Genomic DNA, 72,089 nt, shown 5'->3' on the forward strand with positions numbered 1-72,089 from the left:
CACAAAACCAAATCATAATCCATAAGCACATATTACTTAAATCCAAAACACATATTACTTATGTACACAAAACATATATACTTACATTAAAAATGGCAGCTGCTTCTTTAAAAGTTATATTTTTTGAACTTATCCACCTACTTAAACGAGGGAGCATGTTCTTCTCTTTCATCAGAGAGAATTTACGAGGCGCACTCCATAGCTTAAATATTCAAACTTATAAAGTATTCAATTCAATTCAATCTAGTTTAAATCTAACATCAAGTAAATCAAATAAATATATGAAACATACCTGAAAAGCTTGTGCTATTCCAACTAGTTGATATGGAAGGCCTTCTTCTCGTACTTTCCCTTATGGAGCTCCTCAAATTTCTCTTTCCTAGATGGAGCAGATACGACCCATGCCATAGTCTTATACGTCTCATGCCAAGCATACACACCCTATGGAAACGAACATTTTGGGAAAATCAGTGAGGTTGATGTTATTGTAATCAACCTTGTGAGCTAGATCGGTGGTGAATATGAGCCTATGTATAATGTACAACATAGCCATGAAGATCGCATCATCATTTTCTACCTTATCCCAATTTCTGGCTTCGAAGGTCTCATATATTTGTTTGTGAGTTAATCTTGGGCTACCTTCGAAGTACAAATTCCTCAATCTGTTTGTCTTTGTGTAACGACTCATTCGCTTCAAAATTGGTGCCGAATCACCAAATCTGAACCCGATGATGAGTCTGAATTCACGATCACCCAATTTCAATTCAATCCCATTGACGTAGAACCACATCTCTCTATGTTTTGGATTTTCATATTTAATCTCTCTCTCAAGAACCCCGTGGCATAAAGGAATGGACAACATACACATATCCATGTCCAACACAAATGCCCAAAGCATGTTTTCTTCAACAATTCCAAATGCACTGTTGATAATCTTTCCTTCACTTTCTTCATCACCTCAGCATCAGCCCTCGCTGTGATTGATGCTTTTGTATTCAAGCTATATGTGTACTTGAAAGTGATGTCTTTGGTATTATTCTGACTTGATGTCCTCTTCTTCCTCTTCTTGGAATCAGCCTTAGAATGATCAATCTTCAATAAAAAGTAGTTCGAATTAGTCAATTATTGAATAAAATACTACTTCACAGCTCACATGTTTACTTTGTAGATTCTCCTAACCCCAAAGCAAATCTAGTGTATTTGGCTTCGCAGATTCATAAACTGCGAAGGCAGAAGCGAATCTGCGAACTCGCAAATTACTTGTAGCTTCGCAGTTTTTAGAATCTGTGAAACAAAATACTACTTCACAAATATGATTTTGATTCGCAGTTTGCGAAATTTGCGAAGCAAAATCATATCTGCGAAGTAGTTTCCTTTGCAAAATGAAGTCCTCACAACCATTTTGAACTATTTCTAAGTTTCATTTCACAAAACGTAGCTATAAACTAACGGAAAAACACATGAAAAGTTTGAACCCTAAACCAAAATCGTAGAAACAGAAAAAACAATAAGAGAGAACCCTAAAACCAAGTGGAAATCGCATAAACAAAGTAGATACATATCTTCTTGCCGCTTTTTGCCATTGAAATCGATTTGAAACACTTGGAAGAAGAAATGCAGAGATTCAATAGTGCTAGAAGTTCGCAGAGATTGAAAATGAAAGTCACTTCAAGTTCGTATGTTAAGGATGAAGAAGAAAGAAAAATTTGGCTAATTTGTATATATATATATATGAAAGGTATTATAGGTAATTCATAATGAATCAGTCTAGATATGTAATGTGGTTTCAAATGGATCTTAATATGTAAATAGGCTTCCAATTTGGTCCAATTTTGTAATTTTTCCGAATAACAATGATATTTTCTGAGGGCGAGTCTTGGCGCAACGGTAAACGTTGTTGTCGTGTGACCAAGAGGTCACGGATTCGAGTCTTAGGAGCGGCAAATAAATTGGCAGGGGAAGGCTTGCCCCCAGTACACCCTTGTGGTGGGACCCTTCCCCGGACCCTCGCTCAGCGGGACGCGTAGTGCGACCGGACCGCCCTTTAACAATGATATTTTCTGTATCACTTAATAGCTGATGTTTAATATATTTTAATCATTAATTATAAAATTATATGTATAATTAAATCTCAATGATGAATTGCTATACTCGTTTATTTATTTGTCAAGAAAAAAAGAAAGAATAATCTATATATACAGACTAGTAATTAATAAAATAATTAGGAAGATAAAGTTGGAAGATCTTCTTCTATCAACCTCTCTATAAACAACTATTGGGGTTTACAATACCGATTGTATTTCCAAGCACATTAGAACAAATTGATCGGGCAACCTCATGCGAATATGTCAAATTCACATTATGCAATCTTATTCCTCTGCAGGGATTATTAGAGCTGCAATCGAATTTTACAGCAACTTCAGTAGCTGATGTTCCTTGTATTTCTTCATACACCACATCACTAATTTTTACCCCTGAATGCTCAGTTGGACAGTTCAAATTGTGAGGACAATAATGTTGGTCGATGATAATAGGATTTTGGACATTTTGCATAGTAGCTCCTATGAACCGAACTCTTTGAACAAAACCATTGCTAGGTCTAGCCCATGACTTGATTCTAAATCCATTTGTTGTTCCTGTGAATATTGTTCTCCTAACTGTCACGTTTTGAACTCCTTCCTCTTCTGTGTCCTTTGCCAGACTTCCTATGCTGCAGATTATTTAATTTACACGGTAAGAAAACAGAATTACCTAATATATGTAAAAAGAATGAATGAGATCCACTTGGAGGATTCTCTGTCCACATTTGGACATGTGTACTGTGACACTGTTTAATAATAAAAATAGTGGAGACTCTCCATGTTACATATGACAAAATATACAGAGAATGTTCTTCATTTGACATGGAGAACCGGATGATTTTAATAGAGCATGTGACATACCTAATGCCATGTCCAGGGCCGCATTTGACACCTTCAATCCACAAGTTTTTAGTGCCAGGGCCAATGGAAATGCAGTCATCTCCAGTTTTGATAGAAGAGTTGAAAATAGCAACATTGCTTGAAAGCTGGACGTGAATGCCATCAGTATTAGGGCTGTTTCCATCAGCTACAACTTTGACATTCTCAACATATACATCTTTGCAGCCATTGAATACAATGTGGAACATTTGGCTGTTTAATGACAATAACCCTTTGATCTTTATGTTGTTCGAATTTGTAAAGCTCAAACTCTGCAATTCACAGATATTGAATCAGTTATCTAAGTTGAAAATGTAAAAATTTTGTAGAAAAATGAGAAGTTATTACTCACCGTAGCTCCAGAAGGGCAGTTGGGGGCTTGGGATAATTTGCAAGCCCACAAGGAAGAACCTTTGGCATCCAAAGAGCCACCAAGAATAGAAACACCACTGACCCCTTCAAAGCTAACCCAATTGCTATAATTACCAAGAACTCTATAATCTCCAGAACCCAAAAGTGTTCCATCAATCCGGATGGTAATAGATGGGGCTTTGCAAGGACCTTTGAAGATCATTGGACCAACCAAGTACCTACCTCTAGGCACATACATCATTGTGGAATCTGTCGAACCACAGGCTGCACCCCATGCTTCAACGAAGGCCCTGCTCGAATCACTCGCCCCATTCGGTCTTGCTCCGTATTTCAGTACATTGTAATTTGTAGTGCCATATGATGAGCTCACTAGTAATCCGAAGAAAATCATGACCGTGATTATCCTAATTGCCATATTACTTGAATTTGATTATGTAGAAGTAAGAAGAAGTGTATATTTTATGTTTCTGTATGGGAATTTGGAGGAGATTTAAAGGGTATTTATAGGTTTGATTAATTAGAGATGAAGAGGAATAGTGTAGGAGCTAAGAAACATGATTCAGAAATGGAAAAGTGAATGAAACCTGCAGTATGTATTGCTTCATTTCTAATTGACAAAGTAGACCAATGTAGAGAAGTCAATATTGAATTTCTTGAAGCTATTTGGGCTTAAGCCACCATCTATTGATATCTTAGGATTCAATTAATTTTAGTTATTATCATTATCCGAATTTTAAATCCAGGTTTATTACAAATGTATATGCAGTCACGATTACTCAACATAAGTTATTTAGCTTCGATATGAACCAATGCATGTATGTACATATCGTATGTTTTTTTCTTTGTATACTGTGCTTCTCTTCAAGAAACTATTGGTGTATGTATGCATAATTCTTACTTTATACGTTTTACTCAGTAAGTAATTATATTTTGTAAACTAAACTAGGATATGTATCTCATTATCTGGATTTGAATTAATATATAGGTATTGTTGTTTATGATTTCATTTTCACCGTTGATCCGATCAACTAACATTCATAAATATGACATCTTTTGTTGGAGGTCTGGCTCAAGTGATAGATCCCTGGAGTAAATTTCGATGTCAAAGTTAGTCTTTTTAAGAGGCTATGCTTTTGTGGATGAGAGAGAAAGCAAGTTAACCATTTTTATTGGTGGAGGGATTTGGAAGTATTATTCTTGTCGAGAATAAAATGAAATATTCCGTAAAAATAAAGATGAGCAAAATAATAAATAAAAATGACACCGATAATTTAACGTGGTTCACCTTTAATTTTTGGGCTACGTCCACGGCTAACTTCGAGAGTAAATTCTTACACTATAAAATAGTAGACGTATAAAGAGGGCATTCTCTAGACAATTTTCTAGAGTTACAATAATATGAACTAAAATAAAATAGTAGCAATCAGTTATTTCCTAGAAATACCAAAAGTAATTATCTTACTATTTTATCACTCCTCAAATAATTGGACCACCCTCATCAAAACTTAAATCACTCAAAAATTATCCGCAAGTACAAGTTTTATATTTTCCTTACTCTCAGTTATGCATCTCCGCCTTGGCTTTTATATGTTAAGGAGGGAACATTACTAGCAATAATATTGTTAGCAATGTTTTTTTTCTAGTTGATCATCGAATTCGGGGGTCCAAATTAGACCATTGATTCGGTGGTCCAACTTTAACATTAGTATATTAATTTATTTATTTTAAACATAATATTTACAAGGGTGCTGTTAAACATAGCCTCAATCCCCCACCTCTAGCCCCGTGAAAGGACGAAAATACTTTTAGAGCTTTTGGGGTGGGAAATAGAGGCTTTTTTTCTCTCCCGGTACGCAGACGTGAGGTAATTACGCCTCACCTTGTGGTGAGACGTGTGTATATCATGCCTCACCACATGGTGAGGCGTGATAGCCTCACGCTTCATCTTGTGGTGGTGAGGCGTGATTACCTCACGCCCGCGTGGTTGGGAGGGGGAAAACGTTTTACGGATTATATGTAACCCCCGTCCCGGGTCACATTGAAAACACACAGGAAACCAATCAATTGTCATAATTAAGCATAAACACAAACATAAATACATAAAGGCTCCTCATTTATTTTCGTCTATCAAAATCTCATAACCGAAGGCTAAATAACCAATAAAATATTTTAATCTGTCAATAATATTCACTTAAATTTAAGCAATTAATCAAATCCAATAATATAATAAATTACAATGAATGTGTATGAAATTGCTAATGGGGATGAGACGCTTGTGCTGACCAGCCTGAATGTAGGATAAACGTGAAAATCTAGCAAACAGGAGAAACTTTGAACCTAGCCTGAAAATTTCAACGTGGCAATGGGTGAGCTGCCTACTCAATAAACATAATTACCTATATTTATATACATAAATATATATATATACATATATGTACAATTAATTTCATGTATCTTGCATTTAATTAATCAAACAATTAAACAATCAATCCATCAAGAATAAAATATAAATATATCATCTCGTATATGACTCAATTTACTTCAAACAACAAAATTATAATTTATTATCTTTATTTTTAAGGGCCCAACTAGACCTAAGTGAAATATACTCAATGGTCTCATGGTTAACAATATTCCAACGTACGTATACGCTATCGCCTCTAGTTTCGGGATAGATACCATTGTCATAATGATTTCTTTTTCCTTTTTTTTTAATAATACGGTACTGCTATCGCCCCCAGTTTCAGGACACAGTACAAACTCAATTAGAGTAAAATAACACCCTACCCAGGTGCATGTGATCACATTATCATCAAACCTCCAGACCATTGAATATACTCACTCAAGCTAGTTATTTATGTTTTGTTCTAACTCAAACATAATCCAATACAATTTCATACTTGATAATTCATGATCTTTTGAACTCATATGGCATTTCCATTCTATCATGGTATAATTTCACAGCTAATACCTCAATAGGTAAATATATGAACAACATAATTTCAGGAAAAACAAAGCCTTATATCAATAAATTCAATCATACAGAGAACATTTGAATCCAAATCTTAAATCACCATATATATAAATCAAGTATCAATTAAATGATAACCAAATACTCAACATTCATTCAAGATACAGTTAATTATTCTATGACAAATATAAATAGACACTCACATAAATATATAAATATAAATATATATATATATATATATATATATATAAAAATATAATCAATTAAGTTTACCTCTCGTCCCAAAACGCTAATTAATTTGTTCGGGTTCTAACTGACCCATTACTGGCTCCCCGGAGTTTCGTCGGAGCGCGGTGGTCGACCGCCGGAAGTTCACCGGAGATGTCGGAATCGCGAACCGAGACTATCATGAGATAGCCAACGATCAAGGTAGTCCAAAAGTACACCCTTTCACAACTAAAATCGGCAAAAGATCGAGATCTAATACTTTTTCGATGAAAATACCCGCTCTGATCATCATACTTTTGTTTAGAAAAATATCAATATTGGTCTTGAAATGTTCCTCGTGAAACAAGGAATTTAATGGTATAATTTTCGTTCTAAAAAGTGATCAAAATAAGGAGTTATGAACGAAATTAGATTTAAAAGGAAAAAGAAGAAAAGCTGCGCTGTGCATACTGCGATGAAAGTTTTTGGTTTTCCTAAACCTCCTAGCTGTAGACCCGTGCAATGCACGGATTTTATTTTTGAAAAAATAAATTCTAAAATAAATTATGTTATCTATTAAAATTATTCATGTATAAATTTTTTAAATTTATTTATTTAAACAATAATTTAAAATTATTTGTACACTAAATAAAAGTAATTCAATAAATTGTATTTTAAGAATCAGCCTGTATTATTAAATACTTCTTTAAACACTACATTTTGGGTACAATTAGATGTATTATCTTCCTCGTCACAAATAAGAATTTTCAATCCTTTTTTTTGTTGTGACTCTTGAAACCGCAACATACATTTGACCATGGCTAAAAACAGGACGTGGAAGATATAATCCAACATGTGTAAATGATTGGCCTTGACTTTTATTGATAGTCATAGCAAAGCAAACAACTAAGGGATATTGTCTTCGTTGAAATCGAAATGGCAATCTGATGTCTGATGGAGTCAAAGTAAGCCGAGGTATGAAAACCTTCTGTCCAATGTTACAACCTGTAATTTTCGATGCTTCAATCACATGTTTTCCCAATTTTGTTACCACCAATCAGGTACCATTACATAGCCCAAGAGTCTGATCAATATTACGAAGTAGCATAACAGGTATTCCAATCTTTAATGTCAACTTGTGATTCGGGAATCCTGAAGAATTAATAGTATTTAAAAATTCAGGAGTATACACATCTTCATGACTATTTGAATGACTTTCAACTTTGCAGATAGAATCTGAACTCAATAACATATTTCTTCTCCTGGCCATCCAGACAACATATACTCATTCACCTTGTTAACAATATCCAATATAGGTGCAAGAATTGCACGTTCTTGTAAGTATATTGGATCTTGAATGTTTTCAATGATACTTGGATATGTACTTTTGACAATGGCTCTAATAGGATCATCAACATCTTTGATGAGTAATTCTTCGGGTATATCGAATGTAGCTTCTCCGTCATTTTCCCCACCAATTGTTCCATCACCAATGCTTAAGATCCATTCAGAAAAAGATCTTAATTCTTCCGTATCAGTATTTGAATCTCGACTTTGAAGCCTCGTGTTCTCGGTTAACTGAAGTACTTTACAGTATCTCCACAAGTAAGATGAATTTATTGTAGATGATACTATGTTCTGTCTGCTAGCTTTTGGAATAACAGGCAATATTTGTCTGAAATCTCCACCCAAAACAACAACCTTTCCACCAAAAGGCAAAGCCATGCTATTACTATTTTGGAAGCGCATGATATCATGTAAAGTCCTATCAAATGCTTCAAAACAATGTTTGTGAACCATAGGAGCCTCATCCCATATAATAAGTTGTGCTTTAATAAGTAGTTCAGCTAATGGGCTTCCTTGTTTGATGTTGCAAGTAGAATCTTCAGTGATTAGTATGGGTATACCAAATCGAGAATGTGCAGTTCGACCACCACGCATAAGGAGAGACGCAATTCCACTTGATGCTACTGTTAGGACAATATCACCTTTAGCTCTAAGGAAAGATGACAAAGTCCTCCATATGAATGTCTTCCCAGTTCCTCCAAATCCATAAACAAAAAAGAATCCACCATTTTTCGATCCAATTTCCTTGATAATTGTTTCGAACACCATTTTTTGATCACTATTTAAAGACAACATAAGATGATCACTTTCTTCTTCCAAAAACTCTCTATCATAACCAAGTTCATCTTGAATGAGACTATTTCTTCCTTCCTCAATTAGGCATGCATCTGGGAATGGTAATGAAGGGCAATCTCTTAAGCTTTTCCCATTTCTATTCAGATTTTTCTCTATCTCAGAAAGTGTGAAGTTTTTTAACTCCTCATCATCCATTTGCAAATCTAGAAAACAAAACATGATACAGAAAATAAAAGTGTTATTTATTGGATCATAGTTTTCATTTCTATTATCATATGTTTGATTCATTTTGATTTTCTAAATAAACAATACAATGTTGATATCAATCCTACTATGTTTTTATGTGGAATTTTTGAATTTAAATATAACTAAAGATAAATTAAAGCAATGCATTATAAATGTATTACCTTGGTTATTAAGGAGCCTTCGTTGGCGATATAGGATGTCATCGGAAAGTAAATGCCATGTTTGATTCCAAACTGATTCCGGACTTGTAATGCAATTTGAGAACAATAGAGAATTAAACAATAAACGAAGAAAATGGCATGTTCCCCAGAAGGATGCTTCTTGAATTGCATACACGTACTCTTTGTCATCATCCAGTAAACCCAATGCAAAGCAAGCCTCTTTGAAAGTAGGGTATAAGATATTATTCACAGTTCTTATGTCATCATATTTGGTTGAGCCTTTCACAATATTCAACAATATTCTGAGATAATACAACTCACCTGCTCCTGGATGAACGTAAAATATTCTTCCAACACTTAGCCCACGCTTTCTAGGACACCATTTCTTGATCTTCTTTTTTATACTAGATGTAGGGTCAATTACTTCCACTTCTTTCCACACAAACTTATTTGGAAACTCAACATAAGTTAACTCTCGCGCTTCTGTATATTCTTCATTTGCTCTCATCCATTGCAAAAACATGGTTCCAGCGTCATTACCTCTTCTAACAACATCCTCAATTGGCTCATCGTCATTAAACACAATACTTTATTCATTTGGAAGATGGAAACTGAGTCTTTCAACAGCCGGTTCACGGTAGTTAATGTGAAATGCAAATATTCTCCATGCTGCCTCATAAGGAGAAATGTATCTACAATCATAATACATTTTAACTTCATCCTCGATGCCATCACGAGCATTTCCCTTTTGTTGGTAAAAGGCAGTAGTTATTCGATCATTCCCCTTGTTTATGTACTTGAACAAATATTTGATTGCTCTATGTTGATTGCACCATTCCACATTAATATGCGCATCATATTTCAATAATAACTACTGATTGTATGGCACAACATATCTATTGTCGAGAAGAATTTTGTTTTTCAATATTGTTCTTCCATTATCTCTTCTCATGTACAACGGATATCCATTTTCATCAACATTTGTCTCCTTATTAAATTTCTTTGGAAAGCGCTTGGAACATTTTCCATCTTTCATGCATGGTGATTTGTTATTTGAAACACCACAAGGGCCATGTAGCATGAACTTTTTAACCAACTCATGTAACTGAGGATTCTCACCCGGTTCTGGAATTTCTGCTGAAATGATCTTGTCAATATCTTTTCCCGATGGATGCTTATCTTCTGGATGCAAGAACAACAACATATGTGCATGTGGAAGGCCACGCTTTTGGAATTCAATTGTATACATAACTGGAAATTTTTGTTGAAACACCTTTCCACAAGATTTTGATTTGACAAAATCATCCATGATTAAGAGGCAATTAAATTTAAATGCTTTGATTTAATTGTACTAATGTGTTTGTTCAATATTGAGTGCAAAAATATATATAAAGTTAAACAGGACAAAAGTCAGCATAAGCCAAGCTGAGTTGAATGGAACTCAACATGAAAGAATAGAAGCTGAGTGGAGTAAAACTTAGCACCAGAAGCTTCCTTCAAAGTTGCCAGAATGAAGCTGACTAAATTAGAAGACTCCTTCAGAATTATACAAACAGAATGGAGCTGACTAAGAAGGAACTCAGCATGAAAGTTGAACATTCGAAGAGAACGAATAAAGCTGAGTGACAGTCAGGACAGCATGGAGGATCCGTTTACTAAAAGACAAAGTCTGCCAATCTTCTGCACCAATAATTGAAGTCTCGAAAATACAAAGAAGACTAATTCCAAGAAACATGGGTCAATGGATTATTGGTAAAAGACAACTGGCACAAAAAGACAAGTCTGATGCAAGAAGACAAAACCTGACGCCTGAAGAAAACAGAAAAATGGAATGGCGGAACAGACTGAAGCTGACCAGAAGCTGTCTGCTAAAAGAGCCGTTTTGGACTTAACGGCTAAATCATCTCAAATGATCCAATCTTTAGAAATTCATCTATAAAAGGACAATGATAGTTCTTGGATCATTTGCCGTAGTATCAAAAGAAAATTACAAGAGAGAAAATCTTGAAAGCACTCAAATACAAAAAGATCTTACACCAACTTTTCTATTCTCTGTGTAAATGCTAGATTGATTGTTTTGTAATCATCTAAAGTGTTCCTTACTTGAAAAAGAACAAGTGTGTAATCAATAGGAATATTGAGAGTGTTGAGCTGAGTACTTGGTTATAAGTATTCAGTGGTAGAAAAATCTAAGTGCTGGGTTGTAGTACTTAGTAGGAGCTGAGTAGACGAATAGAGGACGTACTCTTGCATACTCACTGCCTTGTAAAGGGGTTGTGCTCTACATTGAAAGATCACAGTATTGGATTGAAAATCCCAGGAGGAACTGGGGACTGGACGTAGGCAGAGAGGCTGAACCAGGATAAGTCGTGCTGAGTAACTTCTAAACTCTTTCTCTCAATATATATATATGTGCATGTGTTGCTTGTTATATTTACTCACCTTATAAAATTGTTAAAACTGAAACTGAGTAAATCTGAGTGCTGAGTTGGAAGCTGACCTTTCAAGTGTCAATTCCCAACTCTCAAGGCAAGCCGTCTTAGTCAGCATAGAACTAAAACTGTCTGACTAATCAATCGGCCGTGCTGACCAACACGCTGAGTTATCAAACTCTTAAAATAACATTAAGTCATCATAATTAAAAGCGAAAAAAGTTACATTAGTTCCTAACCCCCCCTTGGAACTAATCACTAGGGACCAACAAGTGGTATCAGAGCCAAAGCTCACTACTCAAAGATCTAACAATCTTGAGCTGATCCCTAAAAATGGGTGAGAATAGCACTCATTTCCTTCCAGGAAACCAAACAACACAGATACTCCCTGAGGGATTATCAATCACTAGACCTCCCCTATTCTTTGGGTCAAATTATACATTCTAGAAGAATAGGATGAAGAACTTTATACAAGCCACAAACATGAGTGCATGGCTTGCAATTGTTCAAGGTCCACATGTGCCATACAAAACTGTTAACAATGAGAAAATTGTTAAAAGTGAAGCTGAGTGGACAGAGGATGACCTCAGAAAATTACAAAATAATGCTTCGGCTATCAATATGCTTCACTGTGCGCTAGATGCTGCAGAATACAATAAAATTTCAGGTTGTGAGTCAGCACAGGAGATCTGGAAAAAGCTGGAAGTGACTTATGAAGGCACCAGCAAGGTCTAGGAATCCAAAGTGAACCAACACATGCGGTTGTATGAGTTGTTCGAGATGACTGACAATGAGGACATCTCAGCAATGAATGCCAGGTTCACCAATATAATAAATGAGCTTAAAAGACTCGGTAAGAATTTCACTGAAGAAGAACAAGTGAAGAAGATCTTACGAAGTCTTCCCAAAAGCTGGCAAGCTAAGAAGACAGCTGTAGAGGAAGCTCAGGACCTGACCACATACAAATATGATGAGCTGATCGGTTCCTTGCTGACCCATGAAATTTCCATGAAAAACTTTGAAGCTAAAGAAAAATCTGAGGACAAGAAACAGAAATCACTAGTGATGAAAGCTGACTCCACAGAAGCTGAGTCAACTGATGATGAGGAAATGGCCATGTTCACTAGAAAAATGAAAAATCTGTTCAGAAGAAATGAAAGAAATAGTAAGCAGCCATACAAGAGAGGAGACAGATATAAAGCTGAGTCCAGTGACACCAGATACAAAAAGGACAGCTCCAAGCCTGTCACATGTTATGAGTGCCATCAAACTGGGCACATTAAGTCAAGCTGTCCTAATCTGAAGAAAGATAAGAATGGAAGCAAAAAGGCAATGGTGGCCATGTGGAGTGACAGTGATGAGTCGACATCATCTGAAGCTAAGCAAAATGAAACAGCCAACATATGTTTCATGGCAGATGATGGAGCTGACCAATGTCAATCTGAGCAAGCTGACCTCTCTGGAGATTCTGAGCATGAGGAAAACAACAATGAGGTAACATGCTTACTTTTGCTTAGAAACGAAATGGTAAATGCCCTGAGTGACTTATATACACTAACTAAGAAGTGTAACAAAAAAATTAAGGCACTCAGCAGGCGCTGCGACGAGATTGAGGAGGTCAAACTGAGTGACCTCCGATATCTCCTCCAGGACAACTCAGATTTACATACCAATATGCAAATCTTACATAAGTTTGTCACAGAGGTTCAAACTGAGTCAAAGAAACTTAGAAAGGATGTCACAACCTTGCAGAGTCAAGTGAAAGGCTCAAGTAGAAATAAACCCCATGCTGAGTACTCAGGTACTGGTCAGCATAAACAGTTTACTCAATGTAGCTGTTGTGGGAAGAAAGGACACACAAAAGCTGTGTGTTGGCATAACAAATAGACTGTCCAATGTGACTTCTGTGGTAAGAAAGGTCATACTACCAAGATATGCTGGCATGCTCAGCACAACAATGCTGACCACACTCAACATCACCCTCAAAGGGTAACTCAGTGTGGCTTTTGTAGTAAAAGTGGCCATACTACAAAAGTATGTCGTCACAAGTTAAAATATGATTTTGCACCTGTTTACACTAACAAGAAAGGACCCAAAAAGAATTGGGTACCTAAAAACGAATAGTTTAAAATGCAGGTCAGCTTGACATGCATGGAGAAATCAAAACTTTGGTATATAGACAGCGCATGCTCAAGACACATGACAGGTGATGAAACTCAGTTCATCACACTAGAGCTTAAATGAGGAGGTAGTGTAAGCTTTGGAGACAACAAGAAGGGCAAGATAGTTGGCTCAGGAACTATCGGAGGTAACCCTAAAATTGAGTCAGTCTCCTTAGTTAAAGGTCTCAAATATAATCTTCTAAGCGTAGCTCAGCTTTGCAAGAGTGGAAGGAAGGTTATATTTGATGATACTAAGTGTCAAATACTCGAGGGAAAAACAAATGATTTGATTTTAATAGCCCCTCATGTAGAAAATGTTTACATGTTGAGTTTGGAAAAACAATTTTCAAAAAGTATATGCTTGGTGTCAAAAGAGGACAACTCCTGGCTATGGCATAGGAGACTTGGGCATGTCAGCATGGACCTCCTTGCCAAACTAGCTAGAAAGCAATTAGTTGAGGGATTACCCAAATTAAAGTACGAAAAAGATCAACTTTGTAATGCTTGTCAGCAAGGTAAACAAACCAAAAAGGCTTTTCATAGCAAAAAGGTTGTCTCAACCAAAAGACCATTGGAATTACTACATTTGGATCTTTTCGGACCTATCCAGCCACTCGACATGGGAGGTAAGAAATTTTCCTTAGTTATTGTGGATGATTTCTCTAGGTACACTTGGGTCATCTTGCTGAGTAGCAAAGATGAAACATTTGAGATGTTTACCACATTAGTCAAAAAGCTTGAAAATGACAAAGACCTAAGAGTAGCTCACATTAGAAGTGATAATGGTGGAGAATTCAAAAACCAATTGTTTGATGAATTCTGTGAAACTAATGGTATTGACCACAATTTCTCTGCCCCTAGAACTCCTCAACATAATGGAGTTGTTGAAAGGAAGAATAGGACAATAGTAGAAATTGCTAGGACAATGCTGAGTGAAAATAGGCTTCCAAAATATTTTTGGGGAGAAGCTGTCAATACAGCATGTTACATATTGAATAGTGTTGGTCCCTGATAATTAGTTCCAAAGGGGGGGGGGGGGTAGGAACTAATATAACTTTTTCTCGTTTTAACTGAGCTGACCAGAAGTTATATTGGGAGTTTATTAACTCTGATTTTGGTCAGCTTGGCGAGATATGTTTGAAGACAGCTTTAGTCAGATGTTGACTAAAGTTGTTTTCTTGTGAGTTAGGAATTGACACTCTTGAAGGTCAGCTTCTAACTCAGCACCACTTATTTACTCAAGGTCAGCTTAGGCAATTTATATGCTGAGTAAATTTAGCAAACAACACATACAATATAAGAGAGAGTTCAGAGATTACTCAGTATCACTTATTTACTCAATGTCAGCTTAGGCAATTTATATGCAGAGTAAATTTAGCAAACAACACATACAATATAAGAGAGAGTTCAGAGATTACTCAGTATCACTTATCCTGGTTCGGCCTCTCTGCCTACGTCCAGTCCCCAGAGTCCTCCAGGTTTTTTTGAATCTAATACTGAGCTCTTTAATGGTAGAGCACAAACCAATTACAAGGCAGTTGAATATGCAAGAGTACCTTCCTCTATTCTTCTACTCAACTCCTACTAAGTGCTACAACCCAGCACCTAGATTTCTCTACTACTGAAATGCTTACAACCAAGCACTCAGCTTTACTCTCTCAATATTTCTATTGATCACAGACTTGTTCCTTTTTGAACTAAAGAACACTTTAGATGATTACAACTCAATCTAGCATTTACACATAGAATAGAAAAGTGAGTGTAAGATTCTTTTTGTTCTTGAGTGAGATTTTCTCTCTTGTATTTTTCTTTTGATGCTTCGGTACATATTTTGGTTCTTCGATTGTCTTTTTATAGATGAGAACCTGTGGACTTGATTGTTTAAAATGTCTTGACCGTTGCAACCAAAACGGCTCTTTTGGGGAACATTTTCTAGGAAGCTTCAGACTGTACGCTATTCCCTGCTTCTGTTTTTCTTCAGGCGTCAGGTTGTCTTCTAGTGTCTGTTTTGTTTGTTTGTGCCAGTTGTCTGTTTCCAATAATCCAATGTCCCATGACTCTCGGAATCAGTCTTCTTAGGTGTCTTCGAGGTTCCAATTATTGGTGCAGGAGATTGGCAGTCTTTGTCTTTTAGCAAAACGGATCCTTCATGCTGTCCTGACGAATACTCAGCTTCGTTTATTCATGGTTCATGCTGAGTTCCTTTAAGGTCAGCTCCGTTTTGTTTCTGAACTTTAACTCCACTCAGCTTCTATTCTTTCATGCTGAGTTCTTTTCTACTCAGCTTTGTTTGTGCTGACTTTTGTCCTGTCTTTTACTTTATATATTTTTGCACTCAAGATTTAACAAACATATTAGTACAATCAAATCAATGCATCTAAATTTAATTGCCTCTTAATCATGGATGATTTTGTCAAATCAAAATCTTGTGGAAAGGTGTTTCAACAAACTCCCCCATTTTGATGTTGGCAAAATACATTATTACGGAACTCAGTTTTAAGTTACCCCATGATTGAAATTTTTTGACGTGACTCCCCCGTAAGGGTTGCATTTATTTTGTCTTAATTTTATTCTAAGCATTTTAGATTTGTTGCTTTTGATTATACTGGCTTAATTGTGGAGAGATGTTGTCTCTTAGTTTAGTTTTAGTGTCTTTTTGAGTTGTTTATTCAAACTTGATTAGTCAGATATAGGAAGAGAAAAGAAACTGATATTGGATTTAACTAACAGTCAGCAACACACAACAAAACAATATTGGACAATAAAACATTTTATCCTAAGCATTGGATAACACAAATAAAAACAGATAACAGGATATGGTTTGATATGGTGCCAAATTTCTAGACACAAACTGGCTAGATTCACTTCTTCTTTCTTTGAGATGAGGGGTCAACATGAGCAATGCCTTTTCCTTTGCTCCCAGAGGCAGACACAGTTCCTAAAGGCTGAGGCTGAGTTCCTCTGTTACTTGTCTCCCCCGTTTTGCCATCATCAGGTTGATAAAGAAAGGTCTTATTCCTGGCGGCAGAGGAGAGATAGTTAGAATAGCACTGAAGCCTTTTTGTGCTTTCCCCCAAACTGTCAATGACAGGAACGCTATCGTCCTGGACGTGCCGGGGGACTCGAATGGAGCTGCTTATCATGCTAAGAAGACATTCATGGGCTTTGCTGAGGCAGGCAATGGAGCTGGTGACCTGACCATAAGATTGATGAAATAGTTTCAAGAGAGCAGAGTCATAGAACATTCGTTGTGCATTGTTGATCCTCATGGCTTTCATGATAGCTTGCGAGAAGCTCATTAGCTCTGTGTTGGATACTGGATCAACGTCCATCTGGGCTCGATCAATGTTCAAAAGTCTCACTACCTCACTCAGTTGATCAATCGTACATTGAGAGGAAGAGGATACAAGGTCACGGGTACTTGTCAGCTCTGCTTGAATCTTAGTAAAACATTGTTGGAGCTCGGTGGTGGTGACAGATTCTGTATTGCTTGGTGGATTGGATTTAGTTAGCTCAGCATATAGCTTGGTGAAGCAATCTTGCAACTCAGCAGATGTTGCAGACTCAGTGTGAACAGTTGCTCTGGAGGGGGTCAGTTCCGCTGCTAGCTTAACAAAATAGTTTTGAAGCTCAGAGGAAGTGACGTACCCTGGATTGACTTCAAATAGTTGTTGAATTTTTCCTTCAAGAGAGTTCAGATGAGTGGCCATGGTAAGCACTAATTCAGTTAGTTTGGCCATTTGCTCTTGGTTTGGTTGCTGAGTTTGTACTGCAGTAATGATACTAACCAAATCTTTCAGGCTACGGAGTTCTTGTAGAAGTTGAGTGATACTGGTTAGGTGAGAGGGCTCTTGAGTGGACTGGCAACCTTCAGCTTGAGTAGAATGAAAGTCTTGAAGTAGAGACTGAGCTGAAGCAATGACCCGACGGCCAGACTCAGTTGCATTCAAGTATGCAAACTTGGCAGTATTGGACTCAGAGGCTGGTGCAGGATTCTTCGATAGTGGAGGTGTTGGTTCCTTGCCAGACTGAGTACCTGGACTTTGATGAAGTTGTTGAGCTGAGTTATCAACATTTTGTGATGGAGGTGGAGTTGAGGTATGAGTTGGCTCAATTGGTGCAGCTTGACTTGGATTTGTAGGGTTCTTGGCATGTTCCTCATGTTGAGTAACAGAGGCTTGCTTTTTCGCTAGGTCTTCTAGTGGAGATTCAGTTGCATTTGAGAAATACTTGAACTGAATTGTAGATAAGTCAGTTTCTGGCTCGTCAAGGGGAAATTCGTCTGAGAGATCAAGGTGCTTTTGCGCTTTCTTCTTTAATCTTCGCCGGGTCTCAGTTTTTGGCGGAGAATGGTCAATTTGAAAACCTTCACTTGACTCAGCAGCCACAGTTCCTTCCCCTACAGGTTGCTCAATATTACCTTCTTCCCTTGTTTGCTCAGCATCATCACGAGGGCATGCTTCCTCCTCAGTATTACCTTTTTGTTGCTCAATGTGTTCCACATCTTCTTTTTCGTGGTCAATCTCATGACCTTCAGTTTGAGGAGAGGTTAGTGGTACGGCTTCCACTATCTTCAAAGAGTGACCTCTTTTCTTTTTCTTTAACGGGGTCTCAGGAGTTTGTTTGTTTTCATCCTCAGGAACTTTTGGCCTCTTTCTTTTCCCAACGTGCTCATCAACCTTGTCAGTTTGGGCTTTCTGTCTTGATGAAAGCCTTATTTTCTTTGGAACAGAATGGATATCTTTGGAGCTAACTTCTGCAGCCTTCCTCTTCTTCCCTTTTTCAGGCTGAACTGTCTTAGGTGACTCAGTATGAGCCTCAACTTCTTGTGCAGGCTCAGCTTCAGGTTCCATTTCTGCTTGCTCTTCTTCCTCATTCTCCTCGGCATCTCTAGTTCCTTCATACCCCTTCAAGGGTTGATTATACAATAGTCCATCTAGTAGGACTGCTGTGATTTCACTTCCCAATGAACTTGTCTCGTCCACTGTCTCTATTTGCTTGTCTTGTATGATTTTCGTGATAAGTGAACCCAAACGTAGTTTCCTACCGCTTCGTTGAAGGGCTCCAACTAGAAACACAGGGAGATTGAATGGAGTTGAAGTCAACATGTGCCATATAAAGCACTGTTCGAAGTTAGATGCGGAGGAGGCCGAGCTGAGTTTGGGAAAGATAAAGTTAGTCAGCATGAAATGGACTATCTTTTGATCCTTACCCATACAAGTACTGGGTATTTCCCCTTTATGATCTTTGGGTTTACAGAACCCCTTTAACTTCTCAGACGTGGCTTTAGGTATCTTCTCCTTTGTTGTTCGAAATTGGATTCCTTCGTTCGGTATCTCTAACAGTGTGGCTAGATAGGCAGGGGTAATAACAATTTTATGTCCTTTCACAGTGGTCTCCAAGTAATCTGAGTCGTCTGCATCAACACATAAATTTGAGTAAAACTCTCGAACTAACCTTGGGTAGGATGTTCCTGGAAAGGAAAAGAGACCTGTCCAGTTGTTTTTCGCAATCCATTCACAGAATGGTGTTTCAGTCGACACAAAGCTCGGAGAGAACCACCGGCATTTCAACACTTCCAGGTTGTTAACCTTAGAGTGTACCTTGATCATTATCCTTTCCTTTTCCATTGAAGGACCAACGTGGTCAGTGGATGTGTTTTGCGCTTCTGGGGTTTTCTTTTTGCTGGGAGACATTTTTGACGATTTTGAGATTTTTGGAAAGGAAGAAGTTCGAGTTTTAGGGATTGCAAGAATGAGGAAGGACGAGTGGGGGTTCGATTATTTTATATAAATCAATGAGGATCCTAAATCATTACCTTGCCGTTTTTCTCCTAGGGTCGTTCAATCGTCAGATACTCTGCTAATTATGACATCTTCGGCGCATGAGTTTTTGCCATTAATATGCGTCTTCCCAATGTGTCAGAATTTACACGTGTAGTTTCACTTTAAATGGGTTATTGCTGAAATTCGAAGCGTCAACAATATTGAGTGCCTATCATTTGTTAAGACAATTTTTCTATCTGTTATTAACTCAGTATAGGTTACGTACTCAGCGTGTGTTTTACTCAGCGTGAGGTGATTTGTTTATCTACTCAGCATGGGATGTTTACTTAACTTTTATGCCTTACTCAGTATCGTTGCTTACTATGTGTACGCAGGGTGGCAATTTCAACCTAAGCTTAGTAGGGAATAAATATTTCACTCAACATGGCATTCGTACAATCATTCAAAGTTCCACTCATAATTATTCAATGCAAAATTTGGTTAGAGTGGATTTGACATACCAATTGCTTCCCTTAGTGTGTTGAATTGCTCTCGTGCCAAGGGTTTTGTGAAGATATCTGCAAGCTGATCGTTTGTTGGCACGTAGGTCAGCTTGATCTCATCTTTTAATACGTGATCTCTGATGAAGTGATGCCTTATGCTAACATGCTTCATCCTGCTGTGTTGAACTGGATTTTTAGATAGATCAATGGCACTTTTGTTGTCGCATTTGATCTCTATTGTTTTTGTTTTGACTCCGTAATCCTCAAGCTGTTGTTTTATCCATAGGACTTGTGCAACACAGCTTCCTGCAGCCACGTACTCAGCTTCAGTTGTAGACAGAGCTACGGATGATTGCTTCTTGCTAAACCAAGATACTAGACAACTTCCAAGGAAGTGACATCCCCCTGAAGTACTTTTTCGTTCTAGCTTATCTCGTCTGTAGTCAGCATCAGTATATCCAATGAGTGTGAAGTCATTTGAGGTTGGATACCATAGACCTGCATCAACTGAGCTTTGCAAGTATTTAAAAATTCTTTTTACAGCGGTTAGATGAGATTCTCTGGGGTCAGGTTGATATCTAGCACAATAGCATACTGAGTATTGAATATCTGGTCTACTAGCAGTGAGATAGAGTAATGAACCTATCATACCTCGATAGAGTTTACTATCAACTGACTTACTCTTTTCATCCTTGCATAGGACAGTATCAGTACCCATGGGGGTTGATATTGGTTTGCATTCTTCCATGCTGAACTTCTTTAACATTTCCTTGGTGTACTTAGACTGACTTATAAATATGCCATTCTTACCTTGCTTGATTTGGAGTCCAAGGAAGAAGTTGAGTTCGCCCATCATAGACATTTCGAACTCAGTTTGCATCTATTGACTAAATTCTTTGCACAAAGATTCGTCAGTAGCACCAAAGATTATATCATCAACATATATCTGTGCAAGTAGGGTATGTTTACCCTTTTTCTTAATGAACAAGGTTGTGTCAGCTTTTCCCCTGACATAGTTCCTGGTCAGTAGGAAGTTGGTCAACCTCTCATACCAAGCTCTTGGAGCTTGCTTTAGGCCGTACAGAGCCTTTTTGAGTTTATAAACGTGATTTGGAAATTTTGAATCTTCAAATCCAGGAGGTTGATTAACATATACCTCTTCGTTTATAAAGCCATTAAGAAATGCACTTTTTACATCCATTTGATATAACTTAAAATTCATGTAACTGGCATAGGCACACAATATACGTATAGCTTCTAATCTAGCAACCGGAGCAAATGTTTCTCCATAGTCTATACCCTCTTGCTGACTATAGCCTTGAGCTACAAGTCGGGCTTTGTTTCTAATCACATTCCCATGTTCATCTAGCTTATTTCTAAAGACCCACTTAGTTCCTATGGGCTTTTGATTCCTAGGTTTAGGTACTAGATCCCATACCTCATTTCTGGTGAATTGATCAAGCTCTTCTTGCATGGCATTGATCCAATACTCATCTTGCTCAGCATCAGCAAAATTCTTTGGCTCATGTATTGATACGAATGCAACATTGCTGAGGTATTTTCTAAGTTGATCCCTGGTCATCAGTTTGTTGTTAGCGGCATCAAGAATGGCTTGTTCTATATGGCCTCTTGGGATCTTTATTTCCTTTGGCAGTGCTGAGTCGTTTGGAAGAGGTGTTTCTACAATCTCTACAGGAATAGATTGGTCAGCAAATGATATTTCAATTTCTTGCTTACCTTGAGTCAGTTCCTGTAAGTTAGGCATTGTGGCTTATGGTTGATCAGTAGAAGCTGAGCCTGGTTCTTCTTCTTCAGGCTGAGCTGACTTACCTGTAGGGTCAGTTTCATCGAACTCAACATGTACAGACTCTTCTACAACTTGAGTTCTTTTATTAAATACTCTATATGCTTTACTGTTTGTTGAGTACCCTAAAAAGATCGCCTCATCAGCTTTAGCATCAAATTTAGCAAGGTTGTCTTTTGTATTGAGTAAAAACACTTACAACCAAAGGCACGAAAGTATCCAATGTTGGGCTTTCGACCTTTCCAAAGTTCATATGGGGTTTTCTTAAGTATAGGTCTGACTAGAGCCTTATTCAGTATATAACATGCTGTGTGAACAGCTTCACCCCAGAAGTACTTTGGAAGCCTATTTTCACTCAGCATTGTCCTAGCTATTTCAACAATGGTTCTATTTTTCCTTTCAACAACCCCATTTTGTTGAGGTGTTCTTGGAGCAGATAAGTTGTGGTCAATACCACAGGTTTCACAAAATTCATCAAACTGTTGATTTTTGAATTCTCCACCATTGTCGCTTCTAATGTGAGCTACTTTTAGGTCTTTGTCATTTTCAAGCTTTCTGATCAATGTGGTGAACATCTCAAGGGTTTCATCCTTGCTACTAAGCAAGATGATCCAAGTATACCGAGAGAAATCATCTATAATAACCAAAGAAAATTTCTTACCTCCCAAGCTGAGTGGCTGGATAGGTCCAAAAAGATCTAAGTGTAGTAATTCCAATGGCCTTTTGGTTGAGACGATATTTTTACTATGAAATGACTTTTTAGTTTGTTTTCCTTGCTGACAGGCTTTACATAGCTGATCTTTTTCAAACTTTAATTTGGGTAATCCCTCAACTAATTGCTTTCTAGCTAATTTGGCAAGAAGATCCATGCTGACATGCCCAAGTCTTCTATGCCATAGCCAGGAGTTGTCCTCTTTAGACACTAAGCATATATTTTTAGAGAACTGTTTTTCCAGATTCAACATATATACATTTTCTACACGAGGGGTAGTTAAAATCAATTCATTTGTATTTCCCTCGAGTATTTGACACTTAGTATCATCAAATACAACCCTTCTGCCGCTTTTGCAAAGCTGAGCTACACTCAATAGGTTGTATTTTAGACCTTTAACTAAGGAGACATGCTCAATGGTTGGGTTACCTCCGATAGTGCCTGAGCCGACTATCTTACCCTTCTTGTTGTCTCCAAATCTTACACTTCCACCTCGTTTAAGCTCTAGTGTGATGAACTGAGTTTCATCACCTGTCATATGCCTTGAGCATGCGCTGTCTATATACCATAGTTTTGACTTCTCCACGCATGTCAAGCTGACCTGCAGTTCAAACTATTCATTTTTAGGTACCCAATTTCTTTTGGGTCCTTTCTTGTTAGTGTAGACAGGTGCAAAATCATGTTTCAATTTATGACGGCATACTTTTATGGTGTGGCCTGGTTTACCACAGAAGTATAGTCAGCATTATTGTGTTGGGCATGCCAACATATTTTTGTGGTATGCCCTTTTCTTCCGCAGAAGTCACATTGGACAGTCCGCTTGTTATGCCAACACACATCCTTTGTGTGTCCCCGTTTTCCACAACAATCACATTGTGTGATTTGCATATGCTGACTATTATTTGCGTACTCAGCATGGGCTTTATTTCTGTTTAAGCCCGTCCCTTGACTTTGTACTTGTGTGATATCCTTCCTAAGTCTCTTTGACTCAGATTGGACCTCCGTGACAAACTTATGTAAGATTTGCATGTTGGTATGCAAGTCAGAGTTGTCCTGGAGAAGATATCGGAGATCACTTAGCTTGACCTCTTCAATCTCATCACAACGCCTGCTGAGTGCCTTAATCCTTTTGTTACACTTCTTAGTTAGTGTATATAAGTCACTCAGGGCATTCACCATTTTATTTCTAAGCAAAAGTAAAGATGTTACCTCATTGTTGTGATTCTCTTGGTCAGTTTCATCAGAAAGATCAGCATGCTCAGACTGGGATTGGTCAGCTCCATCATCTGCCATAAAACATATGTTGGCTGTTTCATTTTGCTCAGCTTCAGATGATATTGACTCATCACTGTCACCCCATGTGGCTACCATAGCCTTTTTGCTTCCCTTCTTCTCTTTCTTGAGATTAGGACAGCTTGACTTGATGTGCCCGGTTTGATGACACTCAAAACATGTGACAGATTTCGAGCTGTCCTTCTTGTACTTGTCACTCGACTCAGCTTTGTACTTATCATTTCTTCTAAATGATCTTTTGCCATTTCTATCATTTCTTCTGAACAGCTTTTTCATCTTTCTGGTGAACATGGCCAATTCCTCATCATCGGTTGACTCAGCTTCAGTTGAGTCTGCTTTCATGACAAGGGATTTTTGTTTCTTATCCTCTGATTTTTCTTTTTCTTTGGCTTCGAAGTTTTTCATAGAGATTTCATGGGTCAGCAATGATCCTATCAACTCATCATATTTGTAGGTAGTCAAGTCTTGAGCTTCCTCTACGGCTGTTTTCTTTGCTTGCCAGCTCTTGGGCAGACTTCTCAGAATCTTCTTCACTTGCTCTTCTTCAGTGAAGTTCTTTCCAAGCCTTTTTAGCTCATTTATAATGTTTGTGAACCTTGCATTCATTTCTGAGATGTCTTCATTTTCCTTCATCTTAAACAACTCGTAGAGTCTCATATGTTGATTGACTTTAGACTCCTTAACTTTGCTTGTGCCTTCATAGGTTACTTCAAGCTTCTTCCAAATCTCCTGTGCTGACTCACAACCTGAAATCTTATTGTATTCTGCAGCATCTAATGCACAGTGAAGCATATTTATAGCCGAAGCATTATTTTATAGTTTTCTAAGGTCATCCTCTGTCCACTCAGCCTCACTCTTAACAATTTTCTCATTGTTAATAGTTTTGTATGGCACATGTGGACCTTGAACAATTGCAAGCCATGCACTCATGTTTGTGGCTTGAATAAAGTTCTTCATCCTATTCTTCCAGAATGTATAATTTGATCCAAAGAATAGGGGTGGTCTAGTGATTGATAATCCCTCAGGGAGTATCTGTGTTGTTTGGTTTCCAGGAAGGAAACGAGTGCTATTCTCACCCATTTTTAGGGATCAGCTCAAGATTGTTAAATCTCAGAGTAGTGAGCTTTTATGCTCTGATACCACTTGTTGGTCCCTGATAATTAGTTCCAAGGGGGGGGGGGGGGTAATAACTAATATAACTTTTTCTCGTTTTAACTGAGCTGACCAGAAGTTATATTGGGAGTTTATTAACTCTGATTTTGGTCAGCTTGGTGAGATATGTTTGAAGACAGCTGTAGTCAGATGTTGACTAAAGTTGTTTTCTTGTGAGTTAAGAATTGACACTCTTGACGGTCAGCTTCTAACTCAGCACCACTTATTTACTCAAGGTCAGCTTAGGCAATTTATATGCTGAGTAAATTTAGCAAACAACACATACAATATAAGAGAGAGTTCAGAGATTACTCAGTATCACTTATTTACTCAAGGTCAGCTTAGGCAATTTATATGCAGAGTAAATTTAGCAAACAACACATACAATATAAGAGAGAGTTCAGAGATTACTCAGTATCACTTATCCTGGTTCGGCCTCTCTGCCTACGTCTAGTCCCCAGAGTCCTCCGGGTTTTTTTGAATCCAATACTGAGCTCTTTAATGGTAGAGCACAAACCAATTACAAGGCAGTTGAATATGCAAGAGTAACTTCCTCTATTCTTCTACTCAACTCCTACTAAGTGCTACAACCCAACACCTAGATTTCTCTACTACTGAAATGCTTACAACCAAGCACTCAGCTTTACTCTCTCAATATTTCTATTGATCACAGACTTGTTCCTTTTTGAATCTAAAGCACACTTTAGATGATTACAACTCAATCTAGCATTTACACATAGAATAGAAAAGTGAGTGTAAGATTCTTTTTGTTCTTGAGTGAGATTTTCTCTCTTGTATTTTTCTTTTGATGCTTCGGTACATATTTTGGTTCTTCGATTGTCTTTTTATAGACGAGAACCTGTGGACTTGATTGTTTAAAATGTCTTGACCGTTGCAACCAAAACGGCTCTTTTGGGGAACATTTTCTGGGAAGCTTCAGACTGTACGCCATTCCCTGCTTCTGTTTTTCTTCAGGCGTCAGGTTGTCTTCTAGTGTCTGTTTTGTTTGTTTGTGCCAGTTGTCTGTTTCCAATAATCCAATGTCCCATGACTCTCGGAATCAGTCTTCTTAGGTGTCTTCGAGGTTCCAATTATTGGTGCAGGAGATTGGCAGTCTTTGTCTTTTAGTAAAACGGATCCTTCGTGCTGTCCTGACGAATACTCAGCTTCGTTTATTCATGGTTCATGCTGAGTTCCTTTAAGGTCAGCTCCGTTTTGTTTCTGAACTTTAACTCCACTCAGCTTCTATTCTGTCATGCTGAATTCTTTTCTACTCAGCTTTGTTTGTGCTGACTTTTGTCCTGTCTTTTACTTTATATATTTTTGCACTCAAGATTTAACAAACATATTAGTACAATCAAATCAAGGCATCTAAATTTAATTGCCTCTTAATCATGGATGATTTTGTCAAATCAAAATCTTGTGGAAAGGTGTTTCAACAAATAGGGCCTTGGTAAGACCTATATTAAAGAAAACTCCTTATGAACTTTGGAAAGGACGAAAGCCCAATATTGGATACTTTCGTGCCTTTGGGTGTAAATGCTTTATACTCAACACTAAGGATAATTTGGCAAAGTTTGATGCCAAAGCTGACGAAGCAATCTTTTTAGGGTACTCAACAAACAGCAAAGCATATAGAATTTATAATAAAAGAACCCAAGTTGTAGAAGAGTCAGTCCATGTAGATTTCGATGAAACTAACCCTGCAGGTAAGACAACTCAACCCATGGAGGACGAGTTGAACTCAGCTTCTGCTGACCAGAATGGACATGCTGAGTCATCAACACAAGAACTGACCAAAGGTAAAATCAAAACTGAAATTACCTTTGCTGACCAATCTGTTCCTGCAGAGATTGTAGAAACACCTGCTCCAAACAACTCAACATTACCTAAGGAGATAAAAATTCCAAGAGGACATTCAGAAAAGTCCATTCTTGATGATGCAAATAACAAAGTAATGACTAGAGATCAGCTTAGGAAGTTCCTTAGCAACGTTGCTTTCGTATCAGTTCATGAACCAAAGAACTTTGCTGATGCTGAACATGATGAGTATTGGATCAATGTCATGCAAGAGGAGCTTGACCAATTCACGAGAAATGAGGTATGGGATTTAGTACCTAAACCTAGGAATCAAAAATCCATAGGAACTAAGTGGGTTTTTAGAAACAAACTAGATGAGCATGGAAATGTAATCAGGAACAAAGCTCGACTTGTAGCCCAAGGCTATAGTCAGCAAGAGGGCATTGATTATGGTGAAACCTTTGCACCAGTTGCTAGGTTAGAAGCTATACGTATATTGTGTGCATATGCTAGTTTCATGAATTTTAAATTGTATCAAATGGATGTTAAAAGTGCATTTCTTAATGGTTTTATAAACGAAGAGGTATATGTTAATCAACCTCCCGGTTTTGAAGATCCAAAATTTCCAAACCACGTTTATAAACTCAAGAAGGCCTTATATGGCCTGAAGCAAGCTCCAAGAGCTTGGTATGAAAGGTTGACCAACTTCCTGCTGACCATGAACTATGTCAGAGGAAAAGCTGACACAACCTTGTTCATTAAGAAAAAGGGTAAACATACCCTACTTGCACAGATCTATGTAGATGACATAATATTTGGTGCTACTGACGACTCCTTATGTCAAGAGTTTAGCAAACAGATGCAGACTGAGTTCGAAATGTCTATGATGGGAGAACTCAGCTTCTTCCTTGGACTTCAGATCAAGCAAGGTAAGAACGACATCTTCATTAGTCAGTCCAAGTACACCAAGGAGATGTTAAAGAAATTTGATATGGAAGATTGTAAGTCCATATCAACCCCTATGGGTACTGATACTGTCCTATGCAAAGATGAGAAAAGTAAGTCAATAGATAGTAAACTTTATCGAGGTATGATAGGCTCCTTACTTTATCTCACCGCTAGTAGACCTGATATACAGTACTCAGTATGTTATTGTGCAAGATATCAAGCTGACCCAAGGGAATCTCACTTAATTGCTGTAAAAAGAATTTTTAGATATTTGCAAAGCTCAGTTGATGCAGGTTTGTGGTATCCAGCCTCAAATGACTTCACACTCATAGGATACACTGATGCTGACTATGGACGGGATAAACTAGAACGTAAGAGTACTTCAAGAGGATGCCATTTCCTTGGAAGCTGTCTAGTATCTTGGTTCAGCAAGAAACAGTCATCAGTTGCTCTGTCTACAACTGAAGCTGAGTACGTTGCTGCTGGAAGCTGTGTAGCTCAAGTCCTATGGATAAAGCAACAGCTTGAGGATTATGGAGTAAGAACTGAAACAATAGAGATCAAATGTGACAACAAAAGTGCTATTGATCTATCCAATAATCCTATCCAACACAGCAGGATGAAGCATGTCAGCATAAGGCATCACTTCATCAGAGATCACGTACTAAAAGGTGAGATCAAGCTGACCTATATGCCAACAAATGAACAGCTTGCAGATATCTTCACCAAGCCCTTGGCTCGTGAGCAATTTAACATACTAAGGGAAGCTATCGGTATGTCTAATCCTCTTCAATAATTCTAAATATTTGAATAAATGTTGAGTGATTGTCATGCTGACTGATATCAATCTAGTAACTACTGCACATTGAGCTTAATAGTCTATGCTGAGTAGATATAAATGTTGAGTAAATACGTTGTGCTGAGTAGATAGACATATTGAGTAATCACCCTATGCTGAGTAGATGCACATGCTGTGTGATTAACGTATGTTGAGTTACTAAGAGATAGGAAATCCATCCACGTAAAATTAAATACTCAGTATCATAAACGACCCATATTCTGGCAAACTGAGTAAATGCCCACTTGCACCAATTAACAATGACACGTGTAACAAATCATACCTAGGAAAACGCAAGTAATAATGAATACCCATGCACCGAACCTGTCATAAATGGTAGAATCTTTGTCGATTAGAGTCCCAAGATGAAAACGGCTAGTTCATTAATGACTCAAAGCTCTATAAGTAGTGGAAGGATCCCCACTCATTACTCTTTACGCTTACGATCTTCTGAAATCGAATTCTCTTTTCTCCCTAAACCTTAAAAACCTTGCTCTGTAACAATGGCTTCCGGCAAGAACGAAATCTCTAACCTCACCACTCAGCCTGGCCAAACCTCTGGCAAACCTAATCAAGTTGACCCCACTGGTTCTTCGAGGCAAATCGAAAGGAATATGATCAAGGTCCATAAAAAGGTCAACAACTTGGAAGTGTTGAAATGTAGATGGTTCTCTCCAGGTTTCGTCACCTCAGAGAAACCGTTCTGCGACTGGATCGAGAAGAACAAATGGACCGGTCTCTTCTCACTCGCCGAAAAGACATACCCCAGGCTGGTCAGAGAATTTTACTCTAACATGCTTGTTGATGAGGATGATGCTGACTATTTGGAGACTACAGTCAAAGGTCAGAAAATCACCATAACCCCTGCCTATCTAGCTACTTTGCTTGATTTACCAGACGAAGGAATAGAATTTAGGACAACAAAAGAGAAGGTACCTAAAGAAAAGCTTGACAAGATCAAGGGGTTATGCAAACCCAAAGATCACAAGGGAGAAATACCCAGCACGTGTATGGGGCAAGAACAGAAGATGGCTCACTACATGCTGACCAACTTCATCTTCCCCAAACTCAACTCAGCCTCATCTGCCTCAAATTTTGAACAGTGCTTCATATGGCACATGTTGACCTACACTCCACTTAACATGCCCGTCTTTCTGGTTGGGGCTCTTCAACACAATGGAAAGAAGCTCAGGCTGGGTTCTCTGATCACTAAGATCATTGAGGACAAACAGATTGAGACAATAAATGAAACAGACACTTTGGGAAGTGAGATCACAGCAGCTCTACTGGTTGGACTGTTGTACAATCAACCGTTGAAAGGATATGAAGAAGTTGTAGATGCTGAGGAAAATGATGAAGCTGAGCTAGAAATTGAGCCTGAAAATGAGCCTGAGAAAGTAGTGGAGGCTCCTGCTGAGTCACCCAAGGAAAAGAAGAAGAAGAAGAGAAAGGCCATTGAAACATGCTCTAAAGATATCAATGTTGTCCCAAAGAAAGTGAGACTAGTGTCTCAAGAAAAAGTTAAAGCTGACAAGGCTAAGGAGAAAGCTGAGTCGGCAGAGAAGAGAAAGAGGCCAGAAGTGCCTGAGGATGAAGAAGAGGGAACTCCAGAATCCCCGTTGATGAAAAGGAAGAAGGTTAATTCCTTAAAGATAGTTGAAGCTGATCCCCTAGATTGGGTTGTATCGTCCAAAGGTCATGGAACTGACCTAGAAAAGGAAGCTGAGAAAGAAACTGAGCAACAAGCTGAGAAAACAAATGTTGAAGTAGAAAGGGAAGCTGACAAAGAAACTCATGTTGAGGAAGATGTCCATACTGAGCAGGAAGAACATGCTGATGTTGAGCAACCTCAGGGTGATGCTGAGCAAAGAGTTGAAGAAGAAGAAACTGTTGCTGTTGAGGATCATGATGAGCAACATGAGCATCCAACTATGGTAGAAGAGACAGTTGATACTAATGAGGAGAACATTCAAGCTGACCCATCTCCTGCCAAAGAAACAAAGTTCAAGCGGCTTAAGAAGAAAGCCCATAAAACTCAAGCTATTGATCTTCTTGCAGACTCTCCTCCTCAAGATATTGATGCTGAAATTCCAAAATTCAGTTCAAATATTTCTCTCATGATGCTGAGCTTGAGTCTCCTCCAACGGATCCTGTGCAAAACCAAGCCTCTGTTACTCATATTGAGGAATAAGCCAAGACTTCGGAGAATCCAAAAACTGCTCAAGATGGACCAAATCCTGCTTCAACTTCATCCACTCAGAATGAGCAGGTCAACATGACTAACCAAACTCCACCTCCAACTCAGCATGTTGACAACTCAGCCCCTGAAGATACTCCGCATCAAAGTCCAGTCACCAATCAAGGTGATCAATCTGGCAAAGAGCCAACTCCTCCACCATCAAGCTCAATTCCAGCCTCTGAGTCAAATGCGGCTCAATTCACCTACTTGAATGCCACTGAGTCAGACTGTCGCATCATTGCCTCTGCTCAGTCCTTGCTTCAAGAATTGAACCCTCCTCAAGCTGATGCTGCTAGATCTTCGGATATTGAGTCCTCTCAACTGCCTAGAATCACTCAGCTTCTCAATGAACTAAGAGGACTCAATGATCTAGTAAGTGTTATGACCACCATTCAAACTCAGCAACCACGGCAAGACCAAATCACAAAGTTGACTGAATTGGTTCTCACAATGGTGAACCATCTGAACTCGCTTGAAGGCAAAATCCAACAACCATCAAAAGTTAATCCAGGGTATGCCACTTCAGCTGAACTTCAAGGATATTTTGCTAAGTTAACTGCAGAACTGACCCAATCAAGCGCACCTGGCAATGCTGAGTTTGCCACCTCTGCTGAACTTCAAGAATGCTTTACCAAGCTTAATGCTGAGCTGACCAGTACGCATGACTTAGTATCCTCCTCCTCTCAGTGTACAATTGACCAACTGAGTGAAGCAGTCAGCCTACTCAACATCAACAAAGCACAGATGGATGTTGATCCAGTTTCCAACAGTGAACTCTTGAGCTTTTCCCAGGCGATTATGAAGGCAATGCGCATCAACAATGCCCAGCGCATATTTTATGACTCTGCCTTACTCAAGATGTACCACCAATCATTTGGTCAACTCACCAGCTCGCTCACCTGGCTTAGCAAATCTCATGAATGCCTGCTCAGCATGATTAGCAGTTCTCTTCGGGTTCCTCGCCATGTCCAAGATGACAATGTTCCTATAATTGATGGCTTGCGCGAAAGTACTAGGAGGCTCCAGCGTTATTCAACTCACCTCTCCTCTCATGCTCGCACCGACACATTCATTTATAAACCCGATGATGGAAAAACGGGGGAGACAAGTCAAGGAGGAACTCAGCTTGCAGGTAATGTCTCAGGAAGAAAAGACAAAGGCAAAGGAATAGCTCAAGCTGACCCCCAAGCTCAGAAGAAGTAGAACTAGATATAGTCTAGTAAATGTTTAGAACTTGCATAGAAACTTTCATATATGTTTTTTTTGCTTTATCTTTTTATTTAATCTATGTCAAGTACTATTTCCTCAATCTGGTCGATAAAATTGAACAAACAAATTAAGAAGTAAAACATACTCAGTATACATTAACACTAAATTACTTAGGTAATAAACTGAGTAGCAACATACTTCTTATATTTTTGAAAACTGACTTAAATCAAATTAGCTCAGGTCTTGAAAAATCTAACATTAAATTAAGTCAGTATACACAAATGTCTTAAGGATAATTCAATTAAATCTTGGAAGGTTTAGAATTAAGTTAAGACAATATGTGCAACTGATAGGGGTCAAAAACCCTTATCTTTGGGTACGGTTTTAGGACGGTTTTTAGAGCTATTCGGTTAATAAGCGAGCAATTCTCGCATTCAAATGCTTTTGTGTGAGTTAGTTAGGAATTGAAAACATTCTATTTACTTTTCGCCGTTTAGGCTCGTTTTGTAATCAATTTAGGCAAATACGGCCGAAATAGCATGCGTATTAGAATTCCGTTATCTTTTGAAGCTAATTGGTCCGTCAAAAGTCGCACCAAACGAAGTGTTTGCTCAAAATAAGCGATTGACGGATCAATTTGGCTTTTTGGACTAATGTTTTCCGGAGTTTTTATGCGTATGCAGGTGTGAAGTCGCGCGAAAAAGGTCGCGGAACTCATCGAGCTTGGATCGAGCACGCTTCGGGCGAAAACGCTCGGCGAGCAGGGCCCCACGGGCCATTTCTGCTCACCGAGCAGGCCTCTGGAGGCCTGCTCGGCGAGCAGGCCACCAGGCGCCTGCTCGGCGAGCAGGGGGCTGCTCGGCGCGAGCAGCCCTGCTCGCCGAGCAGTCTTCCCTGCTCGGCGAGCAGCCCTGCGGGAATTGGTCAAAAAGACCAATTCTGCCCCCACGAAGCCACGTTCGGCCCCACGTCTTCCTACACCAACAAGGACATGAAAATAGGTCAAAACGAGGCCCGAGACGCGTCTATAAATAGGAATTTTCAATTGTAAATTAGGCATCTTTTGTTTTTGTAAATTATTTTAGCTTTCCCCTTGTAATTCCTCTCCATCTTCTCCATCTTCCTCAACCTCCATCGAAGCTCCTTCAAAGCTTTCTACCGAGGAATTACCAAGGTCCGTCCTTAAGATTAAGTCACCGGCTGCAGAGTAAACAGGTTCCCTGAAAGGGATTTTTGTATCTCCTTTTATCTTTCCTTGTTTGTACTCTTTGATACAGTTGCCGAACTTGACTTATTGTATCTTGTGACAATTATCTTCGCCTTTAATAATAATTTAGCTCTTGTTTTGTTCTATGATTATTTGTCTAATCTCCGTCTTACGCTTTATTCAATTGGTTTAACTCATTCAAAAGTCCCAAAATCTAGTAGGCACATATTGCGAGCTGAATCTGACCTAGTCAGAGCCTAGGAGATTGACGACCTCTTAGTTGATTAAGCGCCAATTTACTGAGCCTTAGACCGAATTTCGGCCTTAGGGAATCACGCGCTAGGAACCTCAGGAGGGTAAGTAGGGTTAATCGCCTTGAATACAAGTGACTCAGATTAGGTTTTTATTCAATAGACTTGATAATCTATCTTTATTATTATCGTTCATACCATGTTCCTTCGAATAGTTTCATTAATGAAAGATCAATTAGGGGTAGAGTAATTTAGTTAGGCATAGAATAACTTAGATAATTTAGTTAGAATTAGATAACTTAGCTAGGATTAGTATAATTCAACCTAGGAGTAGATTAATTAAACAAACCAAACTCAAAACCCCCTAAGCCTAGATAACATCCGAGACCGAGTAGCTTGATACTTGCAGAAATAAATCCTGTGGACGATAACCTGGACTTAAACCAGAAATTTATTACTTGATAACGACGGGGTACACTTATCCCTTAGTGAGGTTTCGCAGAAACCGCATCAAGTTTTTGGCGCCGTTGCCGGGGATTTATTTCTTCTGCAATATCGAACCAAAGGTCGATTTGTTAGTTTAGGCATTCCTTGTGAATATCCTTTGTTTATATCGTTTATACTTGTTTATATATAATTCTTTATAACTTCTATACTTGTTCATATCTTTTGTATTTGTTCTATATACTTTTACTTATCAACTTTTGTGCTAGAACTTCACTTTTTCTCAGCATTCTCTGATCAATGAATTGGCAAGAAAGAGTCGAGTGGCAAGCTCAAAAGTTTACTATCCCATCAAGACAATACATTCATGCCCTAGAGAATGAGGCTCCCAATCCCTCCATGGCCGACTTAAATGAGAAAATGGATATCTTGATGACGAAACTAAGCCTCAACACCAATGAAAGTGTAAGTTTTATGGGTAATCACCAAAGGTATAATTCTAACCCCAATTCTTACAGCTTTTATGGTAGTGATTGGAGGAGACCTCAACACTCAAATCTTTCCTACGGGAACCCTAACATGTTGAGGCCTCCAAATAGGTTTGTTAATGAGCACAGGAAAAACGAATTGGGAATGTTCCCTTACGAACAAGCAAGCCAAGTTCCTCCACAACCCTCTAGCTCACGAGATGAGGTGATGTCCCTTTTGAAAGGAATATCAGCCCGACTTACAATCAACGAGGAGGTTTGCAAGGACTTGAGCAACCAATTGGCTCAAATAAACCATGAGATGCAAGAGCAATCCCGAGATGCTCTCCCAGGCATAAAGGAAAACATAGAAATCCCACAAAGGGAATCAGCTCAAGCCATCTCCTTGAGGAATGACAAAAAGGTAGAACCAAGTCCACTATCACATGCATCACCCGAGGTAAGTGAGGAACCGGAAGTGGTAAGCAACCCCGGTTCAAAATCTGAAATTCTAAATCATGTGATAGAGATAAAAGATCAAATCAAAACTTGTGTATCTCAACTACCTTTTCCTCAAAAATTAGAAAAGTTTAGGTTTGCTTCATGCTCAGAAGTTTTCATTCTCTTCGACCTACCAAGAGAATCCAAAAGGGAGCAAACCAAACTTTTTCATAATATGTTTAAATTCGACCTCCTGCTTTCATTAAACTTATTAGAGGCTCTTAATCCGTTTTGTAGGTACGGGTTATTTCTCAAGGAGTTCGAGTTCCTAACGCGAGTAGAAGCTTACACCTAGGAAGGAACTCCATGTTGAGCTAACCGACTATAAAGTAGCGCTTCTTGGGAGGCAACCCAAGTTTGGATTAAACTTTTTCTAGGTTTGTTTTTCTTTTTAATTCAATTATAGAGTTCTATTTTTAACTTTGTTTAGTAAGTTGTCTTCTCCACCCTAACTTTTTGCACATGCGCTTGATGGTTTTAGATGCAATTTTGGAACTTATTGCATATTTTTAGTGTGAGGAGGAGGGGTAGACAAACTTACAAAAATTGTATAAATTTTAAATTTTTGTTGCGTCGTGTCTAGTTTAGTTTAGCGTTTTTAGGTTTTGTTTATGTTTTTGCATGTTTATGACCTAAAACCGTGAACCTCCTTCGAATTTAAACTTCGTTATTTGTCTTTGAGGGCTGAGAGCCGAATCTAAAATTGCATGATAACTAGTTTAGGCGTAGGACACAACTCTTGTATCTGTAAAAGCATGAGCTACAGTTTGCATTTAGACCCTACTTTTGAAGAAATGCTAAAATCATTACTTAGGTAGATAACTTAAGAATTGAAGGCATGGGATATTAAACTTGAGTTTGGGGAAAACTAGTAAACACAAAATTGAAACCCAAAGAATTGTGAGCTGAATTTGAGCCTAAGAGCGAACATCAAAAAGCTCTTTTTCTTGACATTTTTGTGTGAATGCTTTGACTTGTGGAAGATTACAGATTTTGCACCTAATATTGTGCTGAACCTACATGCAATGATTTGAGATGATAAACGATGAATCAGCCTCATTAGAATTAATCCTTTTCTTTACCTTATTTTTTTTCTTTTTCATCCACTCTAGGAAGCCCCTTTGAGCCGACATTTTTGTAGTTTGTAGATTTTTCTTTCGTTCTAACCCGTTTTTGCGAACCACAACTTGGTTCGCTACTTAGCCTTTGTTTTTGCAAGCTCGAATTGAGCCTTGTTTTCTTCTAGCACTTTATCTTTGTTTATGGCGTTACAGTAGCAAGCCAAAAGGCTAAGAAGTGAATGAGCATCACTATTCCAAAAAGGAAAAAACAAAGGGAAAACAGAAAAAAAAAAGAAAAGAAAAGAGACGAACAAAAAGGGAAAACAAAACTTCATTCCCCAGTTCCTAAAAATCAAAAAAGTCTCAAGAAAACATCCCAAAAGAAAAAAAATAATAAGGGATGAATAAAAAGCTCAGTCACTTCATATTTGCTAAAGCCATTTTAACTCTGTTTGTGTAAGCGCTAGAACATGTAACCTTTGTTGTACCTTTAACCCCCTAACCACATTACAACCCCAATTAGAGGCTATTTCTGATATCATCGGAGTCATATAGCATAGTAGAGGAACTCGGATGAACGTGCAAAATCAACGTAATCCTAAGCAAGAACATAAGCCGAGAGTAAACACCTTAGCCACCGAAAATTGTGTGAATGAGTGAACTACCTATGGTGAGGTGTCTTACTTAGCGATCCCCTTAAACTCGTTTAATTGAACATGTGTCCATTTGCTTAAAACTATGACCCATGATAATTGAAATGCAGCTTTTGGATATCGTGTCTCTACTTTGTATTCCCGAATGCATGTAATTACAGATGCTCGAAATTGTGTCAAGCACCTAGTCAAACTGGGAAGTTTTCTAGCTTGCTTGTGATGGCGGGTTTAGTTTTTTAGTTTACTTGGGGACAAGTAAAGTTTTAAGTGCGAGGAGGTTTGATAGGGGTCAAAAACCCCTATCTTTGGGTACGGTTTTAGGACGGTTTTTAGAGTTATTCGGTTAATAAGCGAGCAATTCTCGCATTCAAATGCTTTTGTGTGAGTTAGTTAGGAATTGAAAACATTCTATTTACTTTTCACCATTTAGGCTCGTTTTGTAATCAATTTAGGCAAATACGGTCGAAATAGCATGCGTATTAGAATTCCGTTATCTTTTAAAGCTAATTGGTCCGTCAAAAGTCGCACCAAACGAAGCGTTTGCTCAAAATAAGCGATTGACGGATCAATTTGGCTTTTTGGACTAATGTTTTCCGGAGTTTTTATGCGTATGCAGGTGTGAAGTCGGACGAAAAAGGTCGCGGAACTCATCGAGCTTGGATCGAGCATGCTTCGGGCGAAAACGCTCGGCGAGCAGGGCCCCACGGGCCATTTCTGCTCGGCGAGCAGGCCACTAGGCGCCTGCTCGGCGAGCAGGGGGCTGCTCGGCGCGAGCAGCCCTGCTGGAATTGGTTAAAAAGACCAATTCCGCCCCCACGAAGCCACGTTCGGCCCCACGTCTTCCTACACCAATAAGGACACGAAAATAGGTCAAAACGAGGCCCGAGACGCGTCTATAAATAGGAATTTTCAATTGTAAATTAGGCATCTTTCGTTTTTGTAAATTATTTTAGCTTTCCCCTTGTAATTCCTCTCCATCTTCTCCATCTTCCTCAACCTCCATTGAAGCTCCTTCAAAGCTTTCTACCGAGGAATTACCAAGGTCCGTCCTTAAGATTAAGTCACCGGCTGCAGAGTAAACAGGTTCCCTGAAAGGGATTTTTGTATCTCCTTTTATCTTTCCTTGTTTGTACTCTTTGATACAGTTGCCGAACTTGACTTATTGTATCTTGTGACAATTATCTTCGCCTTTAATAATAATTTAGCTCTTGTTTTGTTCTATGATTATTTGTCTAATCTCCGTCTTACGCTTTATTCAATTGGTTTAACTCATTCAAAAGCCCCAAAATCTAGTAGGCACATATTGCGAGCTGAATCTGACCTAGTCAGAGCCTAGGAGATTGACGACCTCTTAGTTGATTAAGCGCTAATTTACTGAGCCTTAGACCTAGTTTCGGCCTTAGGGAATCACGCGCTAGGAACCTCAGGAGGGTAAGTAGGGTTAATCGCCTTGAATACAAGTGACTCAGATTAGGTTTTTATTTAATAGACTTGATAATCTATCTTTATTATTATCGTTCATACCATGTTCCTTCGAATAGTTTCATTAATGAAAGATCAATTAGGGGTAGAGTAATTTAGTTAGGCGTAGAATAACTTAGATAATTTAGTTAGAATTAGATAACTTAGCTAGGATTAGTATAATTCAACCTAGGAGTAGATTAATTAAACAAACCAAACTCAAAACCCCCTAAGCCTAGATAACATCCGAGACCGAGTAGCTTGATACTTGCAGAAATAAATCCTGTGGACGATAACCTGGACTTAAACCAGAAATTTATTACTTGATAACGACGGGGTACACTTATCCCTTAGTGAGGTTTCGCAGAAACCGCATCAGCAACCCTTACGGGGGAGTCATTTCAAAAATATATCAATCATGGGGTAACTTATAACTGAGTTCCATAATTATGTATTTTGCCAACATCAAAATGGGGGAGTTTGTTGAAACACCTTTCCACAAGATTTTGATTTGACAAAATCATCCATGATTAAGAGGCAATTAAATTTAAATGCTTTGATTTAATTGTACTAATGTGTTTGTTCAATATTGAGTGCAAAAATATATATAAAGTTAAACAGGACAAAAGTCAGCATAAGCCAAGCTGAGTTGAATGGAACTCAACATGAAAGAATAGAAGCTGAGTGGAGTAAAACTTAGCACCAGAAGCTTCCTTCAAAGTTGCCAGAATAAAGCTGACTAAATTAGAAGACTCCTTCAGAATTATACAAACAGAACGGAGCTGACTAAGAAGGAACTCAGCATGAAAGTTGAACATTCGAAGAGAACGAATAAAGCTGAGTGACAGTCAGGACAGCATGGAGGATCCGTTTACTAAAAGACAAAGTCTGCCAATCTTCTGCACCAATAATTGAAGTCTCGAAAATACAAAGAAGACTAATTCTAAGAAACATGGGTCAATGGATTATTGGTAAAAGACAACTAGCACAAAAAGACAAGTCTGATGCAAGAAGACAAAACCTGACGCCTGAAGAAAACAGAAAAAGGGAATGGCGGAACAGACTGAAGCTGACCAGAAGCTGTCTGCTAAAAGAGCCGTTTTGGACTTAACGGCTAAATCATCTCAAATGATACAATCTTCAGAAATTCATCTATAAAAGGACAATGATAATTCTTGGATCATTTGCCGTAGTATCAAAAGAAAATTACAAGAGAGAAAATCTTGAAAGCACTCAAATACAAAAAGATCTTACACCAACTTTTCTATTCTCTGTGTAAATGCTAGATTGATTGTTTTGTAATCATCTAAAGTGTTCTTTACTTGAAAAAGAACAAGTGTGTAATCAATAGGAATATTGAGAGTGTTGAGCTGAGTACTTGGTTATAAGTATTCAGTGGTAGAAAAATCTAAGTGCTGGGTTGTAGTACTTAGTAGGAGCTGAGTAGACGAATAGAGGACGTACTCTTGCATACTCACTGCCTTGTAAAGGGTTTGTGCTCTACCTTGAAAGAGCTCAGTATTGGATTGAAAATCCCAGGAGGAACTGGGGACTGGACGTAGGCAGAGAGGCCGAACCAGGATAAGTCGTGCTGAGTAACTTCTAAACTCTTTCTCTCAATATATATATATGTGCATGTGTTGCTTGTTATATTTACTCACCTTATAAAATTGTTAAAACTGAAACTGAGTAAATCTGAGTGCTGAGTTGGAAGCTGACCTTTCAAGTGTCAATTCCCAACTCTCAAGGCAAGCCGTCTTAGTCAGCATAGAACTAAAACTGTCTGACTAATCAATCGGCCGTGCTGACCAACACGCTGAGTTATCAAACTCTTAAAATAACATTAAGTCAGCATAATTAAAAGCGAAAAAAGTTACATTAGTTCCTAACCCCCCCCTTGGAACTAATCACTAGGGACCAACAAATTTGTCATGTACAAACATGTGTAAGAATACTCATTATTGAAATGTTCTAAATTATAATATTATAAAAATAAGGACTTACGGGCTTTTATCCTTCCAAATACTTTATCATTTTTCAAGTCATGAACCAACTTATCCAACTTCATCTTGAAAACTCTTGTTATTATATCCGGTCTATCTTCTGCTTTTAAGCCTTCTTTGTCAATGAATCTTTGTATTTCCACCCACTTTGAGTTGCATGTGAAAGTGATAAAAATATCAGGATATCCAGTCCAGCGACATATTGCCATCGCATCTTGATAATTTTGCATCATGTACCTAAGGTTAATATCAAACACTTATATTAGTTAAGATTTTGTTAGATAATGTTATATGTAATATTTGAAATTTAACAACTTTTGAAAAACATTAAATAAATTTTGACTTTTTTTTATAATTTAAGAGTACACGCACCTTGCACCACCAACGTATGATGATGGTAGAATGATTCTTTTCCCACTTGAGGACGGATTGGTTTCGCCTTTCAATATTGCATCTGATAGCCCTTTATATAAATCTTCTCTCAAATTTTTTTGATTGTTCCTAATGTAGCTCAACCTTTCGGCCTCTATCATTGTGTAAGAATCAACCAAAAATTGCTGAAACAACTTCCGTGAATTCAAAATAGATGATCGTTCATTGTTTCTTTGTTGTATTCGATAACTGAAAAACTCCCGCATACTAATTGTTTCCCTTTTTCCATTCTTATTATTGTTAAACAAAATATCTTTTCGAAATCCATCCTGGCCTAATGGAAAAAGCAATGGATACTGCATAGGCAGATAAGATGGATGTAACTCATTAATACGCTTCAACATACCATTCTTAGTCTCGATTATAATGTCTCTGGAAGTTTCTGAAGTATCAACATCTCCCACTATTAAACCCGCAACTTCCGAAGCACTTGGCATGTTGTACCTTCACCCATCTGTTTTCCTACCTCCAATCAATCTTAATTTTACCTCTGGATATTCATCACTAGCCAATCTATCCATGGCTACTCTAAATGACTGTGCTAAAACATTGTACTCGTCCAACATAACTTTTAGGTCCTTAATGATGGATTCGTCAAAACATTTCTTCGAATTTCGAGAGCTGGATTGATATATTGAAAAAGGTAACAATTAGATAAAAAAAAATTAATTCTGCTACAGTAATGATAAAACATATAATAACGTACCAAAAAGATCCCGCTCTGTTAGAAATCTCATTCTCTGTATCATGTATGTAAAGTTGTGCAAACTTTGGTTGTGATCCATGTTGTGGTAGCAAACTACCAATCAAGTGGCAATTTTGACCATTAAGTCTGAAGACATATGGTCCATTTCCATTGTTCAGTGAAGAATCAATCTTACCACCCATTGATGTAAATGAGAACATCATATTATATGCTCTGATATTTTCTATGAATGATTTACTTCGACTGTCACTCCCATACAAAAGATTATGCAATGTATCTGGGAGATCACTCATTAACGGTAATTTTACTTTCCCAGCCCCACAACATAATGTAAATATAGGTACACTGGAATTTCGTTACTTACGAATTCGCTCTTCATACCAAAATAATGCACCACAAAAAGAGCATATATATTCGGGAACTCCAAAATCCAATATATCTGCATTTTGCATAATTTGTAGTTTATTAAAAAAATTCTAAGTATATTACTTATTGTATTTAAATATTATATATTGATCAATAGAATAAAAACATTCAAATACAATATTAAAACGATGCATATAAATTTTGTGATTAAATTTTGATACAAATAGAAAATAATATATTTATGGACCATAAATGTAATACCATTAGTAATATGCACATCATCCGACGTGGTGGTGTTTGGCTTACGCTTTTCACGAACTGGTGAGTTTTCAAATGAATTAATGTTTCCTACATATGAATTTATGAATTATTATGAAATTGACTAATATTTGAATAAATAATTACTTCGTAACATAAAATTAATGAAATACCATTAGTAATGTCTTGTAGATAAATCCTTCTATCTTCATTCGCATGAAAATTCTTTATACCCGTAGATGAAACACCTTCAACTCAAAAAAAATGTTTATTAATTCACAAATAACTATAATTATTTCAAACAATAAATCACATATCTATAAAACATAATGCACCATTTTAACCCTCATATGAAATAAAATTTATGATACAAAATAAGTTTAAGATTTTGACACAATGATTTTAATTAACTTGCAAGTTTTTTGGTTGGATATTTAAATGTAAAAATATCGATATATTCAAAATCTATTAATTACCTGATCGAAACTCCTTTATATTGGAATTTAAGTTCATGGAACGCTTCTTTTGCAATTTATTCTTCCTTTTCATCCTTGCCTCATGGCTTTGCAAGTGAGAATTTTCTCGTGATAGGAAAAACAGATGATTTGGTGTCTGCTTAGCACACAAGGAAAGTCAAATAAGTTTTACATTTGCATATATAAATTTATTATAAATGGCTGATTTATAATTTATAATGTGCATAAATTATATTTACTTGTCTAGTTGATGAGCCGACATTGGAGAGATCTGCAACTATAAATAAAGATATTGAAGATTGTTAATCTAAAAAAGCAATTAACAAAATTGACTTAATAATAACAAAACAATCATAGACTTAATTCAATATATTTAAATTATTAAAATTACCAGTTTGTGATGTATTAGTTTTTAAAATTTTATTGTGTGAGCGTTTCTCAATCAACTTGTTTTTCCTCTTCAATCTAGCAAGACGAGTTTGTTCCAATGTTGCGAGAGATTGGTCATTTGGAAACATCCTGCAAAAAAAAAATCTCATTCATGTTAATTACTGCTATTTTTAAATTTAAAAAAAAATAGTTAGAAGCTCAAAGGCTTATTTGTTAATTTTTATACATTTAGCTCACGCTTTCTAGGACACCATAAAGTGGATGACTCAGATTGGTCAGACCGAATAACGTAATAAATAAATAAATAAATAAATAATATTTATATATATAATTGATTTGAAATTATTTTTTACCAATTATATATAATCTAATACATTAACATGGCATGACATACTTTTCTTTTCCAAATTTAAATTAAATTTTCTCGAGTAAACTTTTTGTAACAAGAAAATGGCTGCTTATAATATATAATAAAGTTCAAGGTATAATTAAAGAATAATAAAAAGTTAAGAATTATTTAGAAAAAAAGGTTAAGAATCAGAAAAAGTGAGGAAAGAGTATATCTGGATAAAATGAGAAAATGGTGCAATGAGAATTTAGGATAAAAAGCTTTCCCACATATAGGAGGAACCAATCTTAGTTTGTGTATAATAAATAAAGTTCCACATCAACGGAAATACATTGCCTTAATACTTTAAGGAATAATGAAGCAAGCGTTGGTAACTTTGCTAGCGCGTGTAAGTTTTATTTTTTAGAACCGTGGTCAGACTGGTTTTCGGACAGATTCCGGTTCTGTCCAGTATGTTGCATATATAAGAAACCAGTTTAATTCGGATCGGAAACCTGACCGGTTTTTTGTTGAAACGGTTGAACTGGCCAGTCCAATCCGAATTTGATAACATTGATATATATATATATATATATATATATATATATATATATAGGGGAGGGATCAAGTGAGAACCTCTTCTTAGGTGAGGACACTTCCCTATGGTGAGAACACTCAAAACTACGTAGTTTTGAGTATATAAATCAATAAAAATCAATAAAAAACACTAAATGCTACAAGTGTGGGTCGAATCATCAAAATAATTCAAAGCGACATCGAACCGAACAATATGTAAAACCGAATTAAAACCGAACCGAAATATGCGGTTCGGTTTGGTTTAAACCGAAAAAACCGAATTAAGTTAAAAATAACAAACAACAAATAAAAATCACTATATTTTTTTTATTAAATTTACCTCAACAAAGACAAAAATTTAAATATTTCTAAAATATATCTATATTGGGTTATTATCTCAACAATAATAAAAAAAAATAAACTTGTATAATCAAATATATATGTGTATACGTACCCTTACCTAAACTTTTTTTGACCAAAAAAAAAAAAGAAAATATATATATATATATATATAGGGGAGGGATCAAGTGAGAACCTCTTCTTAGGTGATGACACTTCCCTATGGTGAGAACACTCAAGTTTTGAGTATATAAATCAATAAAAATCAATAAAAAACACTAAATGCTACAAGTGTGGGTCGAACCTGGGACCTTTCCATCTACCCTCTCCCTACTTACCACTATGACAATTGCTTCTCTTATGTATAATATTATGCGAGCCGCTTAATATAGCATTGTGCTAGTAGCTTCTATTGTTTAATATTTCACGCATGCACTTATTAATATCGATTAAATATACATAATAATGAATTATTAATAGAAAACAAAATAAATATGCATAATAATGAATTATTAATAAAAAAAATATGCGTAATAATGAATTATTAATAGAAAAAAATCCAAGAACATGCTCCAATTTCTTATTTATGTAATTCCTTTATATTTTTGTAATTTATGTTATATAAGAAAATATATTTTTTTTGCTGCAAAAAAAAGAAAATATATTTTTTTGCTGCAAAAAAAAGAAAATATATTTTTTTAACCATATGTTAGAACATATATGTTAACTTTTAAAACACGAACTATGAAGTTTAGAACGTACGACATATTTTTTAGAACATACATTATGTTTTTTAGAACATGTGTTATGTTTTTTCGAACATGAGTTATAAATTATATTATAGAACAAATGAAAAAACGATCTAGATATCTACTGATTTTTTTAGAACATTATACTTAGTTTTTGGAACACAAACTATATATTTTTTAAAACATACGTTAGAACATATATTTTAACTTTTAAAACACGAACTATGAAGTTTAGAACGTACGACATATTTTTTAGAACATACATTATGTTTTTTAGAACATGTATTATGTTTTTTCGAACATGAGTTATAAATTATATTATAGAATAAATGAAAAAACGATCCAGATATCTACTGATTTTTTTAGAACATTATACTTAATTTTTGAAATACAAACTATAAACTTTAGAACATACGTTATATTTTTTAGAACATATGTTACTATTTTTTTAAAACATTATACTTAATTTTTAGCACGCAAATTATAAAGTTTATAACATATGTAACAATATTTAGAACATCGTCCTTAACATTTTAAAACATAAATTATAAAAATATAGAGGAATTAAATAAATATGAAATTAGAGCATGTTCTTAGATTTTTTTCTATTAATAATTAATTATTATGCACATTTTTTTCTATTAATAATTTATTATTATGCGTATTTAATTGATATTAATAAGTGTATGCGTCAAATATTAAACAATAGAAGCTACAAGAGCAGTGGTATATTAAGCAGCGCGCAACAAAATACACACAAAATGCAATTAGCTTAGTGGTAAGTAGTGTGGAATGTTAATGAGGAGGCCAAGGTTCGACCCACCCCAACAGTAGCGTTTTTTCTTAATTTTCATACTCAAAACTACGTAGTTTGAGTGTTCTCACATAACAAATGGTTCTCACCTAAAAAAGGGTTCTCACAAGACCCCTCCCCTATATATATATATATAATAAGTATATGTAAAATTATTTTCTTTTTTGGAAAATATGTAAAATTATTTTCAATTAAACATTAAAAGTGGAAAATCAGAGACTTTCCATATTTTTTATATTTCACAATTACTATTTTCATTATTTAATATTATTATTAATTAATCCAATGGTGAAAATCACACCAAGTAACGTTACTTTGTAAAAAACAAAGTAACCATAGCGGACACCTATTTATATTAATGGTTAATAATATTATGTTAGTTGATATTAACTTTATAAGGAAAAGTATTATTAAGGAAAATAATTTTATAAGTAACATACTTAAGAACAAAAAGGCAGCTATAATTATTTTATAAGTATCTATGCAAACCTTATCATACGGTGTTAGTGTTAACAAAAGAGTAAAAAAAGTGACTATTTTGTTTTTCTATATTTATATTTTAAGTAAATAAATCAAATTTAAAAGACTTTTTTAGTGGAGAACGAAAAACATGAGTTTTTATGCTGGACTTCAATCAATCAATTTTTTTTTGTAAAGTCAATTTAATTACTTATACTCTGCTGACATTTTATTTTGCAGGTTGTTCATTTTTCAAGCCTTTAGTCTTATTTTTCATCTATTACTTTCACAAAAAAAAAATATAAATACAAATATTCTATATAGTAGGAGTATTATTTATCATACATTTATTTTATAATATATATTAATTCTTTGAAGGAAAATTATTATATATATTACTAATTTATATATATAATATCATCCGGTTCAACCAGTCCGAGTCAACCGGTTGAATCCATTGACCCCTGAACCCTTTGTCACACTGGTTCGATGGCCGGTCCGGTTTTTAAAACATTGATAAAAACATCTTCAATTAATTTGCCTATAATTTTCTCAAAATAAAAAAAACTATTAGATTAAAGGAAAGAAAAAATTAAATTAAATGAAAAAATCTACCTGTAAGACTGATTTCTGCTACCATTACATGCAAAGACTTGAAGAGCGCTCGTGACCAGCAAATCACATGCAAATCTATAGATACAAAGATTAATATAAAAATCAAAATAAAGTTGGATATAAGCATATAATCATATAAAAAAATTAGAATAATAAAAAAAATTATCAAGTTTTTTCTTACCTCACATCAAGAAGATTTCACAAAATAAATGAAATGAATAAGAGGGTTCACATCTATCACCTCAAACAGTATCTTCACCTTTCTAACTATTTCATGAAAGATAAAATAAAAAAAGCTTCTGCCAATACCAAACAAAAAAGTATTTCAAATATTATAAGTTTATATTCATTCAAGTATTTATATATTGAAAGGAATTCAATTTGTACGTTATTTGGTGTGTTGAAAGTGGGGGTCCCACTTCTAACCCACTATTCAAAACACTATTCCACTAACTCTTTATGTAATCCACTACTTAAAATACTATTCCACTAAAACACTAACACTTTATATAACCTACTATTCAAAACACTATTCCACTAAAACACTAATCTATATATAATATAAAACAGTAACGATGGAACTGATGTGTCACTTCCTCCTTTTTTAGTGATAAAAAAATTTAATATATTAATTTTAATTTTATTATGTATATTTATCTATAAAAAGATTATTTTATCCCATATATTTTTTTATTAAAGGCTGGTCAACGAGGAGGAGCCGAAGACGGACATCCCAGCAATGCTGGCACCCCCGACCTCAACCCCATATATCTAAGAGTACTACAGAATTTAAATTAATCCCTAAAATCTCTCTAATTCTCTACATATCTATATATAATATAAAACAGTAACGATGGAACTGAGGTGTCACTTCCTCCTTTTTTACTGATAAAAAATATAATATAATATATAATATATTAGTTTTTATTTTATTATTATATTTATCTATAAAAATATTATTTAAAGTAAATGTGAAAATCAAATAATAATATTTAATTTATATAACACATTTATGTCATTAATTGTAATTATTAGATTGTATTTTTATTAATATTTATATATTAAGATGAATCCGTGCATCGCACGGGCCAAAAACTAGTTTTTTATATAATTGAACAATATCCCATAAAAATAATTATTCAAATTTCATAAATCAAACAATTAATATTCAAAATAAACCAAAATTTGCCAACTAAAAAAATAAAAACCATCTAAAATAAATATTCTCTGAATAAAAAAAATTTCAAAAAAAATTAAATTGTCAATAGATAATATTTCAATCATCCTTTTCGATCTTAATTCTCTTTGATATCTTTGTTGTTGACAATTCATCTTCAGCGCTGCTGCTTTCATCCGAACTTTGAATAATCATCACCCGTTTAGACTTTGAACTTGTAGGTGTTTTTGAACTTTCTAATTCCTGATTATCACCTACACCATCTATTGATTCCTGATGACACAAAAACCATGTTTTGTTAAAAAAACATTATATAATTTGGCAATTTTACAAATAATAATAATAGAATCAATAATAAAATCTTACTTGATTTTCATCTCCTTTTTTAGTAAATTGTGCAATCAACGTGGCATCATCAGATATCTTAGAAATAGAATAAGGTGCTGACTCAAAGTCCAAATTAAAAGGACTAATTCGGATCTTGAAAACGTATTTCTTCTCCACCAATTGATTTAGCAAACTTGGATATTTTTCTTCAGATAGATTCTACAATTTTTTTAGAGATCGTAAATATATATTGATCCAATTTAAATTTAATCTATAGTAAAATTTAATTTATTTTAAAAGGCTAACCTCATCTTGACTTCCTTTGAGGTCAGAGGCAGTTATTCCCAATAAATCAAAAGCATCACGGTCAAATAGAACAAATGACACATTTGAAGTTTCATCCACAACGCGACATTGGATTTTATATCTAATAGATTTCAAAATCTTAATTAACAGATACATTTAAATAAAATTTAAACAAATAACTATACATAATAAATATTTATAAAAAAAATTAAGGTCATTAAAATTACCTCACAATAGCACATGCATTAGTATCATTACATTTCACGCAAACATATTTGGTGTCCTCAAGGTGAACCTTTTTCTTGCAAATTCTACATGAATTGTAGTACCAATCGTTCTTTGTTTCAATGCATGCAATGGTTCCAACAACCACATAATCACCCACCTAAAAACATGAAACATGAGTCTAAATTATTTATGTACGGGTTGAGATGTATAAAGATAATTTACCTCGTTGGAATCTTGAATTTCCTGTAAAGATGAAATTTTACAGTTTGGGTTGAAATCACCAAGGGTATTTGTCAGATTGCTAGAAGATAAGTGGCTCAAACGCAACGATTTTTCTTCATCCAAATTGAACCTATATATTTTATTTATTCAATAATGGTTTGAAATATATGTTCATAAAATAGGGAAATAAAAAAACAATGAGTTCGAAATTACCTCTCTTTGTAAGACACGATCTCAAAAAAGTCATCATCATGAATGATTCTCGAAGAATTTATCGAATTAGATAGTGTTGCACAACCTTTTTATTGTAGTTGAACAATTAAAGTTTATCTAACCACAAGTTAAAATAATACAATAATCGAAAGAATATAATAATAACTTTACCTCGCCATTCTCCAATTTTTGCATATTGAAAAATGATTACTTTTGGATAATTACTCGATGCAAAGTATGATTTAATGTCTATAGCATAGTCATCCCAAAAAGTGCACTTAATTTCATTTTGGCTATATAAAATTACAAAAATAATAATACATTAGTATTAAGCCAAAAAAATTGTAATTCACTCAGAAAATGTCCAAGTGTAATTAATTCGTATTTCAAAAAATGATAAATGATAAAAAAAAAATTTGTATTGTTTCTTACTGATGGTCCATCAAAATTGCATGCAATCTGTGTGTTTCTTTTCCTTCTTGGGAATAACTAACCATTTCACTAATAGACAGTACCACTGCTATTATATCTGACAACCAATCAAAGATATAAGAAAATTAAATATAATTAATAATAATAATAATAATAATAATAATTATCATAATATCTATTTGAAATTCACAAACTTACCAATCAAAAAATTAACATCCACTGCTTTTGAGAGAACATCATCTATTGATGTAAAATCAAAAAAAGACTTTTTGATTTGTGGACAATCTATTTCTTGTACACATGTTTTATACATGAACCTTAATTTGTATTTATGCGTTGACGCCCTATATTTTCCTCCATTCTCAATCACCTGGAAACTCTCAAAGGCATATGTTTTTCCTTCTTTTAAAACATCCACAAACTTTTTGAGACAATTTTGATACAATTGAGCTTCAATAGTTGAATCCTATTTTTCATGAAAATAAATTTATTTAAGTATAACCACAAAAATAAACAGGTTAAAATTATGATTATGTTAAGAGTTTGAAAAAATTACCTGTTCATCTAAAAATACCATGCCTAATCCCTCGTTCTTCTGTAGTGAGCTCTTCCATAGTCTTATAATTCGAGCTTTGAACCTCCATTTTTTTTTAGTTGCATTAATGTCAGAGACGAAATTGTATTTTGGAGCCATTACTTTTTTTGAGATTCCAAGTAGAGATGTTTGGAATGAATATAACAAAAACGTAATAAAATAATGAACCCATAAATAGTATATATAGATTTATATTTCAAGAGTTATTTTAAAATTAAAATTGGTTAATTTTATACGGATGATTTTTTTACATAGAATGATGTTTATCTTATTTTGAATTTAAATTTATTAGATATCTAAATTGACGGTTATGGTGAGATTATTGGATTAAACTTATCTGATAGACTATATGGTTAGTTCCTACGTTTTTATTAATTCACAAGTTTAATTCATATTAATCACATGTATGAAGATTGATGTTTATCTTATTTTTTTTAAAATTTAAATTTATTATCTATCTAGTTTGACGGTTATGGCTTTTTTTTAGGTAAAAAATATCATTAGACCCCTGATATTTTATTTTTTGGTTCATTAAGTCATTGATCTTTTATTTGGATACATTACACCCCTGATCATTTATTTTTGGTTTCATTAAGCCACTGATGACCAAATTAGTAAGTTTTGAACATCTAATTTGGTTAAAAAAATACGTTTTTAACTTCACCTGTATTTGAAATTATTAAAAAAAATATTTTTTACAGTTTGAATTAACGTTTTTACAGTTTTTCTATAAGCACATTACACATCCAAAATTGCTTTCTAATATCAGAGTTTCGAAACATCGATTATGTTTAAGATATATAAGTTAATTACAAATTATCGTTGTGAAGTTGTCTAAAACATTTAGGGAAAAGGTATCAAAATAAGTCTATGATTTTTGGAGAAGTATTAATTTAGGCTACACATACAAAATAGCATCAATATAGGCTTAACGTTTAAAAAAAGTACCAATTTAGGTCTCGATAACGAATTGGACACTCATTCCTATTACTCCGTTAAGTTTTGATTTCTCCCTCCACGTACAATTGGCAGAACTTAACGGAGTAATATATTACGTGTCTCGTAATGGTTATCGTGACTTAAATTGTTAAACCTATATTGATTCTATTTTGTACGTTGAGCCTAAATTGATACTACCCTAAAATCCATAGACTTATTTTGGGACATTATCCCAACTATTTATTGGGTATGAAAGATTGTATTGCTTTATATGCACCAACCAAATCCCATAAGACCTTCATAGCTTTACACCCGCGCAATGCACGAGATTTTACACAGATTTTTTTTCTTAATATCTTACTAACATATGAAAATTATCCTATAAAATATTTAAGAAATATATAAACCCGATGGATTTTATTATAATTTGTTTAGTCAAAAATATAGATGGACTAAAAAAATTCTATTATACTATAGTCTATCCTTTATTGCAAGCATATTATATTTCATATTATTAAAAAAATGTCTATGATAGTTATATATTAAAACATATGATAAGTTAAATGATTTAAAACTGACACATATTTAAAAACTGTGATCAATAAAAATAATCGGAAAAAAATGATTTAGCATCCTAATTTGAGGTTTCAAATTTAACAATTTCATGTCTGGCTTGTTAAAGCGAGCGGCCAAGTGCTTCTCTGCTAAGGCCAAACCAACAGCATTGGCAATTCCCTGTCCGAGAGGACCTACAGAGAAAAATGAAAAGCTTATGAGTTCCAATTTCAGTGACACATAATACAGATAATAAAATTCTTCTAGATGAAATTATGTAAGAAGCAACATCAAAGTCTAACCAGTAGTAACTTCAACACCAGGAGTCTCAAAATTCTCAGGGTGTCCAGGGGTTCTACTTCCCCATTGACGGGATTGCTTTAAGTCTTCTTCCTATTGATTAAATGTAAAAAGAGAGAATCTAAGCAAATTAATCTATCTTGTCCCCAAAATTATAATCAAGCTAAATCATGATCATCTTCATTGAAGAACAGAAAAACAATAACCATATAGCAACTAAGCAGAGATATAGAGCTTAAACAGAAATTCAATTATAGAGGCCAGACTCTTAAAAAAACACAAAATCTAGATCCATTTATATTCAGTCTTCATCATTAAGAAATTAACGACTCAAAACATGGCAAGGATTCACAATTTCACATAGAAGCAAAAAGAAGAACAAAATTAACAAAAACAACCAACCAGAACACTGTCGTAACCAGCGAGGTGAAGAAGAGCATATTGCAGCATACATCCATGGCCAGCAGACAAGACAAACCGATCATGATTGAAACAGCAGACAACACATCGATGTTATTAATGCTATAATTTATATATAATCGAATCAAATGAAGTATACAATACTTGCAGTTTGTAAATATAATTTGAGTAATAATAATTAATACAGAAACTCATTGTGCTTAGATATAAATAATAATTAATATTTTAAACATAAAACATGATAATTTAACAAAAAATCCTTGGTTCCACAAATCCAATGTATATCAAGAATATCCTTGATGCTCAGAATCCATTCAAGAAAGTAAAAGGAATTTCTCTACATGAGTATATGAACAAAGATGAAAATTTAGCAGCTAAAGAAAGTATAAGAATATAAAAAGGAAAAATGGTCCAAAACAAATACTAATAATGTGCATCTCCTAACACCATGTGGAAATTGATATTCCAATGAAAGGTGAAAACTTTTCCACATATCTTCTCATCAAAACAATATAACGGCGAAGAACGTGAAATACGACTAATGAATCAGAAAATCAATAAGAATCTCAACTCATGTAATTATACTCTTTGAAATCATAATAACTTAGAGATTCACAAAGTCATGCAATGCATCATTGTTTAAATGTATCCGGTTTCTACCCATTATATAAAGCAACAATTAAATAATTAAGCATGTTCCCATTGTGACCAAATTGGGTAAATTTCATCAATGGTGTATAACTTTTACCCCATTTCACACTTTGGTGTACAACCTTCAATTTGTCTCACTAATATGTACGACCTTATAGGTGACCTCCCACTATGGTGTACAGCAGGTAAAAATGACCGGTCAACGCTTAGTCAACGCGCCACCTCAGCTTTGACCGGTCAAAAAGTTAAAAAAAAAATCTTAAATTACTTATATATCCTTATAAGAATACTCTTCTTATTAATTTTCTTTCTTTGTTTATTAATTTTCCTTTCTCTTTCTTACCCTCCCTCTCCTCTCTTTCTTTTTCTGTTTCTACAGCTCTGTCTTCCACCTCTTGCCATCTCTCTTTTCTTTGAGAAAAACGTGAAACTCAACCTCCTCTTTCTGTCGCCTGGCGATTTCTTTTCCCTCCACCACCTCTGTTCTTGTTTTTTTCTTTTTCTTCCTCTTCCCTTCAAGGAAGGAAGGCGGCGATTCCGACTTCAATGGCCGGAGGTCAATTCGACATCGTTCTCTAAATATGCGGTGGGAATCGAAAGGTAAAAAGAAATTGCTAAGAGTAATCAAAGTTTGAAGAAAGATCTAAAACCACAAATCCATGGATTTCAAGCTATTCAATGTCTCCAACTCCTCTTTTAATAGCCCCAAAAAGTCTATTCACTTGAAGGAACAGAGTTTCCAATCTGTAAATTCCCTATTTCCTTAGGTATCTCACCGGATAACGTGTAATTAGCAACAAGTTTCGGAATTTTGTTCGACGAGGACTAAATCTGAGTCGAGATGAACGACTCGCCTGGCACCGGAAGGGAGAATATCAAGCTAAGTAGCTCCGAGCGTAGTTCAAAAGGAAATCGAGAGAGAAGAATGGATTGAAGTAAAAATGTGTCTAAATGGAGGAGTCGTCTAAAGTATAGACGTTGAATTTGAGGAAATTTGCAGGAGCTTCTGGAAATTTATTGTAAAGGGTGGAGCTTCTTTGAATTGCTGGATCTCATATTGCTAGGGAAAATTTTGAGAGAGGTTCAAATTTTTGAGAGAGAGATGATTTCAGATTAGGAAGTATAATTTATAAATATTAGAAAGAGAAAGGTAAAGATAAAGGGAGAGATAGTGTATTTTTATTTTTTATTTTTTTAGGGATAAGGGTATTTTAGTCATTTTATATGTGGTGGGCTGAGGTGGCGCGTTGACCAGGTGTTGACCGGTCATTTTTACCTGCTGTACACCATAGTGGGAGGTCACCTATAAGGTTGTACATATTAGTGAGACAAATTGAAGGTTGTACACCAAAGTGTGAAATGAGGTAAAAGTTGTATACCATTGATGAAATTTACCCGACCAAATTTTGAAAAGTTAAATTATATGAAAACTATATGAACTAAGATAAACAGAGCCAGGTTTTGCTCTTTAGTTTAACTGGTCATAGGAGGAATGTGTTGAACTGGAGGTAAGATATACTCTCAATCAAGTGATTTACCAAATTAGGAGTACATGCTTTTAACACTAACATGAAACTTCGCAGTAAGGTTTGAATAGATAGTTAAAACAACCTAACCCCCGAAACTCTACGAAATCAGGGGTACTAACCAGAAGTCAATTAACTACTTTGAACCAGTTCTCATCACGGTAGAGAATAAAAATTTAAAACTTCCCGTGAGACGATTGAAAGAGCAAAGGAAAAGCGAGAATAAGAGAGGTGAGAGTAAGTATGTACCAATTTGAGAAAACTGACAGCAGCTTTGCGAGCATGGGGAGTGGAGTTCCAGTCGAAAGCTGCAAAATGAAGAGTTAGAAAACACAGATGAAGAACAATTGAGAAGAAAACACATCAAGAACAATTGAAAATAAAACCTGCAAACGAACACCAGTGAAGTAGCATAATAAAAAAGTGGGACTCCTAACACCGGAATCGCGAACGGAAATGCATGTGCAGAAGAAAGATCAATCTGTAATCTAAAATGACGGAGAAGAAAGAGGAGAGAGGAGAAATACCTTAGACATGATGTCCTCAAGCAACAAAACAGTAGAAAAGAAGATGAAAAGAGTCTGTTTGGTTGAACTTTTAGGGCCTAAAAGAGTTGAATCATTCAATCGATCCGATTATCTGCCGGGAAACCTATCAATTTGACGGAAAATTGATGAGAGAAAATAGCAGCGAAATTGAAAAGAAGATGGAAAGACAATCTGAAAAAAATGCATATAAAAACAAAGAAAGAAAGAGAGATTTTTGTTTGAGGAAGAATCTTACCAGCAGTTACAAAGAGAGCAGATTATAAATTGCTCAAACATCTATCTATAACAGCTCTGCATTCAAACCCCCAAATTAGAAACCCAAATTCAAAGCATCAAATCCTCAGATCGCTCAAACATCTATCTATAACAGCTCTGCATTCAAACCCCCAAATTAGAAACCCAAATTCAAAGCATCAAATCCTCAGATCTCTAATTATCGGAGTTGCGTAAGATAACAGGCAAAGTCTGGATTGAGACTAATTAGTTCTAGAAGATCGATTCAAGTATTAACAAATGAACAAAACTTATCCATAAGCAAAATAAATTTTGATTCAGAAAATAGTTACTGACCTTGTTATATACTTCAGAGCGGAAAGATCTAACGATCGACAAACCGACCGAGGCAAAAAGTCAAATGCAAAAGCAGTGAAAATTCTTCAGAAATGTGTTTGACAAAGAGATTCTTCAGAAAATTTCCAATCCATGTCGAGTGAGTAAAGAGTAACCATCGCAATCGAAGAGAAAGGCGTCGACGGAGTCGAATAGAGGGGTTATGGAACAGTTAAGTGAATCATGAGAGTGAGTTTTTCCTTAAATGTAGTTGGATTTTTGAGAGAGTGGGAGCTCATCAAAAGACGAGATTCAAAGAGTGGAGAGGGAGCAGTTGAATAACGATGTCACGACCCAACCTAGGCCATGACCGGCGCATAAATTAAATTAACTTTAATCTATGCTAGCCTTACTTCTGAACTAATGGAAAATTCCAAAATTAACTAACATAATATCAAATTCGTTGAAATTACATCATAAAAGTTAAAGGAACCTAACTATTCAAGTCAAATCTCAATAATCAAAAGTCTCCAAAGATAATATAAAGCAAATTTATTAGGCAGTCTCCTTCAACATCAATCCAAGGGTTACCTCACGAACATGGACCTTAATCTGAAAAAGAAAGATTCAACGTGGTATGAGATTTTCGTCTATACGAGCGAAAACCTCAGTGAGCAGTAGCTATAGCACACAACAGAAAGGGAACAGGCAGGCAGGCTGATACTCTTAAATCATGGCAATTATAGTTCAAAATAAAGTATTTCAAAATCAGTTAAACTAAAGGGTCAGTATAAGATAATCAATTCAGAATACTGGAAATCAATTGTCAAACCCAATCCTTAAAGCCTTTCAAAATATCAAATAATAGAATAATCAGAAAATAAGGCAAAAGCTTTAAAACACATGGTACAGTGTAACAGAGTGGTGATACTGCACACCACTAGGGCCAGATAAATGGTAAGCGCGCTACCAATAACAGATACATATAACAGATAATTGCCTTCACCGATCTTATGCATGATTCTAATGTTGACACAACTGACGATAAACTGACAACTGACAACCTGACTCAAAGACAAATGCAAGGACCTAATGTTATGAAGATCGGTGGGAGGCCAGATAACAGATACAGATATACTGAGCACGTGTACCAGTTTGAAAACATATAGTATACATATATAAATCAGAAAATCATAACTGATTGAACGAATTATCAGATTTCTAAAACAAAGGTAATAACTGCGATAAATCGCGTACGGAAACTACAAATCATATCAAATCAAATTTTAATACATTCATTGCACCTGATAATAAAACAAATCAATATAAAGGCCTGTTCCCAGAATATACGCTCTAATACTAAGGATATTTAGTAAACAGAAGGTTCAACCTATACGCTTTTAAAAAAAGGACAATATAAAATCAAATGTCAATTTTTTATAAACAGTTTTCAATCTGATATTTCAATCAAATAGCGCCATGTACTATAATTACCACTCACCTGATATCCAGCCGAATGATGAATCTAAGAATTCCGGTAGCTCACCACTCAACTGACTAATGGGTACTGTTATCTCCTATAATTTAAATAAAAGGGAACAGTAGTGAATCACTCTACATCTAAAAAAATCTAAGATTGAATTTAAATTGACAGGGTCCTGACTTGTTTTAGGAGACAAAACAATAGTTATAATTATATCATATTATTTCAAAAGAAGTTTATGTTGAATTAACAAAAAGATATGATGGTTTCTTTCAACACAAAAATAATACTTTAAAAGAACAATATTACATCTATCAAGTCTTGAAAAGGTATCAATATAATAAAAGAAGGACAAGAAATCAACTTCCTAATCACAAATTGACAAATTGTAAATGGTGTTTAAGATAAGGTTTTTTTTTGCACGATTTTCGAAATAGGGAAAACAATTAAATGCCTAATTTATGAAACAATATTATAAAATTCCTTAATTATCAACCTAAAAGAAAAGTGGTTTTGCAGGGATTCCCACTTGCCAAAGAAAGGAAGAAGACAAACTAATAATCATTGAAAAGTGCCTAGAATTTCACAAGGTGAGTTTTGATAATTATTTGATTTCATAAAGTAGGTTTTAATCAATGTGATATACAACTAAAGCAACAAAAGGTTCAAGAGACACTTACTTAAAATAGATAGGTATATGAATTTCAAGATTCTGCAATACCACACCAAGGAAGACGATGACGGCTACGCACAAGACCCTTTTCTTTTTGAAAGACAGTATGGCGTAAAGAATTTACTAGGTTTAAGTTTAGGTTTTATTAAAAATATAAAATAATTAAATAAATGAATAAGGAAATAAAAAAAAATGCTTTAACCAAATAAGATAAAATAGATTAACCTTAGATTTAAAAAAAAACATAAGGTTTAAATTCCATATATAGGTATATATATAATATATATTTTAAAATTAACATATGATAAAATTTAGGATTATTACATTCTTCCCCCCTAAAAAAAATTCGGACCCCGAATTTAGATTACGGAGACACTAACCTGTAACATCGAACAAATGAGGATATCTAATTCGCATTTCAGATTCAGTCTCCCATGTGGCTTCATTACTAGAGTGGTTTTGCCAAAGAACTTTAACTAAAGGGATTTCTTTAGAACGCAGCTTCCGAACTTGATTGTCTAGTATCCTTATAGGTTGCTCCTCATAAGACAGATCATCTCTAACTTGTATAGCTTGTGATTCTATCTAATAGAATAGGTCTAACACGAAAATGAGCTACCAACGCTTCAGATGTTGCCTCAATTTCCACTCCTTGGTCAATCAATTCATGAATATCACCAATCAAAGGTCTCCTAACTACGGAAAGATGAGCTAAGCTACCTAGAGATTTCCTACTTAAAACACCTGCTACAACATTTGCTTTCCCTGGATGGTACTGAATTGTGCAATCATAATCTTTGAGAAACTCCACCCATCTTCTCTGCCTCAAATTCAAATCACGCTGATCAAAGATGTATTTGAGACTTTTATGGTCAGTGAAAATCTCACATGTCTCCCCGTACAAGTAATGTCTCCATATCTTCAGGGCAAAGATCACTGCTGCCATTTCTAAATCATGAGTTGGATAATTCTGTTCATGTTGCTTTAATTGGCGAGAAGCATACGCAATCACATGACCATGTTGCATCAATACACAACCTAGACCAACCCTTGAAGCATCACAAAATACTGTGTAGCCCCCCGATCCAGATGGAAGGGCTAACACTGGTGCTGAAGTCAAACGAACTTTCAATTCTTCAAAACTCTTCTCACATGCTTCTGACCACTGAAACTTCACATTCTTCTGGGTTAACTTGGTTAAAGGAGAAGCTATTCGAGAAAAGTCTTGCACAAAACGTCGATAGTAACCCGCTAACCCAAGAAAACTTCGAATCTCCGACACTGAACTAGGCCTTGGCCAATGAAAAACAGCGTCAACCTTCTTCTGATCAACACTTATCCCATCTTTGGATACTATGTGCCCTAAGAATGCGACACTATCCAACCAGAATTCACATTTTGAGAACTTGGCATACAACTGGTTCTCTCTTAGGGTTTGAAGAACAAGCCTCAGATGCTGCTCATGTTCTTCTTTACTTTTAGAATACACCAGAATGTCATCTATGAACACTATCACAAAATGATTGAGGAAGGGCTTAAACACCCTATTCATTAGATCCATAAAAGCTGCAGGAGCATTAGTGAGACCAAAAGGCATCACCAGAAATTCATAGTGACCATACCTAGTCCTGAAAGCTGTCTTAGGTATGTCAACATTTTTAACCCTCAACTGATGATAACCGGACCTCAGATCAATCTTAGAAAAGTACTTTGCACCCTGGAGCTGGTCAAATAGATCATCAATTCGAGGAAGAGGGTATTTGTTACGTATTGTGACCTTGTTCAATTGTCGATAATCAATGCACAATCTCATTGATCCATCCTTCTTCTTCACAAATAACACAGGAGCACCCCAAGGAGAGACACTAGGGCGGATGAACCCCTTATCAAGCAAGTCTTGCAGTTGTTCCTTCAACTCCTTTAGTTCAGTAGGAGCCATTCGGTAAGGAGGCATAGATATGGGTCTTGTTTCGGGTGCTAAGTCAACACAGAAATCAATTACTCTTTCAGGTGGCAAACCTGCCAAGTCTTCAAGAAAAACATCAGCAAACTCATTCACCACATCAACATTCTCCAACTCGACACCCTTTACTTGAGTATCCTTAACATAAGCTAGGAACCCTTCACAGTTCTTATACAACAATCTTCTTGCAGCAATAGCAGAAATAAGACTATGAGGAGCCATGCTACGATCTCCTTGAAATTGAAATTCTATCTCCCCAGGAATTTTGAAAGTTACTAACTTGCTATAACAGTTTAAAGAGGCATGATATGAGGCTAACCAATCCATTCCCAAAAGCACATCAAAATCTAACATTTCAAGTAATACAAGATCAGCTAAGAGTTCCCTTTCCCCTACTTTTACTAAGCAATTCTTAAAGGCTAGATTTATGTCAAGGACATCTCCTATAGGTGTTGCCACAGATAACGGACAATCTAACATAGTGGGTGGTACACCAAATTTCATAGAAAAACAATGAGAAACAAAGGAATGTGTAGCACCAGGATCAGTCAAAACTCTAGCATCAAATGAACATGCAGAAATGGTACCTGTCACCACTGCATTAGATGCCTGAGCATCCTGTTGTGTCAGAGCAAAGGCTCTAGACTGACCTCGACCTGCTGTTGCATGATTAGGAGCTGAATTGGGACCTCGACCACCCTGACCTCGACCTCCTGAACTCTGGCCTCTACCACCGTACTGAGAAGATGGCTGAGTACCGATAAAAGGAGCAGAAACTGTATCCTGACTCACAGCTAGTGTTGTGTTACTGCTTGGGCAATCCTTTCTTCTATGTCCCACCTGACCACAACCAAAACAAGCCCCAGTTGCTCGATGGCATGGAGAGTTACCATGGAATTTACCGCAAAGCTGGCAAGTAGGGAATGTTGATCTAGAGGAACTTTGACTATTCTGAGTACCAGTAGACTGAGCTCTCTGACCATATCTCTGATTATTCTTGGAGTATTGCCCTCCTTGACCAGGTAAGGAATGGGACCCATGAGATACTGAATAGTTACTTCCCCTACTATGCTGACCATTCTGGTTGTCATATCGAGCACGTTTGTTCTGATCACGAGCCCTACACTGATCATCAAACATCTCCATCTATCTGGATCGATCCACCACCTCCTCAAAGCTAGCCAATCGTAAAGGAGCAATTCGATCTAACAGTCTATCCCGAAGTCCCCTTTCAAACCTCCTTGCCTTCCTCTCTTCAGTTGGAATAAGATGCTCTCCAAAACGAGCAAGTCGAGTGAATTTCATTTCATATTCACTCACAGTCATACCACCCTGCTTCAGCACTTCAAACTCTAAAGCTTTAGCTTCCTTAACACTAGGAGGAAGGAACCTCTCTAAGAAAGAATCACGGAACTGTGGCCAAAGGAAAGCGTTATCAAGTCCATTCCCTCTCTTAGAAAGATACCAACTACATGCCACTCCTTGTAACTGATTCCCCGCTAACAATACCATCCTAGCACTGGTGCATCCCAAGACCTCATAACATCTGTCCATAGCATCTAGAAAATCCATAGGATCTGTTACAGAATCCTCACCCGAAAACTTTGGAGGTTGTAACCTCAAGAAGTCACTGAGATCCTGTAATTGAGCTCTATCATTAGGTATAGCAGATCCTGTAGTTCTTTGTTGTCTGTTTTCCCCTACCACATTTGTTAGTCTTTCAACTGCTTGAAAGACCCATTGCAATCCAGCAGCCAAATCAGTGTTAGATATTTGAGCAGGCTGAGAGGCTGAAGCTGTACGAGTGGGCTGAGATGACCCTCCAGCTGGTTGCAATATTGGTTCAGATGCTGGAGCTGCTCCTCCAATAGGGTGTGAAGCTCCCCCATCAAGCTGAGATGAATTCCAAACGGTCACCCTACTCCTAGTACTAACATTAACCGTATTCTTGCCTCTTTTTCTTCCTTTAGGAGGCATGATTACCTATCCATGCAGCAGAATTAGACACTTTAGCAATGAGGTACTGAAAATGAGTAAATAGGAAGACCTAGATAGATATGCAAGATAAGGGATACGAACAGAACATGTAAATCCTATACAGTAAGTCTATAAGAACCTAAACCTGTCTCTGATACCACCTTTGTCACGACCCAACCTAGGCCATGACCGGCGCATAAATTAAATTAACTTTAATCTATGCTAGCCTTACTTCTGAACTAATGGAAAATTCCAAAATTAACTAACATAATATCAAATTCGTTGAAATTACATCATAAAAGTTAAAGGAACCTAACTATTCAAGTCAAATCTCAATAATCAAAAGTCTCCAAAGATAATATAAAGCAAATTTATTAGGCAGTCTCCTTCAACATCAATCCAAGGGTTACCTCACGAACATGGACCTTAATCTGAAAAAGAAAGATTCAACGTGGTATGAGATTTTCGTCTATACGAGCGAAAACCTCAGTGAGCAGTAGCTATAGCACACAACAGAAAGGGAACAGGCAGGCAGGCTGATACTCTTAAATCATGACAATTATAGTTCAAAATAGAGTATTTCAAAATCAGTTAAACTAAAGGGTCAGTATAAGATAATCAATTCAGAATACTGGAAATCAATTGTCAAACCCAATCCTTAAAGCCTTTCAAAATATCAAATAATAGAATAATCAGAAAATAAGGCAAAAGCTTTAAAACACATGGTACAGTGTAACGGAGTGGTGATACTGCACACCACTAGGGCCAGATAAATGGTAAGCGCGCTACCAATAACAGATACATATAACAGATAATTGCCTTCACCGATCTTATGCATGATTCTAATGTTGACACAACTGACGATAAACTGACAACTGACAACCTGACTCAAAGACAAATGCAAGGACCTAATGTTATGAAGATCGGTGGGAGGCCAGATAACAGATACAAATATACTGAGCACGTATACCAGTTTGAAAACATATAGTATACATATATAAATCAGAAAATCATAACTGATTGAACGAATTATCAGATTTCTAAAACAAAGGTAATAACTGCGATAAATCGCGTATCGGAAACTACAAATCATATCAAATCAAATTTTAATACATTTATTGCACCTGATAATAAAACAAATCAATATAAAGGCCTGTTCCCAGAATATACGCTCTAATACTAAGGATATTTAGTAAACAGAAGGTTCAACCTATACGCTTTTAAAAAAAGGACAATATAAAATCAAATGTCAATTTTTTATAAACAGTTTTCAATCTGATATTTCAATTAAATAGCGCCATGTACTATAATTACCACTCACCTGATATCCAGCCGAATGATGAATCTAAGAATTCCGGTAGCTCACCACTCAACTGACTAATGGGTACTGTTATCTCCTATAATTTAAATAAAAGGGAACAGTAGTGAATCACTCTACATCTAAAAAAATCTAAGATTGAATTTAAATTGACAGGGTCCTGACTTGTTTTAGGAGACAAAACAATAGTTATAATTATATCATATTATTTCAAAAGAAGTTTATGTTGAATTAACAAAAAGATATGATGGTTTCTTTCAAGACAAAAATAATACTTTAAAAGAACAATATTACATCTATCAAGTCTTGAAAAGGTATCAATATAATAAAAGAAGGACAAGAAATCAACTTCCTAATCACAAATTGACAAATTGTAAATGGTGTTTAAGATAAGGTTTTTTTGCACGATTTTCGAAATAGGGAAAACAATTAAATGCCTAATTTATGAAACAATATTATAAAATTCCTTAATTATCAACCTAAAAGAAAAGTGGTTTTGCAGGGATTCCCACTTGCCAAAGAAAGGAAGAAGACAAACTAATAATCATTGAAAATGCCTAGAATTTCACAAGGTGAGTTTTGATAATTATTTGATTTCATAAAGTAGGTTTTAATCAATGTGATATACAACTAAAGCAACAAAAGGTTCAAGAGACACTTACTTAAAATAGATAGGTATATGAATTTCAAGATTCTGCAATACCACACCGAGGAAGACGATGACGGCTACGCACAAGACCCTTTTCTTTTTGAAAGACAGTATGGCGTAAAGAATTTACTAGGTTTAAGTTTAGGTTTTATTAAAAATATAAAATAATTAAATAAATGAATAAGGAAATAAAAAAAAATGCTTTAACCAAATAAGATAAAATAGATTAACCTTAGATTTAAAAAAAAACATAAGGTTTAAATTCATAGGTATATATATAATATATATTTTAAAATTAACATATGATAAAATTTAGGATTATTACATTCTTCCCCCATAAAAAAAATTCGGACCCCGAATTTAGATTACGGAGACACTAACCTGTAACATCGAACAAATGAGGATATCTAATTCGCATTTCAGATTCAGTCTCCTATGTGGCTTCATTACTAGAGTGGTTTTGCCAAAGAACTTTAACTAAAGGGATTTCTTTAGAACGCAGCTTCCGAACTTGATTGTCTAGTATCCTTATAGGTTGCTCCTCGTAAGACAGATCATCTCTAACTTGTATAGCTTGTGGTTGCAAAACGTGAGAAGCATCAGGAATGTATTTCCTAAGTATCGATATATGGAATACCGGATGAACTTTAGAGAAATCAGGTGGAAGAGCTAACCGATATGCAACTGCACCAATCCTTTCAAGAATCTCAAACGGACCAACATAACGCGGACTCAATTTTCCTTTCTTGCCAAACCGCATGATTCCTTTCATCGGAGAGACCTTCAGAAACACATGATCACCGATCTGAAATTCTACATTCTTGCGCCTTGGATCAACATAACTCTTTTGCCTACTCTGAGCTGTTAAGAGTCTATCACGAATAACACGAACTTTATCTGAAGTCAACTGTATCAACTCAGGTCTAGTGAGTCTCCTTTCTCCAACCTCATCCCAACAAATCGGCGATCGACACTTACGACCATACAAAGCTTCATAAGGTGCCATCTCAATGCTAGCTTGATAGCTGTTGTTATAGGCAAACTCCACCAAAGGTAAATGATGATCCCAATTTTGACCAAAATCAAAGATACAAGCTCGAAGCATATCCTCTAAAGTCTGAATAGTCCTCTCTGACTGACCGTCAGTCTGAGGATGAAACGCTGTGCTAAATTGAAGTTTTGTACCTAGTGCTTCTTGAAATTTCCTCCAGAATCGAGAAGTGAATTGAGCACCGCGATCCGACACAATAGAGACCGGGACTCCATGAAGTCTAACAATCTCATCAATGTATAACTGAGCAAGCTTAGAAAAATCATAAGTTATCTTCACATGAAGAAAATGAGCAGACTTAGTTAAACGGTCGACTATCACCCAAATGGAATCGTACCCTCCTCTAGTACGAGGCAATCCTACCACGAAGTCCATAGCAATGTTCTCCCACTTCCACTCAGGAATGGGTAATGGTTGGAGCAACCCAGACGGTCTCTGATGTTCTGCCTTGACTTGTTGACAAGTAAGGCATTTAGCAACAAAGTCTGCAACATCCCTCTTTATTCCACGCCACCAGTATAATTCCCTTAAATCTCTATACATCTTAGTGGAACCAGGATGAACTGTATAAGCTGAACAGTGTGCTTCCTCCAAAATTTCCCTTTTTAAATCATCAACACTAGGAACACATAGTCTAGTCCCATAACGAAGAACTCCATCGTCACCAATCACGAAGTCTTGAACCTTACCCTGACAAACACCATCCCTAACTTTACACAATTGAGGGTCTTCTTGTTGGGCTGCCTTGATTCTATCTAATAGAATAGGTCTAACACGAAAATGAGCTACCAACGCTTCAGATGTTGCCTCAATTTCCACTCCTTGGTCAATCAATTCATGAATATCACCAATCAAAGGTCTCCTAACTACGGAAAGATGAGCTAAGCTACCCAGAGATTTCCTACTTAAAGCACCTGCTACAACATTTGCTTTCCCTGGATGGTACTGAATTGTGCAATCATAATCTTTGAGAAACTCCACCCATCTTCTCTGCCTCAAATTCAAATCACGTTGATCAAAGATGTATTTGAGACTTTTATGGTCAGTGAAAATCTCACATGTCTCCCCGTACAAGTAATGTCTCCATATCTTCAGGGCAAAGATCACTGCTGCCATTTCTAAATCATGAGTTGGATAATTCTGTTCATGTTGCTTTAATTGGCGAGAAGCATACGCAATCACATGACCATGTTGCATCAATAAACAACCTAGACCAACCCTTGAAGCATCAAAAAATACTGTGTAGCCCCCCGATCCAGATGGAAGGGCTAACACTGGTGCTGAAGTCAAACGAACTTTCAATTCTTCAAAACTCTTCTCACATGCTTCTGACCACTGAAACTTCACATTCTTCTGGGTTAACTTGGTTAAAGGAGAAGCTATTCGAGAAAAGTCTTGCACAAAACGTCGATAATAACCCGCTAACCCAAGAAAACTTCGAATCTCCGACACTGAACTAGGCCTTGGCCAATGAAAAACAGCGTCAACCTTCTTCTGATCAACACTTATTCCAAAATTAACTAACATAATATCAAATTCGTTGAAATTACATCATAAAAGTTAAAGGAACCTAACTATTCAAGTCAAATCTCAATAATCAAAAGTCTCTAAAGATAATATAAAGCAAATTTATTAGGCAGTCTCCTTCAACATCAATCCAAGGGTTACCTCACGAACATGGACCTTAATCTGAAAAAGAAAGATTCAACGTGGTATGAGATTTTCGTCTATACGAGCGAAAACCTCAGTGAGCAGTAGCTATAGCACACAACAGAAAGGGAACAGGCAGGCAGGCTGATACTCTTAAATCATGGCAATTATAGTTCAAAATAGAGTATTTCAAAATCAGTTAAACTAAAGGGTCAGTATAAGATAATCAATTCAGAATACTGGAAATCAATTGTCAAACCCAATCCTTAAAGCCTTTCAAAATATCAAATAATAGAATAATCAGAAAATAAGGCAAAAGCTTTAAAACACATGGTACAGTGTAACAGAGTGGTGATACTGCACACCACTAGGGCCAGATAAATGGTAAGCGCGCTACTAATAATAGATACAGATAACAGATAATTGTCTTCACCGATCTTATGCATGATTCTAATGTTGACACAACTGACGATAAACTGACAACTGACAACCTGACTCAAAGACAAATGCAAGGACCTAATGTTATGAAGATCGGTGGGAGGCCAGATAACAGATACAGATATACTGAGCACGTGTACCAGTTTGAAAACATATAGTATACATATATAAATCAGAAAATCATAACTGATTGAACGAATTATCAGATTTCTAAAACAAAGGTAATAACTGCGATAAATCGCGTATCGGAAACTACAAATCATATCAAATCAAATTTTAATACATTCATTGCACCTGATAATAAAACAAATCAATATAAAGGCCTGTTCCCAGAATATCCGCTCTAATACTAAGGATATTTAGTAAACAGAAGGTTCAACCTATACGCTTTTAAAAAAAGGACAATATAAAATCAAATGTCAATTTTTTATAAACAGTTTTCAATCTGATATTTCAATTAAATAGCGCCATGTACTATAATTACCACTCACCTGATATCCAGCCGAATGATGAATCTAAGAATTCCGGTAGCTCACCACTCAACTGACTAATGGGTACTGTTATCTCCTATAATTTAAATAAAAGGGAACAGTAGTGAATCACTCTACATCTAAAAAAATCTAAGATTGAATTTAAATTGACAGGGTCCTGACTTGTTTTAGGAGACAAAACAATAGTTATAATTATATCATATTATTTCAAAAGAAGTTTATGTTGAATTAACAAAAAGATATGATGGTTTCTTTCAAGACAAAAATAATACTTTAAAAGAACAATATTACATCTATCAAGTCTTGAAAAGGTATCAATATAATAAAAGAAGGACAAGAAATCAACTTCCTAATCACAAATTGACAAATTGTAAATGGTGTTTAAGATAAGGTTTTTTTTTTTGCACGATTTTCGAAATAGGGAAAACAATTAAATGCCTAATTTATGAAACAATATTATAAAATTCCTTAATTATCAACCTAAGAGAAAAGTGGTTTTGCAGGGATTCCCACTTGCCAAAGAAAGGAAGAAGACAAACTAATAATCATTGAAAAGTGCCTAGAATTTTACAAGGTGAGTTTTGATAATTATTTGATTTCATAAAGTAGGTTTTAATCAATGTGATATACAACTAAAGCAACAAAAGGTTCAAGAGACACTTACTTAAAATAGATAGGTATATGAATTTCAAGATTCTGCAATACCACACCAAGGAAGACGATGACGGCTACGCACAAGACCCTTTTCTTTTTGAAAGACAGTATGGCGTAAAGAATTTACTAGGTTTAAGTTTAGGTTTTATTAAAAATATAAAATAATTAAATAAATGAATAAGGAAATAAAAAAAAATACTTTAACCAAATAAGATAAAATAGATTAACCTTAGATTTAAAAAAAAAACATAAGGTTTAAATTCCATATATAGGTATATATATAATATAATATATATTTTAAAATTAGTATATGATAAAATTTAGGATTATTACAAACGAATTAGGTATTACTTTGAAACGTGTAGATGTAAAATAAAATTGAAGCTTTTATGTGAAATTGACACATCAGTTAAGCTTGTATTAGCTTGACACCTACCTAGCAAGTGAGGTTCCTGCTTTAATAGTATAGATAGATATATGATTCCCTTCACACCCGCCTCTCCTTATTTTAATTTTAATTATAATCATAATAATAATATAAAAATTAAAATTGATCCAGTTATAATAATAATAATAATAAAATAATTTGGTCAAAAAAATAATAATTAATTAATTAATGGTCCACAAAATAAAAATTTTAATAAATTTTAATGTGTAATGTTATAACTATAATATATATTATGACCTTTATTTTATAAAAATACCCTCTATAAAATTACGGATGTTACAGTTCTACCATCCTTAAAAGAAATTTCGTCCTCGAAATTCTTTATCAGACATTACCTCAAAAAGATAAGGAAAATTATAACTTATCATTCTTCCATTATACTATTAATATGATATATTACTGACTCTATACTACATGTCTGGCCAGCACTACCATTCTCAATGGATGATATGATTCCTCAATGTGGATGCTCAATGTGATGTTCATGCATGAATGTTAATGTCATGTTCTGAATCCTAGAAATGTCAAAACATATCTAAAACTCCCAAAGGAATCGTAAAACTGACGCTTTGATACCATTTAATGTAATCCCCGTCCCGAGTCACATTGAAAACACACAGGAAACCAATCAATTGTCATAATTAAGCATAAACACCAACATAAATACATAAAGGTTCCTCATTTATTTTCGTCTATCAAAATCTCATAACCGAAGGGCTAAATAACCAATAAAATATTTTAATCTGTCAATAATATTCACTTAAATTCAAGCAATTAATCAAATCCAATAATATAATAAATCACAATGAATGTGTATGAAATTGCTAATGGGGATGAGACGCTTGTGCTGACCAGCCTGAATGTAGGGTAAACGTGAAAATCTATCAAACAGGAGAAACTTTGAACCTAGCTTGAAAATTTCAACGTGGCAATGAGTGAGCTGCCTACTCAATAAACATAATTACCTATATTTATATACATAAATACATATATATATATATATATATATACATATATGTACAATTAATTTCATGTATCTTGCATTTAATTAATCAAACAATTAAACAATCAATCCATCAAGAATAAAATATAAATATATCATCTCGTATATGACTCAATTTACTTCAAACAACAAAATTATAATTTATTATCTTTATTTTTAAGGGCCCAACTAGACCTAAGTGAAATATACTCAATGGTCTCATGGTTAACAATATTCCAACGTACGTATACGCTATCGCCTCTAGTTTTGAGATAGGTACCCTTGTCATAATGATTTCTTTTTCCTTTTTTTTAATAATACGGTACTGCTATCGCCCCCAGTTTCAGGACACGGTACACACTCAATTAGAGTAAAATAACACCCTACCCAGGTGCATGTGATCACAGTATCATCAAACCTCCAGACCATTGAATATACTCACTCAAGCTAGCTATTTATGTTTTGTTCTAACTCAAATATAATCCAATACAATTTCATACTTGATAATTCATGATCTTTTGAACTCATATGGCATTCCCATTCTATCATGGTATAATTTCACAGCTAATACCTCAATAGGTAAATACATGAACAACATGATTTCAAGAAAAACAAAGCCTTATATCAATAAATTCAATCATACAGAGAACATTTGAATCCAAATCTTAAATCACCATATATATAAATCAAGTACCAATTAAATGATAACCAAATACTCAACATTCATTCAAGATACATTTAATTATTCTATGACAAATATAAATAGACACTCACATAAATATATAAATATAAATATATATAGATATATATATATATATATATATATATATATATATATATATATATAAATATAATCAATTAAGTTTACCTCTCGTCCCAAAACGCTAATTAATTTGTTCGGGTTCTAACTGACCCATTACTGGCTCCCCGGAGTTTCGTCGGAGCGCGGTGGTCGACCGTCGGAAGTTCATGAGATAGCCAACGATCAAGGTAGTCCAAAAGTATACCCTTTCACAGCTAAAATCGGCAAAAAGATCGAGATCTAATACTTTTTCGATTAAAATATCCGCTCTGATCATCATACTTTTGTTTAGAAAAATATCAATATTGATCTTGAAATGTTCCTCGTGAAACAAGAAATTTAATGGTATAATTTTCGTTCTAAAAAGTGATCGCAATAAGGAGTTATTAACGAAATTAGATTTAAAAGGAAAAAGAAGAAAAGATGCGCTGTGCATACTGCGATGAAAGTTTTTGCTTTTCCTAAACCTATTCCCTTTCACCCGCCTCTCCTTATTTTAATTTTAATTATAATCATAATAATAATATAAAAATTAAAATTGATCCAGTTATAATAATAATAATAATAATAAAATAATTTGGTCAAAAAAATAATAATTAATTAATTAATGGTCCACAAAATAAAAATTTTAATTGTTTCAAAAAAAAAAAAAAAATTTAATAAATTTTAATGTGTAATGTTATAACTATAATATATATTATGACCTTTATTTTATAAAAATATCCTCTATAAAATTACGGATGTTACATTATACGATTTATTGCGGAATGGGCGGTTTATTGCGGATTACTCGAATTAACTTTTTACAAATAAGCTTTTACTCGGATTCACCTTTTAGAAATAAAAATTAACAACATAAACACTAAAATTAATTAATAAACATAAAATAGTACATATAATCTCAAAAGTGTTAAAATGTGAGGTTATACAATAAGTTTTAGTAAATAAAAATAGATATCAGTTCGCTCGGCGCCACGCGTCCACAAACTCATCCATCTCTCTCCTAATAAGTGGAGCCTCCTCATCATGTCGGCCGGTGACCGATCGCTGAGTGATACTCCACAAACGGCTAACCCACTGCAGAAAAATAAATATTAAAAAACAAACATACGTAAACTAATAATAAATAATAATAAACTTACATATTTGTTGTTAGAGCGAGCAAGCTGGACCGGCCCATCCTGTGGGGCATGAAGGAGATGAGGATGTGAATATCATATGTACCAGTCCATGTATGCCGCATCACAAGCAGCGGGATCATATCCAACTGGCCGGCATCTCCATCGATCAATGCCCCGAGCCGATGGAAATCTCCGCCAGGTATCATCAACTGTGACAGATGAATGTGTGAGCCTGTACGATAAAAACTTCCATGGCCGTATTGTAGTATCAGGTCTAATACGCTCAGCCGGGATAGGCTGAGCATATACGACCTGACGTAAGACTCGATCAGGCATATACGGCTCAACAATGTCTCTACACCGTATCTAACCGGCGTAGGACACTCGAAGCTGATCATCATCGGCGACAGGACCATAAGGCAATCACGTCACCTGCAAAAAAAATAATACTCAATAATAAATAATAATATACTATAAATAATACTTAAATTAAAATTAAAATTAAAAACATAAGTAATACTAAAATTATAAATAAAACTATAAGTAATACTAAAATTATAAATAAAACTATAAGTAATATTTAAATTTTATAAAATACATCGGCTGCCGTCATGCGGTCCAACTGTGCACACATGGTCTCGAGTCGGGCGACCGTCCTGCCTAGAATCCCGACCTCCCATCTGCATGCCCAGGGATGGTCAGATGGGATCTGGAGTGGTAGTTGATGGGGCCGGAACACCGGAAAATACTCATATATCCACGCCCGTAGTAGGGTCAAACATCCGCAAATACAGAGCAGTCTCATCTGCTCGCTATCCCCAGCTGCCGATATAACGTGGCAAGTGTAGCGGACCCCCATGAAAGTCCAACTGCCCCTCTGACACCGCCGTGAACCTCAACCAGATGGGACGGTCTGATCCTATTGCCAC

The 72,089-nt window shown here is 35.6% G+C and overlaps 1 protein-coding gene and 1 pseudogene across 1 annotated transcript; both read right to left on the reverse strand.

The window, feature by feature from the left end:
• Positions 1–2,262: 2,262 nt before the first annotated feature.
• Positions 2,263–3,747, reverse strand: LOC136208118 (polygalacturonase-like). The gene is made up of 3 exons (XM_065998941.1): positions 3,313–3,747; positions 2,943–3,232; positions 2,263–2,710 (listed from the first exon to the last, which is right to left on the reverse strand). Exons 1-3 carry the CDS (start codon positions 3,745–3,747, stop codon positions 2,263–2,265), a joined length of 1,173 nt encoding a protein of 390 aa, XP_065855013.1.
• A 3,444-nt stretch (positions 3,748–7,191) lies between these two features.
• On the reverse strand, positions 7,192–49,954 carry LOC136218759 (uncharacterized; annotated as a pseudogene).
• Positions 49,955–72,089: the final 22,135 nt, after the last annotated feature.

Source organism: Euphorbia lathyris, chromosome 1 (genome assembly GCF_963576675.1).
Source record: "Euphorbia lathyris chromosome 1, ddEupLath1.1, whole genome shotgun sequence".
In the NCBI taxonomy this organism is placed as follows: domain Eukaryota; kingdom Viridiplantae; phylum Streptophyta; class Magnoliopsida; order Malpighiales; family Euphorbiaceae; genus Euphorbia; species Euphorbia lathyris.

Coding starts and splice junctions, on each gene's coding strand:
- LOC136208118 (XM_065998941.1), bottom strand. CDS start 3,747: ATGGCAATTAGGATAATCACGGTCATGATTTTCTTCGGATTACTAGTG. Junction 3,233..3,312: donor ACTGCCCTTCTGGAGCTACG/GTGAGTAATAAC, acceptor TGTGAATTGCAG/AGTTTGAGCTTTACAAATTC. Junction 2,711..2,942: donor GGCCCTGGACATGGCATTAG/GTATGTCACATG, acceptor AATAATCTGCAG/CATAGGAAGTCTGGCAAAGG.